A 72,089-nucleotide genomic window follows, 5' to 3' on the forward strand; every position below is an offset into this window, starting at 1 on the left:
CAAGAGGAAGTATAGCATTATTAAAGTACTGTAACACCTACACTATAAGAGGAAGACAGAACCCGAATTTTTCTTTCATAGGAACAAGGTATGCTTACCATGGGACATAATTAGTTAATTATGTCACAATTAACTATTTCTGTAACATAAAAAATATCTACCCCAGAAGAAGTTTTCTTGCCTCGTGAGTCAAATTAACCACAGTAATTAACCATGTTAATAAACTGTTACAGTAATAATTAAAATTTAAACAGTAACACTAACCGTTTGGCACTGCTACCATGATATACTGTGAAACCGGTAACCATTTCATCATAGGCCTTTGTACTATAATGTTGTAATGTTGCATACAAAATGGCATTACAAAGAAAAGGCTAAGACTGCAAAAACATATTCTTCTCTGGGAACCAAAATGATTGTGGATATTCATTAGTCATTCAAGAACTGCTCCCGCAGCAAAGTCCGACAATGTCCGGGGATTCCTTTCACAGGGAAACGGACCATTACAGAGAAAGCCAAAAAGTCTTCTCACACTACTGTAATTCATATTGACAGGAAAACAATAACAGTGTGGTTGCTTCACAAACAAGTGGAAAACACGAATGTGGGCTTTCCCCATATTTTTGTTTGTGGAAAAGCTTGTTTGTCCTCAATATGTCACATTCTTCACCATCAGTGGCACAACACAGCACATGGCCTTGACCTAATGTTGTGGGTTTCCTCATAGGACTAGCCAAAAAATTTTTTCGCAAACAGACATTTGCAGCGTTTCACACAAACTGAAAAGTTTCTGTGAGCAGTTTACATGGAATATTAACACTGTTGTTAGAAACGGTATTTACTGAGTATTAGGATTAATTCCGAAGGATGATTTTTTTGAAGCAAGCACACACGCTCACACACATGCACACAGAAATGCATCCAAAGATACTACTGCCCACCCACAAGGACGTAAGTACCACATAAGAAAATAATACGGTAAACAGGAAACATGGGCGTAAGAATGCCAAATGCATTCTGCAGCTTCAGCTCAGCCTGTCCTCAGCACAGCAGTGTCTATTTCTGGGAAAGACTGTGAAAACAGCCAGCAGGCTATCGCTGCTGAAAAGAAACAAATGTACTCCTGGTTTTGGTTTTTAAAATAAAACTGTATTATATAGTCAAATAAATGACAAGTCTAATGAGTGACAGTAGGTACGTAAATGTGATGTTTGTGAGCTCCGTAAAGACCATAAAGGAGCCCAGTTTTCAACTTTATTGTCTACAGCTGTCTGGTTGAGTCACTGGCACTGTAGATTGGCGAGTGGGCAGCGTTTTTTTGCAGACCTGGCGCTCCGCCAGCTTTTGGTTCCTGTCATTATCTGTGCTTTGTGTCTCAGTGATGGCCACATGCACATAATGAATAGGCAACTCTTTTCCATTAAAATAATACCCTCATCAAGTGGGCTCCTGTCAGCAAAGTTGCATCTGTGCCCGACCAAGCTCCGAGCTTCAAGACAGCTCACAGAGTGCGGGCCAAAGGCTGGAATTTTAATTGTTTCACAGGAATCAACTAGTTAGTCATTCAAACAGGCTGGCGCAGGACAGCTTTCCATGAAAGATGATGAGCAGATAGAAAGACGGATTCAGGAAATGTTGCCGTAAATTAATCCCGGACAAACCACAGCTTTGAAAAGTTTTGCCTTGTTGAGATGAACTACAAAGGGTGGACTATAAAGAGGAGTGGACTTGAAAGAAGAGGTTAGAAGGAGAATAACGAGGGGGGGTTGGTGGCTACTTGTGAAGTTTGCCGAAGGAAAGATGCACCCTTTTGAGTCTCAGGGAGATTAGACATTTCTTCAAGTGACAAAACACCTTATTAACCTCCGCCTGACCTCTGAGGATTGACCTTTGACTTGTGACCCTGTCACCACTGCGCTTTACTGCTGTTGGAAGTCATCAGCCTTTTCATGAGCCTTTTCATTAAAACTAACGGTTGTGCCGAAATGCCAAAAGAAAGAGAGAATGTGAGGATTGTCTGGGTGTATATGCGACAGAAGACGGAGGGATAGGAGTAAGGGGGAATGCAACAGAGTGAAGATTTTAATTAGAGACACAGCACCTCTGGTAATCCACTCTCACCCTATTCATAAAAAGAACAAGGGTGGGAGGGATGGGCAGGGAGAGGATGAGACGTTTTTAACAAGAGGTCAGAGAAACTTTGGCTTAGAACATAGGCCTTTATCAAATCCACTGGCAAATCCGCAGATTAGTCCATTCCATTGTTTTCAGGAAGTCCGCTCCCACCGACCCAGAATGCAGGAGGCGGATTTAGGAACTTTGCAAGAGCTCCAAGCCACTGAGCTGGATGGCAGAGTGTGCGCGTGTGTGCTTGTGTGTTCACGTGTAATTGTGTGTGCAAGTGTGCACACATGTGTGCATGTGTCTGTGTCACTGTGTGTGCATGGGGGGATGACACAGTGAGGAAGGGGTTGTCAGGAAGGCTTGGGCTCAAAAACGAAGCTCTGACCAAAAAATTCCAACGATCGCTCATGACTTTCTGGCCACCAAAAGCAATGCAGAGGGATGGCGGGCCGCTTTCCCACTGTGACCTCTCCATAGATAATATGTACTTTGGAAACTGTCATCCCTCATGGTTTCATTAAACCTTTTTTGATATTTACATGGCCTGCTGGGCTTTTCTCTATACAGTCATTTGGGCAAAATGTGAAATTCTCCTCCTTGAATAAACACTATGCTTTCTCCTCTGCAGAGTCACTTTACCACAGTCAAAGTCACTGGCATTTGATATGGAGCTATGGTCAAAACACTTGTGGACAGCAATAAAAGTCAGGAGAGGATTATGAATCAAAATATTCAATTACTACATTAAAGCCTATTCTTCTTCCCTCCTTCTCCTCTCCTTTACCTGTTACTTGTCACAGAATGTCTCCAGCACTATGCTTCCTGTGCTATTCAGCCTGGGGAAATGGGGCATTGGAGTGATGACAAGGACCAGGAATCACTGAATCTGTCTTAGCACACTCCTGCACCTATTTAAAGTAGGCGTCTTTCAACTCTGAAACCAGGATGGAAGAGAGAAAACACATTAGCAAAATAGGCAGAAAGCCGAGACACAAAAGGCAAATGATTTATTACAGCTTTCAGCAGAAATACCTGTGCAGGAGTGCAGGCCCTCAGGTGCTTTTCTGGCAGAGTATAGAGGAGGATAAGAGAGTCAGTGCTGAGAGATGTGCTGGAATGAGTAGCCTGGGAGTCTTTGGCAGCAGGTAGGCAGGGAAGATGTTGGTAGTGTACCTCACAGGTGGGGACTTTGGGGAGAGCTGAGGAACGGGTGCTTCAGCCACAGCCATTTTTGCCAAGGGGATCTAACTTGTTTTCTTAAACATCAGGTATTTATGACCCACAGGCTGGTGGCTTTTGCTCATGTCTATTTTCACTGATTACTATCTTGAAAATACAAGACAACCTTGACACCTCTGGTGAATTGCATGTTAAAAATGATAGGGCATAATTTCCCTTGTGGAAAACTGATCATGTAAATGAAATAAAACTAATGTCTTAATTTACTCACACCACATATCGCATTAAATAACTATAACAAACACAGTCCTGAGTTGGCAAGGAATGAGTAAAGAACAAATCTGAAACTAACTGCTAGTGAATTAATATCTGATTTGTCAATTTCCAGAAAAAACTCTGAAGTAATTGTAATATAGGAAGAAGAGGAGATTGCTAGATACTACAGTATGTTGCCGAACCAGTACCCGATGATTATGCTGATTAATGTATTAGATACCTATGATATTTGTGAATCTGTTTATGACCCAGTTTATTAATGAATGTTTGCTCTTAAGTGAGTTGAGGCTGGTCAAGGTAAGGCGGGTACTTAATGGGACATAAATGATAATTATACTCCATGTAATGATGCATGAGGTATATGAAAACATGATGAGCCGATAGAAAGACAAGGTATAATGAAATAATTGTTGTGGGCATGAGCTGTGTACTGAGATTATTACTATTTGCGACATTTTTACCCCCTTGAATATTGATGATGCACTTGATTGATTTAGAAAGTAATCCGTATTCAGATTTACATATATCCCGGAATAATTACATAGATTCATTAATATAGATGCAATCTGATCACAATCAACTTCACTTAAAAATGCAACCAGCCAATGAGGAGTAGGTTTTGATAAAACATGTAAACCCACTGCCTTTAACAGTACAGTACCTGCTGAGGAAATTCCTTCACAATGTGATAGCAGCATCGTTTTAAGACAGAAACAACGGTTAATGTCTTATTGTCATAAGTATTTAAGTGTGTCAACTTCTGACAATGTGTAAGATTTAGCTGAAGACAATATGGGGATCTCTGTACTGGTAGCTGTCTTAGTCTAAATCAACTTGACGAAAGCAGCAAAGTACACTCATCTAGCACTTCATTAGCAACATCATACTAATACTGGGTGGGGCATCAGTTATTCATGACATGGCGTCCACAAGATGTTGGAAACATTCCTTTGAGATTTTGGTTCATGTTTACATGATTGCACCACATAATTTCTGCAGATTTGTCAGCAACACATTCATGCTGCCAATCTCCTGCTCTACCACATCCCAAAGATGTTCTGTTGGATTCAGATCAGGTGACTGGGGAGGCAACTCAAGTACACTGAACTTATTGCCATGTTCATGAAACCAGTTGGAGACGAGTTTTGCTTTGTGCATACCGTGCTGAAATACTGATTGATTGGTAAGGGGGTCCAAATTGTGCCAGGATGGCTTCAAGATGGCAGCGCGTGAAGACACAGCAGCCCAGCACTCTTTAGGAGGTAGTAGCTATACAACCAATATTAAGACCTACACCCAAACTAAGATTCGGAGTCTAAGAGACTGTTGTACTGGACGTGCCCCCAGAGAGTTTAACACTATTCCGAAAATGATTACTCGCTCAGCATGGTGCACAAAGACCAACAGCCCGACAGAGTGGAGACACAGGCAGAGATGTGAGAAGAAGCAAAAACAAGGCAAGCAAGCAGGGATCCAGGCCAGGCTGAGAGCAACACCACATAAGCCTGGAGTACACTACCCAACATATTTCTCACCACCGCCCGCTCTCTCGTCAACTAGCTGGACGACTTGAGACTGCGGATTACCACCCGCTGCATGGATAACTGCATTGTGGTGATAACAGAGACCTAGCTGCATGAAAAAATCCCCAACTTAGCTGTGGAGCTAGCAGGCCGAAACCTCTACCATGCAAACCGCACATCTGACTCTGGTAAGACAAGAGGAGGAGGAGCGTGTGTATACAAACAACAGTTGGTGCACAGACACCACTGTTATTGAGAGACACTGCTGCCTGGACATGGAGTTTTTAATGCTAAAATGCAGACCCTTTTACTTAACAAGGGAATTCTGAGCAGTTTTTATCACAGCTGTCTATGTCCACCCCTGAGCTAATGCTAAGCTAGCAATGAGCAAACTACACGATGCAATCAGCAGACATAAAAAAAAAAAAAAAAACAACCAGAGAGTATTTTTATCATGGCAGGAGACTTAATCCACTGCAATCTTAAGACTTGAGACACAAGGCAGGTTGGGTCAATGGATTCATGCTGCTGATGTAAAATTCTGACGCTACTATCTTTGTGCCTCAGTAAAAATCCAGATTCATCAGACCAGGCTACGTTTTTCCAGTCTTCAGCTGTCCAGTTTTGGTGAGCCTGTGCCCACTGCAGCCTCAGATTTCTGTTCTTGGCTGACATGAGTGGAACCCAATGTGGTCTACTGCTGTTGTAGCCTATCCACCTCGAGGTTCAACATGTTGTGCACTCTGAGATGCTTTTCTGCTCATTGCGGTAGTAAAGAGTGGTTATCTGAGTTACTGTAGACTGTTGTGCGTGAAAATCTCAAGAGAGCAACAGTTTCAGAAATACCCAAACCAGTCTGTCTGGCACCGACAATAATGCCACGGTCAAATTCACTGAGATCACATGTTTCCCCATTCTAATGTTTGATTTAAATGAAATAAAACATTGTATAGATACAGATAGCGAGGACTACATTTCAGGTTCAGAAGAGCAGGTTATAACTATAAGTAGGGATGACAGACCACAGACCGAGGTACTAAGTTTTAAATGTCGGCTTATTTATGTTGAAAATTAGTTGTAGTATGCACTGGTACCAAATCACACATTCACAAACAAAGGAATTGTGCATTAAATCCCTTGAAACTGTTTTTAAAAAAAGTTTTTTTTGTTTTTTTTGTTTTTTTTTTTAAAAAAGGAGAGAAAATTAAGTATTTCTACCTATTTTATTTCACTTTGGTTTGACTTAAACCTATTTGAGTTCAAGAGTTAATTTCAACCGAGGTTCCCTCAAATTGTTCCTAGGTTCATTCTGTGTTATCTATCGATTAGGCAAATTTAAGAGTTTAGTTCTACCATCTGGTTAATTAACTTAACCAGCAAGTTTATAATTTACAGTACAACAACACATTGCATTTCTCAGTCAGCACAAGTGAGTTGCGTTCCACAGTGTGTTGCAGAAAAATACTGATAGTTTAGTCCTACCATGATTCAGGCGAATCACTGTCCTTATCTAGGGAGTGTAGGTCAGTCTTGTAGAAGCCATTCCAACGTAATGTTTCCAATGGGTGGCTTGCCATCTTCATTCACCAGCTCTGGGTGTGCAAACACCAAGTCATTCTCCCAACTGAAACCTGGCCTGTTGTTCAACAGTGTAAAATATGTATAAATATCTTAGTCATACATATTTCATAATATAACTAAGCATTTGAGGAGGTCTAGCACCTCACCCTGCATTCTTGTGGTGTCAAAATAATCGGAATATTGGACTAATGTGTACACCCCCACCTCTTTAAGTATAAACAACAATTTGGAAAGTAAACCAAACTTTTGGTGCATGTCTTGCCAGTTGTTGACATCATATATGCAAAAACATAGCGAACTCTTTTTGCTTGATGAAAACATTTTTGATAAATAGTGCAACTTCACGAATTGCACATCAATTTTTGCCAATATTTAATTTGTATTATGGTATTAGGTTGTAAACATTAGTTATTGTCCATGTACAGTAACCTAGATTAGTTATAAAAGTTATTTATTAGCAGCAACTCTGATAATAAGTAACACACAAATACTGGAAACAGCTATTAATGTGTTGTGATAACGCCGAGTGATAAAATACAGCATATCTTCTGTGTAGAGTCCATGTTACCACATTCCAACTTAACAACACATGGACACGCCTAAATTGGAAGAAAGACCTTCCAACTACGGAAATGGGACAATCCGAGTAGCACGTGAATGCACCATAAATACTGGTTAAGTGTTTGATTTACACTGAACCACACCCTAAAATGGCGGCGCCCTTACTTTACTCTACTTACGAGGCTAAACTTGACCATGCCGATTGTAAGTGGCTTCTCAGTTCACTTTACACAAAATATAACATAAAACGTATTCACACTGTCTTAGCTTAGCTAGCGGCAAGTCGGGCTACACACCTGGCTTGAACAACAAGGAAATAGCTTGCTAACTGATAAGTTAAAATATAGATTAAACTCACCAAATCGTGGTTCAAAACGTGAACAAAGCAGTTTCCAGCATTGCAGACAGCAGGTAAACCCAACATCCTCCGAAAAAATTGAAAAATAAAGTTTCCCCAAAACATACTTGTTTCCTCTTGTTTTCCTTCTGGCCTCACTGGTTAGTGTTTACAACTTCTCCCAACGCTCCTCTCTTGCGCAACGCTCTCTTTCTCTCTCTCTCTTTCCAGCAGGTGGCGCTGCAGTTAGACTGCTTGGCTGCACTTGTTAAAGCAACATTACACAGAGTAAAATAGCAAAATCATCAGTGTAGACTACCATTATAACTGTCAAACTTAATAACTGATGTTATTTAAGTTGCTTACATTGTATTTCTTATTTGTTTAACCTTCTATTTGTTTAAGTTAATATAAACCTAGGTTACATGAACATTAACTGAAGCTCCTGGCCTGTATTTACATAATTTGCAAGGCATCTACTGCTAGCACATGATTGGCTGATTGGATAATTTGACGAATTGCAGGTGTACAGGTGTTCCTAATGAAGAGCTCAGTGACTGTAGATTCAGGAGCTGTTAACATGCTAAAGATAAGTTTAATATTGGCTAGCTGATTAGCAATAGCTAACATTAGCTCGCTAATATGCGTACCTCTGGACGAGCTGTGGTTTCAAAACAGCAGTCTTGGCAGCCATCTCTTTTAGTGCACAGCTGTCAGATGTTTGGGTTTACATGCGCGCTGTTCTGTGGAACAGATCAGGGGATTTTTGAGCAAACTGGATTACATCAAACAGTTTTTATGAGCCCCTGCAATACAAACATGTGTCACATCTGTAAACCAACTAGCTCTCCACCAGGCAGTCCAGTGACAGCTGTGAAGACAGTTTTATTTTTTGGGGGACTGGCCGAAATATAGAGGAAACTTTTTTAACTGGTGGACAGTATTACACATTGTTCAGTGTAGCCTATAAATCAACCCACTGGTGAGAATGATATACCCAGTTCCTTAGCACTACATAGCTCCATTTTCACAGTGGCCCTCTAACAAAGGTTCAGATTAGACATAGTGGGTGTATACTAACTTTACTCTGATCAAAATCCTTTCATATTTCATGTGTAATTAAATCTTTGAATATTTTTGACCCAACTTCAAAGTAGAAAGGCAGAAAAGCTACTTATAGGGCCAGAAAAAGAGGTCCTAGCATTTTTCTGAGCTCCCAACATCATCTCAGGCTTCCTCAGCAGATGGAGCTTGTTCGGTCGTCAGTGAGATATCTCTTTTATGTAACACTCTGTCACACAACACAGCAAGTCAGAGGACATACAAGATCAAGAGCTTTCACATTCAACTATTAGAGCTGTGTAGACAAGCTGTTATAGAGAGCTAATGTCCAGACATTATGTCCAGGGAGGCCTTTGTACCACTAGTTTCTTTAATTCAATGCAATCTCTCATTACACATTTCATCTTTCTCAAAAAACAAAAAAACAGAAAATAACTAAAGCCTGTTCCTGTGGCTTCCTATCCATATTATGTGTTCAGTCCTTTCCCCCCTTGTCTTGACCACTGTCTACCTGTTTCCGTACCCAAATTTGGCCTTTTCCCTCCATTTCCTCACCTTTGTACAAACTGCTGCATAGATGAGCAATGCTAATTTTATTGGTGATTCTCTTTTGGTTCAGTCGGAAATTACGTGTGGCTTGTTGAGTATTTGTAGGTTTCATTAGTCTTCAAAACTATTTCCAGCTTTTAGAACTAATGGCTTGTGATTATAGGCCGGTGACTGTAGATAAACAAAATCACCACAAGTGACTTCCTACAAGACCTCCTTCTTTACAAGACTGGCAGACTATGTCAGCCTTTGTTTTGCAGTTAAACCCAGCCAAACAGAGATGCCCACAATACAAAGTATTGGTCAGGGTGACTAAACAAACCAGGGATGTTGTTTGGGTTTTGCCATATCGTCACGGATGCCAAGTTACTCATTTGTGATGTCTGCAGCTGTGTCTATGTCTTGTCTTAATGTAAATTAATGTAAAATGTTCAAGCACGACAATAAACATGACATTTATTGTTTCTTGTTGTCCTCTCGTGTACTAAATGAGTCTCATGAGCTACCGTCCTTTTGTGCGATGCTTTTTACCCATTCATAGAATCACACGTTAACATCCACTCTCAGTATTCAGTTTCACACGCATCTCACCAGTGTCAAGTCCTGCTCTAGTTCTGAAAACGTCATTGGCAAATTGAAGGAAAAGTAAATATTTAACTAAAACTTAAAAATAATTTTCCACCTCACTAAAAGGACCACACACACATACACACTCACACCAACACATATGCATGCATGCGTGCTGAGTGCAAAACTCTCCTCCTTCCCTCACACTCTCTCGCTCTCACGCTCTCTCTCACACACACACACACACACACACACACACACACACACACACACACATTCTTACCTTACCAACAGTCCCTATTTCTAGTCATTTTGAAAAAGAAAAAAGCCCAAGATTTTTATTGAAGGTCTTTTATCATAAAATAACTGCAAAACTGCTTTTGTAATTTTCTTTTAAAGAATGTCAAGAGAGGACTGCAACCCTGGTCAATGTCTGCCTGTCAAACAGGGGACCTCCGTAGTCTGCAGTAACACTGTCTGTGGTGAGCACAGACTTTCATAAATGGATCATGTTGCTGTATTGTTTTTGACTTCTTGCTTTAACAAATATTCTGAAAGTAATAATGTAGTGTTGCATTCTGTTAGCACTAAAATGGTCAAAAGGCATGAATATCTATTAAAAGCATTAAAATATGTCATCCATAATGTATGCAGTGTGTATTGATTCTTATTAATGTAGAAGGCAAATAAAGTAGTGGCTACTTCAGTACTAGTGTTTTGTGATAGTTGCAAAAATCTTCAAATGTTTTTAAATACTTTGCAACTGCTGCTTGTGGTTTTCTGTCCCACAACCCACTGATTTCTGTATCTGCTGAGGGTGGGTGGCTGGATGGCACCCAGCACAACATTGGTTGTGATGCTCCAGGTACCAAAAACAGGAAGGCTTTGAACCAAGCGCTGCACCACCACTGGCGTCTAACCCACCACGCTATCAATTGTATTGGGAGCTTCTCACTGAATGCTTTTCTTCACTTTGGGTGTTGGACTTCAGAATTCACTGATAAGTATTCTACGAATGTTGAAGCAGTCGTCTAACATCCTGACCTATCATTATTTGGTCAAAGACAGTTGAGGTCCATTTGTTAGAGTCCTTAAATCTGCTCTGTACTTTTGATATCTTGGGATTGATTCTCAGGCTCTGCAGTGAATTTTGAAGTCCATCACCCAAAGTAAATATTCAAAGGCTCGAGGAAATATGGGTCACTTGTCTGACCATAGCTTCTCGTGTAAGAGAACTGCTTTTGAGATTTGAGTTCAACCCTTGTGAGGCTCAGTGAATTTTCAAGTCCAAAACCCAAAGTGAAGACTGCCAGTGAGAGAAGCTGCCAGTGTGAAGGTGGAGTGGTGGGTTTGCTGGTGATCATATCTGGAGCTTCAAAACCAATCCCAGTGAGTGGGAAGGTCCAGAGAAATACAGGCAGGAGGTTATGTCATGGAAAGCTAGAGTGGCTAATATTTTGCTACAACATGAAAATGAAAAAGTTCTGCATGTACAGTATATATAAATACAAAGTGATGTGTAATTTTACTATATATAGCATGGGCCTGCACTGGCCCTGCACTACACCTCCAAAATGGTTTTGGCTCACCGGTCCACTGTTGGTGAATGTGTAACAACGGAGAGGTTCACTCTGTATAAGCACACAGCCACACAACACACGTGCATGCATGCATGCACGCACACACACACACACACACGAACACACACACACACACACACACACACACACAGCACAGTTCTGCTTTCCTTCAAAGCCACATCCTGAATCTCCTCCCTCAGGGGAGACGATTTACACTGTGGTTGTCCTTCAGGTACACCATAAGAGCTCTGCGCTGAAGCTCTACTCTTACCCCTGATTTCTGACTTGGCTTACAGTAAAATGGATACAGTGGAAAGAATAGAAAAGTGGAAAATCTGCATTTATGTATGAAATCATATTAGTAGCTTTGCAGAAATTTCAAACTTGCTACAGTTCAGTCAGTCATTCCTTTCAGACACAAAAACCATACTGTGATAAACACATGGGAAAATAAAAGCAAAGGGAATTACTCAGCAGGGCAGCCTATATAGTGTTCTTATATACTTTATATTCTTTGGCTGGGCTCCACCAGGGTCTTAGGTGGAGGTTAATGGGGGCTTAAAGAGGGCAGTCAAGGCTAGGCCACTGGAGGAAGCAGTGGAGGGGGGTTAATCAGAGCACCACACATGATCCAGGTTAACTATACTCACTTGGCCTTTATTGTGGCTGTTTAAGCGAAACACATGAAGTGAAAAGCTACGGTCCACAGCGTTGGTTGGTAGCAATGTTTAAACAATTCCTGGACATGTGAACAGTTTACTGACAATGTCAAAACCCTATCAACCCCCTGCAATACGCAGTTTTATAGTGGCTGTATTTAACTTGACATTTGCAAAAATGTGGGCAGTAATTTTACCTAATTTCAGAGACAACCAGAAGACACATGTGGCAAACTGCAGCGTGGAGCATTCAGCTGTCACTGAATTTTCCCTGAATTTCAGAAACAGAACACGGTGTTGTTTCAATATAAACTATGATTTCCTGGCCACATTGTTGCAATGCAGAAAATAAGAAAAAAATGTTGCAAGCTTCAACTTAAGTCAAAGCAGCTGAACTTCACAAGGCATAGCAAAGGAGAGTAAATTACTGTTAACGCATTTTGCGGTACATCCACAAATGTCTGCATGTAGGGTCAAGCTTTAGGTTGCACAGAAAAGAATATTGCCAAAGATTCATATTTGGAAACTTTGCAATTTGAGAGCAGATAATGTGTGAAATTTCAAATGTTCCCGTGGTATGTCTCAAGACCCAGAATCAATTTAAAATCTTCTTAGTCTTTTAATGTGAACCTGGCCCGTCTCTTTAACATGGCTGTTATCACACAATATTAAGTTGGTAGAATTGTTCTTCTCAAATAAGAGGTGCACGTTACATTACTTAACAAATGAAAAATGAAATGAAAAAATGATGAGAGAATGCCTAAATGACATTAAAAAATATACATGTATATATACTCAATTAAGAGGGCAGCTATCTGAGTGAGGTACAGCACATTTTTGCAATTCCAAACTGGTCATTATATTCAATTCATGCTGACACCGAAACCGTTTTACCAATCATTCTGTGACAGCCTATGCAGACTATTGGCTGGCAATAAACACCACCCACCTATCACAGGGGCCACCAATCTACAATAAATGATGCTTTAGCTTTCTGCGGCCGGCATAGTGTCAGCTTACACATCATCAGCATTCCTGAAGTCTTGCCCAGTGCAAAGGTCTATTTACACTGCCATAATAACACAATTGTTCAAATGGGCTGTATGAAATATGAAATGAAATGGGAGAGGAATGGAATCCAGTCTGATATGCTTGGTTTCAGAGAGGAAGGAATCGCCTGTCTCGCCTTGTTTACCATACGCCGGCAAAATAAATCATAATGCTGACAAATGTACATTTCTTTCCAATCTATGAGCATATAATGCCTTTGTGTGGTTTCTTGTCACAGGACACTCTGTCAGATTCAATTATGCACGTGAAAACTTTCCTCTCAGAAATAAACAATTCACAATAGAGGTAGCAATGCACTCAGAGTTAAATTGTTGCCCGTTGGGCTGCATTTAATGTTGTTTACTTTGAAATGTAGTGAATGTGTGTACATTATAGTACAATAATATGTCTAAGATTTGGCAGTTTCACTGACCTTGGACATAACACAAGGGCTGACCAGCCAGATGCCAGCGTGTCTGTGCTTCAATCTCAATATCAGAAGCCGTGAGTGGATTGCATACAACAAGAGCACAGTAAATTCCTCTGCAGTGCATTTCAGTCTTGATTACACAACTTCCCATGGTGGTAACTTGCAGGTTTGTCATGGACTCTTCGCTGTAGATTCTTTAATACAGGTCTTAATAAAACATGACAAGATTAGACTCGCCTGTGGTTTCAAAACATAAACAATCACCATGAAAGCAGTAGACACCAAGGCCTCCAGATGTCCTCTCTCCACAAAGCAGGTTTCCAAGGGAGTCGATCCAGCAGCACAAGGCTGGACAAGGCAGAGTTAAAAAAAAAAAGTGTTTTAGTCTGTGGCATTTCTGTCAAGCAGGAGATAAAATCAGGACATTGTCTAATGGAGAGGTATGCATGGCTTTCTTGGAACAGAATAATGGATAGCCAAAACAGTTGCAAAAATAAAAACCTGATGCTTTGATTATTGGTAACCATGAGAACCAGTACTCGGAAGAATTGCTTAACGTTACATGGCGTTCTCTTTGCATTGACTGATGGCAGATGGATGCCTTAAAACATGCTGGGTTTTGAGGTTTGATTCCTGCCATGGCATACTAAAGATGTTACTATCACCTTAATATCAAATGTTTCACTTAAACCCGTTCTGTCACTGGCAGGTGATGGCAGTATTACAGTGTTGCTACTATGTTATGTGGTACACTGTGGGACATTCGGAACTAGCTGTGGTTTACATTTAAGCTCCATGTGTTTTCTTGCAATATTCTCCCATTGTATTGTCCTGAAAAACTTGTATAAATGTCATTCTAATCCTGCCTGCCATTACTCAACATCTCCCCATGAGGTTGAATGATTATGGATAGTTTTACAATAGGTAATGCTAAGCCAAGCAATATGTCACGTAATATACAAAACACCAATGTGCGCCAAGCAAAAACCATATTATTGTCCATCTGTGGTCAGAGCGTCGGCTTCCCATGAAACAAGGCTCCAGGGGCCAAATGTTGTTGGATTTGTGGCCAGGGCCACACTGCATTTTGGCCATCGCATGTGTCATAGATCCGCCTGGTCCCCTGATGGTGGAACAGTGTGTCCAGAGCTGGACTGAAAGGGAACGCTTCCTGAGGTCAGGGAAGTATAATACACTAGCTGGCTCTCAAATAAAACTGGTTTGTTTTTCTTAAAAGGAGGTTGAGGTTTCTGGGTTTCAGTCCATCACCCCCACAGCACACCACACCACCTCCATTCCTCTCCATTTGTTACAATGGAGGCCTTATGGTGTGTGCATTTTGACCTTTCTTGATTTTAACACAAGGTGGTGATTGGCAGAAAGTGTGTTTCATTGTGACTGGAGCACTGGTTTGGCACACCTAAATGTCAGCTGTGTATAGATTTGGTGAAGAGGGACTGTGAACATAGCGCCATTGTTGAAAATGCTTTTGACTCTGAGAAAATTACACAGAATAAACAACATGTAAAACATTCGACTTAAAAATAGCAATGTCAAGGACAGCCAATTTATGAACAGCTATTGCAGAAGTGTCTATCCCTCCGTCTTTTTTTCTATACCATATAGAAAGGGTCATGGGGGGCATTTCATACTTTTATTTAAAAAATTACAATTTCACAAAAATGGGCATTTAACTTCAAACATACACTGAGACAGAAAGAGACACAAAAGTCATTTTCAATCTTCATAAATAGTACACTCAAAAAACAGAAAACTGAGTCATCTCATTTTATAAGGTCATACATGAGAAGATGGTTTGTTTGGTTTTTTTTTCTAAGCTATATTAAAGTTAGTGGCTGGAAAAGGAAGAAGTTATGGAGAAGAAGTTGTGAGTTGTTCTCTTATCCCATCGAGAGATTACGCTCAAGTGTGAATGTACTCTGTTAACTTGGAGAAAGCACAGATCCAAAATAGTTAAAGCTCACTGGGTGTAATGGTCAGCAATGGTCAGTAATGGCCAGTGGTTTGGCGAGAACTGCTCCTCGTTACACAGCTCTTCCTGTCCACACACATACTGTATAATAAAGACTTCCTCAATAGATTGGAAACCACTCCGCTCTCACCAGGACTCTTGAGTTCTCCTTTCTCACTCTACCCCCTCTCTCATTCTTACTTTCTTTCACTCTTTCTCATTCTCTTTGTCTATCTCACTCTTTCCTTCTACATACTGACCTTCCCAGGCTGGCCTGGGTCTTTATATTTCAGGCTTTGAGGCTACATCTGAAACAAAAGCAAAATTATGGGTCTGGTTTGGCTTGAGGAGAGCGCAGTGACCCCGGCATGTGGTTTTCTTAGGCCAGACCAGAGAGAGGTGAGGTGGGGAGAAGAATTTGTGTGAATCTAGCTGTGTATTTGAAGAAAACCCTAACCGCACCAAATTTGAATGTGTCATTAGCAGGAGGGGGTGATCTAAACTTGGGCTGGCCAGTGATGGAGTCAAATCCACATACTACCGGAGACACCACGTGCTATTCCTTTTTTGTTGAGCGATTTTGGGGGGAACATAGGGGCCATAGCCTCGAGAGTAACACACTACTTATCACCTCATAAATCGTCTCACCTCCTCATCACTTGTCCAAGTCATGAAGCTATTGTTGTTTGAAACTTCTATGACTTGTGTCACTTGTTGCTCTGGTTCTTCACCATGAAGTGGACTGGTATTATCCAACTCACTATCCATCACATTTACGATATTATGTTCTTATTCAGTGAAATAATAAATGGATTATTGCAGGTGTTGCAAAAAGAGGCATTGCTTAATGGGTGCAGCATTTTTTCAGACACCTTGGTCACCTGGATCCATACTCCTAAGTGCGTGGGATGCCCTCCCATTGTTAGTATATTTAAAAAAAAAAAAAAAGGCGTACCAGTGACAGATAAAAAGAGAATGATGTATTTTGAGACCTTACGCAGATGGGTCACCCTACAGTAAAACAATCAGCAAATAAAGCTCACAGTTTCTTCCTGTGTCTCCTGTGAGAGTTTCCTACAGTGGGCCTGCATCGTACTGTGTGGTCTTGAACCCTATTTAGACCTAGTGGGTGACCACTGTACAATTAGGTATGCCATGTTTCACAGCAGCAGCAGAAAGTGGAATTCCTGTCAATGGAGCAGACCTTCTCATGTTTACTGCTCACATATTCTTCCCTCCATTCATGGCAGTGCACCCGGCTGGGCTTATGGTTGATTGTATCATGCAATATGAATAACACAATTATAAAACCCCACAAGACACTCCATGTTTATGTAACTGCAGATCCTCCAAGGGGAAGGACTTACTACATTGCAAGAATGAAAGTTGATGCCCCAGATGGCAATTTCAGAGCAAACATAAATATATGTTTCTTGGCTTGAATGTGTTTGACACAGCTAATTTTATGATGACACAGTTTGATGTCAGAGGAAGAAATGGGTCATCATTTTGTAGATTCTCCTGATAAAATAATAAATCTTGTATTGTAAATTTTATACAGATAATGCACAGAAAAAAACAAATTTTTTAGCACATTATTTACATTGAAATCAATGGCAACCTTCAGTATTACCATCCTTCCTTATCTGTCTAGATGTCAAAAAACAACTGCATTCAAATTTTGTTGAAATGTTCATGAATTAACTTTAAAAGTATTAATTCTATATTTTACCAAAAGGCAAAACTGTGTTGAACTGGACCATCCAGTGAGGATTTCATCGGGCCTTTAAGAAGACAGTGTCAGTGCCATAACTGAAAATATTCTGGTTTGCACTTTTGTGGAGAAGTGAATTGCCAAGTATTCGGCGTGTTTATAGATTTCAGTCAGTGGCTGCTGATAGATGACAGCTGAGGAGTCGGACATCCCTAAAGACAGACCAGACAATCTTGTTTTCAAGGGTTGGGCATGTGATTTGGGGGAAAAAAGGACAACAATGGAGAGAAATCACATTATGGTTTTAACCCCTTGAGCCAAATGGTACCATGCTTCATTCATAATGGTGGAAAGTAGACTTGAAGCATCAAAGTGTAGGGGGAGGTTTTACACCCATGACTGTCTTGAGAAAAACCAGCAAAAAGCCACAGCTCTGGAATCATATGTTAAAATCATTACAGGGTAAGACCCCTTACCACTGCAACCATGCCCTAACGAGAAATCTATCCATGCTGCTGCTCGTTGAGTGGTGTTTTTGGGCGGTTCGGTGACAGACCCTCGTGTGAACTACCATTGCTTCATCACTCTGTAGCCCAATTGCACATCCTTGAGATTAGGCTGTAGAAGCCGCCATGGCCACTTAGCAAAGGCCAACCAAATGCAACGGCTTCTAAGAATCCACAATGCTTTCAAATTGGGCCTTCACAATCTCTTCTACAATTACCATATACCACACACACAGTCCATTTCAAAACACAGCCGGCATCCATATATTACTCTAACCATTGACTGATTGGCAATGAGCTCCTTTTCAAATAAAGAGCTCTCTTAAATCTACCTACTTTTGCGCAAGTGGTCAATCAGAAGTGGGAACCTTGACAGACTGATGAGCTCACAATATGATATATTATAGCTTACTCCTCTCTTGAAACATGCACTCTATGTTCCTTAACCAAATATCAGCAAGGCATCTCAGAGTCAGATTTGTTCTCATGAGGTTAAAACGTATTCTCAGCCTTTGCTCTCAACAAGTGGATGACTTCCTGGCAGGTCCATCTGTTGGACAGTACTGATCCAAAGGATGACTGGTGGTCAATGTCGGTACCACCCTCTTCCCACACTTGGTGGCTCGGCGAGTGGGCACAGGCCAGAACGTGCTCTGGGCAAAGGGCTGTGTGTGGTCCCTGGAGCTCCCACGATAGTCCAGTCCTGTCCAAAAGAAAGCCAATGCCAAATCCACAATGTACGTAAAAACGTAATAACATTTCCTTGAATTCTGGAAATCTTATTTTGAAGAATATACAAAAGGACATCTACCCTCGGAGAATTTACTATAAATATTTTCGTTGGTTTGTACATGTGTCAGTGTCCCTGTCAAAGTATTGTTGCTCTAGCTCTATAAAGGACACTTTTTGTGCCACCCAATTGTAAAAATTTGGAACACATTTGGTAATGTTTAGTCCTAATACTAACGTAACAGAAAAAAATGCATACATATTTATGATTGCTAATCAGTAACTGGGATGATAATATAGAACAATAGAGCAGACTATTATGATGACATATTCTGGGATGAAATGCTTTGTCCCTATAGTCATGTCTCAGAGGAGATGGCAAAGGCTGCCTCTTCATCTTGTGCGTTCCCCAGCACACAGCGGGTCTGCTCTTAATTGTGGCAGGGAGAACATCGGCAAGAGTCATTCTATTCTTCATTTTATCCCACAGACACACCAGAAAACAGCTACAGTAGTCTCTGCAAGCTACATTTTCCACGGGAAACAGCCGCAAGCTCAAAAGAGCAAAGCGCAATGTCATCACCCAGGAATCCAAGAAATACCAGAAAGTCTGAGTTTTATTACAAAAAAATCATCTGTGAGCACAAACAAATGTGGAGCACAAACATGCCTTTTAATTGAGAAGGCAGATGGTCCCATGGCGGGCGGGACAACGGCAAGCAGGGACTGTGGAAAACAGAGCATCCGCGGTGACCACGACCCTCCATTTCTGTCGCTCCAATTGGGAGACGGGGTCTGGGGTTGGAACCCACAAGACTCAAACAGAAATCACCATTGTTGCCTCAGTGAGACACACAGACAGACCATTTCACAGGAGCAAGTTGTATTGGGTTTCCGGGGGGGGAATGTTGTTTATCCAGTTCATCATCATTGTTGTGTTTGTCTTCTGCTGTTTCTGTGATAGCTTTGGGAATGAAGCCACTTCCACCCCAACCTGAAATCCCGAATGCAAAGCGATATCGGCAGAGCAGTCGAACATTTACAGTGAAAGAGTCTGGAAGCGATCTTTGGCGTAATCATCGTGTAAAAGCTAATTTCTCGGTAGTCACCGTAATTTGAGGAATTCCACTGGGTGAAATGTTGTAAGCAATTCGAGCGACATGTATGAAAATGTTTTATGTTGGCTGGGATTATACTGAAGCGCTCTGAGGAACTGAATCTCCCCTAAAGATGCCTTCCCTCCCTGACTGGTCATAGTAACTGGATCCTCTGTTTAATAGTTTGCTGTAGCAGGGGACTGACTGAGTGGTTTCCATTCCGTTGGGCTGTAACCGATTGTCCCAGTGACCACAACAAAGGATGAAAAAGGAAGGAGGGTGAGGGGATAGAGAATAACCCCCGGCTCAGTATGGACTGGAGAACTCTGAGATCAATGACTCAATGGCTTCCAGAATCTCCCCCTGCTTAACTACATTTTAACCCTAACCTTATCTGTAGCATCTGCTTTATCCTTACCACACAACAAGTCAAGGCTGTGTGATACATAGTTTGTATAACATCATCATACACACAGGATATGGTGTCTAACAACCGGTCTGGCTTCTCTGAACTTTAAAAAGTCGGAATCAAGAAGGCTTGATCTATTTAATTCATCCAGACATGAGAGGAAACGGAGAAAGGCATCATCACAGCGGTCTACCAACAATGTAGGCCATATGTCCATTAAGTATGCATTTTGTTCAGTTTTGTGAAGGAGATGTGTGTGCGTGTGTGCGTGCATGCGTGCTGCGTGCGTGTGTGTGTTCTGCTTTGTGAAGGGTGACTGCTAAGTCAACAGACGTATGGTGTACAGAGCCAGTGTTGTTGATGAAGTGGCATTACCTTCACAGGCCTGCACTTCAGGTGTCCATACTGTAGCAGGTAACCATTAACCAAACCTACTTTGTGTGTATGACCTAGAACCAATACAAGGAACATTTTGATGGATTTCCCCAACGCTCTGAAGTTACAAAGGCAGAAAACACCCTGTTGAAAAACAAAATGTGACATATTAATTATCATTGGCAATGGTACGCTACATTTAGTCACACAGAAAAGCTTCTCAAGAGTTTGCCAGATTCAAAGGCCTTCCACTCATTAATATCACAGATGACCTTTGTCTCATTGCGGTTCCTGGAAACCTAATTCACTACATAGTTATGCATGGAGTAAAATAGAGGCAATGAACAGGCAGAGATACAATGATGTTAATGGGAAAGCAGGCAAACGCATTGAGACTGTCACTAAATTAAAAATGTGTCTTTTGACGCCTTAAGTCCTTTTCCCCATGATGATGCCTCTGAACAATTGGATAATTAATTCTCTGAATCTCTGTTCTCAAAATTTTAGTGTATGCAGAGACAGCGGTTTAGGAACAATGACATACAGATGTGCTCTGGAAGATCGAGCTTTGCCGTTACCAACCCATAAAAAGTATTTCTATCAAATAGACTTTTTTTTTCTCATTGTGCTCAGGCTAAAACTATTACAGATTTTACTTTGCCTCAGCGGCTAATTTATACTTCACCTCCCTTGTCAGAACAGGATCGTTTCAGACTGAGAACACCAGCAGGCTCTTTTTTTTTCATATTTAAATCTATTTTACATGTTTGTGATATGATTGTGGCACTTTCAAGGCCAAAAGCTTTCTTATATTTCGTACCTGAGGTGTTAGACAGTGTATCTCTGCTAACATGAACTCAGCAGCTAAAGCTTACACACTCTGCTGAGTGATTTAGTGATGAATTACTGGGTGTGATTTCGACCACTGTAAGTGATGATTACAAATGTCAAACTGAAAAGGCGAGTGCAAAGTAAGTTCCTGATGATTACATACTTGACACCGCATATCAAAACAGAAAGTGAGTAATGGTTCCACTGACAACTCCCCGTGTTTGCAGAGTAAATCTCCTTTCTCCTGGTCTGGTCACTGTCTGGTCACCGCTCCGAGACCCGGGGACATCCGAGATGGTGTGAGGTGTCCACTGAGGGGCGACAGTTGGGTGTGTGTACTCAGTCACAGACAAAACAACACTTTGGCAGACACAGCAAACTCCCAGCTCATTTTCATGTGCAATGAAAGTTCACACATTCGAGCTCTGAAGGCCTCTTATGTCAGTGAAGCCCTCTGCAGACAAGGTATGAGATCATGGTCATCATCAGAGTGTATATCTACAATCCTCAAGGGCTGAGCCTCACCACTGGACACGGTTTTTAAAAGTGCAGACAGATACTTTATGACGTAACCTTGATATGTGACCAAAATCCCCTTTATCTTTGTACTATATTTGATGGGGCAGACTGAAAAATAACATACAAGACTATCATGGAAGTAAATAGACTTTCTGAAAATGTTAAGAAAACCATTTAAGAAAAGCAGTGGGATTTCCTTTTTCAACAAAAGTTTTAAAAGTGTTATTTCCTATTATTGGATGTTTAAATCTCGCTGGTAGTGTGTCATGGAGAAGGGACAGTTTCCTCAATAAACAATGTGCTTTCTATGCTCATAAAGAACACATTTGTTTTAAATGTCACAACAGGCAATAAAAGTTGACTAAATATATAACAAATAAATGCCATGTTAAAATCACCCATTTGATCCCGTAAGAAAAGATGACTTTACAGTCTAAGGTCAGCGACCATTTTAGATGGCCATCACACCACAGTTATATGTGGTTGGATTTGTTTCCCTTCCCTCCCTATGATATGCATCCACTTAAGCTCTGTGGACGTCACAGTGTGTTCTGAGCTGCTTGTAACAACAGAGAGGCTGCACACTGAATTTTCATGAGTACACCCTCGGTCTATATTCCCAAATGTGATTGATCCACTGTGTACTCTGGCAACAGGTTGAGTTCAGTAGTGGTTGTAAATGGTTATGTTTAAAATCTGTAAGTTATGGAGGGGCACACTTGTGTGCTTTGTGATTTTCTTTGGGTCAAGGTGGAGCCCCTGTATAATTGGTGGACTGTCTATCACCCTCAACCTCAAAAGATTTAATTGATTTAAGGGGGCGCAATAATAGAAGTCCCATATCACAAAGACTGTATAGAGCTTGTCATGAGCTATAGTGTTGTGGAGCCAATCATTTATGATCCTATTTTGGGTCCCAGTAGACTTTTCCATAAAATATACATCAGACTCCCACATTGTTTTTTGTGCAATCCAACACGTTGTTAGGCTTATGTCAAAATCTTATAGGAGTTTAATGTTGTACTATTTAGGTCCCAGTGGAATGTATTTAAAAATGATCGGCATAAATTTCAGTAAGTCCAGATTTTATTGCAAAGTCTTTCCTACTGGATACAAAGCTAAGATTCATGAGGGGTTTCTTACTGAAAAGTAAAAAAACACTGGTCTTAGGTTGGCTGTTTCTCCCATTGTAATGTAAGGTGGTGACAGTTATTCAGGGGAATACAATGTTAAAACTCTCTGCCTGTGCAGCATTGTGTTGTATGTGTCTGCCATCTATTGGACTTATAAGAAACACCACTTTGCAGATTCCCTTAAACGCAGAGTAAGAGAACACTTTCTGACACAGGTGAAATATTTCTAACAAAGTGCTTATCAGTGGAGGCAGTTCATGGTAATTTGTTTGCTGTTTATTCAGATTTACAGTATCACAGATAACACATGAGCCAAGTTTGCAAATAATGGGCATCTAGACAGGACTTATCACATTCTCACATTTACAAGATATAAATTAATCCCATTATCTTGGTGAACATGAAATGCACTGCAAAGATGAGGATCTCAGTGAGACGGGAGCAAAACCACAGCAAGTTGGTAGTGCCCATTCAAAAAGAAACATTTTTGTGTTTATGGTAATGAGGACCAGTGGTTTGTAAAATAGAGGAAAAAAATAAATACCCCCAAATTTATTAAAAGAACTCACTTATATCCTATAACATGTGTTGCGGTAGGAGCTGGGGTAGGACGCCAGGAAAAAGAGGGAGTGGGTGAGTGCAGGAGTCGGCCGAGCACGTGCCTCCTGAGGTCCTCTGGTCTCTGTCTGGGATCAGCCCGCCTTCACCAACCCCTGGGCTAGACTCCCATCAGCCCCATACCCTGTCTACTCCGGGCCAGACACCACCATGACCACTTGTACTGAGAGGCCTGACCACCATTGTGCCACAGCAGAGTACACAAACAAACAGTGCAGACACACACAGGTCTGCTCCCCTGCCATTACGTCGACTCATCAAGCCCACTCGGCTTAGTCATACCAGAGGCTTCCAGTGCAAGCAGCTCCCTCTTGGCTTTGGATGGAGAATCTGGCAGAAGATATTTGCTCATTTGTCCCCACACATGTATGTGGTTTGGTAACACTGCTAGGGACTGCTGCCCCAGCCTTTCTTACAGTCCAGATTCAGAGCCAGCCAGGCCGTTCCTGGGTAATGTCCTCCCACACAGTCTGACTATATGGCTTTTTGTTGCTCATATTCAGCTGTTTACGTCCTTACAATGTGTTTTCTGTGGATTTTGGTATGCAGTATGAACCAGCCAAATATGTGGGCATTGTTTCATCTTGCAAAACTAATCAGAGCCAATTTTAAGTGTTTCTCCGAGTGTGTCTCTGTACTGACTCACTCCTGAAATAGACTAGATATGAGTTAAGAGAATAGATGATATACTGATTTTTTTTCCTCTTAACTTGTACAAAGAGAACTGGCCTACTACATGTGTACAGCACCTCCTTGAAGTGTACACTTATTTTTCCTCCTTCAAAACTGATCACAAATGGACACTTCTGCTTAGCATAGCAATTGACAGATATAAGGGGAAATTGTGCTTATTTCCTGGATTACTTTATTTCCTTCTGGATTAGCAAAAAGATGATTCACCTCTTTCTACAAACTCTCCAAACCAGGCCATTTGGAATTATTTTCATTATTACATAAGTTAGGTTACTCACTCTTAATATGCTGTATACTGTATAAGTAAATATGTACAATGGACATTGGATTTTAAGTGTGGTTTTAGGGCTCTGTAGTTAATATATGCACACAAACACAGACACACAGACACACACACACACACACACACATAAACACACAGACACACACACATAAACACACACACACACACACAAACACACACACACACACACACACACACACACACACACACACACATACTGCATTTCTTCTCTCTTTTCATGTCGACCACAAGGCTGACCTGCTGGCCTCTATTTCCTCTGAAGAGGATATCCCCCTTCAGTAGAGCCTTAAAATCCATCACGGCAGACGACTTGAGAACCTGATGTATGCTTCTCCTCCTCTATTGTCTTTGAAGCGTTGGGAGGCTTTGGCTGGGCCCGGCCACAGTGATGATTACGGTCTCATAGTTAGGCCGTTACTGACATGTGTTCAGCTCACTCTCTGTCTGATGTCTCCCAGTGTTTGATGGAGAGAGGAGTTCTGGTTCACTGATAAACGTAATTAGGAATGCGGTTGTTGGTACCCATGCTCATGGTCTTTAACTACTGCTGCCTGCACCTTGTACTGTAAGAGATTTCCTGAAAATCCTACCTCCCCCATCTTCCAAACTGACATAAAGGCCATGTACAAAACCCACAGTCAATGTGTTTATATGCATGCTAGAGTATCTTGAGTAGCTTATATACATCCCTAGTGAGGGCATGTGGAGGACAAGCTGTTAACATGCATCTTAACTGCTCCTCGGCAGATATGATTGAGTGCAAAAATAAACAGAATGGTCCAAATGTTGCTATGGAAACGGACGTTCCTGCGACCACCATGAACAAAAGTAAACTAGCTAAGATAGCTCTGTTTGCACATCTCTGTTTGCTAGCTAATATTGACATGTCCGAATGATCATAATCAAGTTTCCTGTCATGGGCATGGGTATTGCACATGATGTTTTCATAACCAAGGTAACATCAAGTAAAATTATATTGAATTACTAATTTGATGAAAACACATCTCACCTTTATAGATAGATAGATAGATAGATAGATACTTTATTTATCTCATAGGGAAAATTCATGTGTCCAGTAGCTCATTGGTAATAATAATAATTAACAGTTAATAATAAATAAACAATAATTATCAATACTTTGGCTAAGTTGTTGTATAACCCGATGGCAGTTGGAACAAAGGATCTCCTGACCTTCTCTGTCCTGCAGCACAGTGAGATGAGATGTTTGTTTTGTTGTCCAAGATGGCCTCCATCATACTCTCCACAACAGTCCTGAGTGAGTCCAGACCCCTGCCAAGCACAGTCCCAGCTTTTTTGACGAGCTTGTCCAGTCCTCTTGTGTTCATGTTTGATGTGACATGACCATATATTTTTAAACGGCAATTTTTAGGTAAGCCAAAAAGGTTCACTCCTTCACTTTTTCTTCTACAACAGACACTCAGCCACACTACTGTACTTTTTTAGTATCTGTCATGAGAGGCACTGCATGATTATTTGCAAAAAAGTAGTTTACATGCCATGGACACTACATTTTTTATTCTACTGTGGAAAATTTTGTGGGCACTAGGAACACACAATTACCCTTTTCTCTATTGTAGTGTACCAAATAGAAAACAGGGAGTGATTTCAGAACCTTAAAGAACCTGCCCAGTGTGGTTTCTTGCTGGGAGCAGGTGGGCGAGATTGTCACATAGCTTCAGCCATCATGGCTTAATAATAAAAGAGGTTATCATACGCCCTCTGAGCAGTACTACTTCATCAGGACAGATTGGAGGCTACAATGAGTCGCTATCAGAAAGTGACAAGACGGCCTGGACTGGGCTGGGGCTAGCTAGTTAGCATGCTAACTTAACTAGAAGAAAAGGTAAGACAGAAACAAAAGTTAATATTGGTGTTGCTTTCCACAGCTGGGGACAGTGTTTGGTGAGTAAAAGAAATTTGATGTTGAACACACAATGTTTTTTCTAGACTGGTTGAAGTAAACAGCTGTGAATGCTAACACTGGCTATGTAGCAATAGAAAAACTTACAAAAAGCTCCTTTAACTGCGTATTTATTATTGTAATCATGACAACAAATGTCCTCTAACCTTAACAAAGTACTTGTTTGAAGCTAAATCATGATCTTTCTTTTCCTAAACGTATTGTTAAATTGTATTATTACCATGATGTTGAAGATCTGGTACAACTGCTCAAATGCTCTATAGTTCATATTATTGTTATTGTGATATTATTAATGACAACAATGCCGACAAAGGTCTGGTTCTATTTGACATGATGTACCAAAATGTACTGAATATCCCCGAACCCAGAAGTGTCAATTCAGTGAGGAGGTCAAACATTGGTCTTTAAATAATACTGTGAAGAAATACAAAACACAAATACTGTAACTAAAATAGTGTTTATTCCATAGAAAAAATACCTCATCCAACGCACACAGTAAGAAAGGAAAAGTGAATGTTACAAAAACAAAGGCTTATACTGTTATGTCATGAAAAGAATATTGTTGAATGTCATCATCATATATTTAACAACCACTCTAAATGCATGCACTTTCAATTTAAAACAGTTCTGATTGTCTCATTTCATACAAGGTTTTTTTTTTCTCCATATTTAGCTCCATTTAGCCAAATGCGACACAAGAGTTCACTTCAGGCTGAGCTTGTCAACAAAACAAAGTGTGGTGCTCTAACCAGAAGCAGCTAGTAGCCTTTCATCTCAGAAACTGTCACAAGTAATCAAACATAACATTAAAACCCCGACACTGATCTTTGTGTTGATATAACAAAACCAATGTGTACAGTGTTGACAATGGATGTCCTAGTACATGTGGTAAAATCTGGCAGCCACGTTCTCAGAACCAGAACTCGGAGACGAAGACGTGAACGTTGATGATGTTCTGGCCGGAGTCACCCTGAGTTGTCAGGTTGCGCATGGACAGTTTCAGTACTGTAGTCAACGGACCAATCAGAGGCTTCACTTGGCGAACAACACCTGAAGGAGACAAAGAAGAACAACAGTGTCCTTAACAGTAGACAACAGTATGATAGATCATCTATAGTACAGTACCTATGCTGCTAATTGTACATTCAGACTGAAAACGTCAAAGTGACCAGACGTCATTCATTTCCTATTTGAGCCAGCATCTCTTGACTGTTGGCTGAGTGTCTTGGGTCTTGTGGGCATCAGAAAAAGTTCAAATCCAGGCAACTTTATGGTAATAAGCTATAATGTGGTTCACTGGCAACCAATCGAAATATAGAAGTGCTCCGTTCTAGAGAACAGGAGGGAGGGAGTTGCATGCTGACTAGCACCATAGCATGTAAAACAGTGTTGCTTGACAACTGGGTGCGAATCAGTCGGTAACATTAACGTCACTTATTTAAAAGGTTTCATGTGGTTAACTTACACCCTACTTGGGGTCAGTTGGTACAAAGATACCGGTTGAAATCTCTGTTTCCTTTGTGGGCCTTTTCAATGCAATTTGCAAGACCAAGTATTCTTAACAAACTTGCTAGCTTTTTCATTTACGTCATCTGCGTCCACGAATTCTGAGGGTCTGAATGTACAGCAAGAAAAACAATTGTCTGTGCTACATGTTAAGCATGTTAAACTAATCTGAGATGATACATTGCAGGTAAGGACCATTGGTCTGTTATATTTCAGCTATTTAGTCATTTAGTTGTTTGGTTATTAGATGTTATAAGATGCTGCCAGAACCAGTGAATGAAGCAAAAAGCAGCAACAGCAACAAGACTACAACACCAGCGAAATGTTGGGATGTAAATCTTTGCTAGCTTAACTAAAAGAACTGCGATTAACTAGTATTAACGATGATGAACAAGATAGGGCTTGAATTTCAATGTTTTGATTTCTGTGTTGCTATTGGGTTTAAAGGATCATCCACATGTTTTTTTCCCTTACCCCCTAGTGGTATCTAGCCATGCAGATAGTTTTGGTTTTAAATGCTGAGGTTTTGAGTTAGAAATGCTTCCACCCCAATACAATTGAGGCCAGTGGAATTTTGTTTGTGGTGCTCAGCTCATTTAAAAGATCACATTTGTCATTCAACACATGATTCAAAAACAATGTCCTGATCACAGGCTGCCTAAACCAGTCTTCTTCTTCTTCAGTCGTCCATCTCAAGTCTGACAGTTCTGTCAATTTTATACTGTACATACTTCAGTTTTATTCATGTTTCTTCAGTAGAAAGTAGTTCCAATGAATACTAAGGCTAACACAATCATCTCTTATGGCAAAAGAAAGCTCAATTTCCTAAGGGCATAAAAGCTGGTATAAAACAAGGCCGTCTCTTTAACTTGGCAACATCACTTACTGCAAATGTTTCTGTCATCAGGTGAGCCATGGAATCAACTGGTACATTTGGATGAGTATTTAAATGAAGTGTCATGTTGACGGGCTAAACAAAGGTGATGTCAAGACTATCTGTGACAATCCGAATTTTATTTCTCCCTCCCACCATCCACCCTCTCTGTGGACAAAAGACACCCTCTATCAGGGTAAAACAGATGGGAGAATAAACATACTGAAACAGAGCATTACTGAATGCCCGTGGAATTCACTGGGTGCTCTTTTTAAGTGAACATGCGATTACAGGGGGAAAAATGCCAGTGTTTATACAGGCTGTCAGCGGGCCTTTTCTCTGCACAGGGCTGGTGACATTTCAGCTCTGGCCTGTTTGAACAGTCATCGCCAGAGTGCAGTCAGGCAGCACAATCACCACACTGTCCTCCGATCACACCTTCAACCATCCTTTTTTCTTTTTCTTATTGGCTCCTCTTGTGTTTCTCTTATTCATTACTGAGTCAGTAAAGTGTTCAAGTGTTTAGTAGGATGACTCAAGTTTTAAATTCACCATGGATCACAATAAAGACATATCACTGCCTTGATCGGTCTGAATTATGAGACTCCTTGCTGTGGTACTTGTGATATAGTAGTAAAACCCATTTGATCGTTGTTCATCAAAGAGCAAATTATTCATTATTCGACCTTTGGGACACTGGCATTGTGTGATGGCAGATTCTCCCACTCCCTCATTCTCCTCCTTCTCTTCCTCCCCTTCTCTTCCCTTCCTGAGGGGGCCTGGTGTTTGTGGCACCATCACTGTGGCCCACAAGGGTAAATGAGTCCCATGTGTTTGATGGAGGGGAGCAGTCACAGTCACGCGATACAGCCATGGAGGCATTCCTCCAGGAATCCATCTTTAACTCTGGGAGGGGCAAGCTATAGGAGCTTGAACTGCTGTCTCTCCCTCTGTGTGTGTGTGTGTGTGTGTGTGTGTGTGTGTGTGTGTGTGTGTGTGTGTGTGTGTGTGTGTGTGTGTGTGTGTGTGTGTGTGTCACTTTCTTTTGCTCTCTCGTCCCTCTCTGAGTCGGATCTGTGGGTACACAACAGATTCCAGAAGATTCCGGGCGATAAGCACTTGGAGGAGTGTGGAATGGGGCCCACTTCTACCAGGGTTGCCCCCTTGTTTTGGTGTTTTGGGACTCTGTTGCATAGTGACACCAGACGGAGGGGAGCGGGACTGAGATTTTATTGTTTCCAAAGCGTCAGCGGCATCAGAGAGAGCTAACCTTTGCTTAAACCTAACAACAGCCGCAACATTAAGAAAATAACTGACATGGAAAAAGAGATTGAATTTTGAGTCTGAAAATTATTTTCAGACATAAGCCAGCTGAGATGGCACGCAACTCTGAGTTGACCAATGCACTCAAATTGAGTTCAGAAGGTTCATGATTTGTGCATGTGCTTAAATCGAATAAAAATCGGTTCAAAAGCTTCTGTGCTGGGTTGAGCAAGCACACAATGAAGATGAGTAAGATATCATTATGAGCACAATATGGACCACCGCAAAGACAGATGGGTTCTAGTCCACATTAAGGTTTTTTTTTTTAATTACAGTGTACAGTAAGTGTGGCCTAAATCTAATGAGGGCTAAACACTCTATAATCAGGGTCAACTGAGGGTAAGTTTTCCACTGAAAATCCTAAAGATTTTTTCTATGAAAGAAAGCTAAACAATCTCACCACATAAAAAAATAACTAGCAAAAACACAGACACACATTGTATCTAAACTGAAAATTTATTAAGGACATCTAAATAGTGCAATATGTGGAATGTGTCTGAGGCTCGTTAGTGTTTTGTAAATTTGTTTGTGGTCTAATTAGCACATATGGACGGCACAACTGTGTTCTTAAAAATTCTGTTATGGTGTCCTCCTCCAAATCCCCAAATTCCCCTGAGCTCACTGCTGATGATTTGAAACTTAACTCAAAACACAGTTCAGTTTTCCTCAACTCAGATTTTTAAATTTTGTTATTGGGCGTGATAACCAGACAGTAAGTCAGTAAGATGTAACCTGTAAGATGTATCATGGTTTCTGTAGTGATTTGTGGCTTGGTCAGAAACACCTAATTTGTCAAAACATGTTTTACTCAGCTTCTAGTCTTTGTTTAACTTATCTTTTTCCACAGCCGTGAGGGCAAGAAAGGAGTCATTATGTTATTACAATGTGGGCTCGTGTGCCCAATTCTGCACAAAGCAGCCTGATACTAAAGTCAGTGTATGTGACCTCTTGGAAGCCTCTGTGAAATCCTAACATGATGACTCTGTGTTTCCGTAAGCTTCCCATCAAAAGCACAGTGGTATCCTCAATGAGGGGAAAGCATCAGCTAACAGCTGGGCCTCAACATACTCACAGTGAACCTGAGGTGAAACCGCAACCGCATACTCATCTTTAACATTTCATCCGGGCTGTAAGGCAAAAAGCCAGCAGCCACATAACAGGTTGACTTTGATTGGCTCCCATACCACCTGAGATCCATATAAATAAACACGGGGAGGTTTTCACAACCCTGCAGCTGACAATTTACCCTGTGACTGAGTTGCAAGGTCATGTCATCTGAGGCCTGAGGTACCCGAGCGGGAGATCCAGTTGTAGTGCTGGAAAGGTTTGTGGCGTCTTTCCATCTCGCTGAGGTATCTGCCACAGGGTGCAAAGGTGACCCCGCTGACTTAAACAGCCACCATCAAACAAACAGCTGTACAATCTGTCCCTTCTCCAAAACATTCCGCCACACCATAAAGTAGCCCCTTAAGTAGAAAATAGCCTTAAATAAATGCACACTAGTAGCAGGGACACTGCCACAAAACAAAGTGAAGCAAATGCCAGGAGGCATTTGTCATCCTTCATGGCCACGAGGGCTGCAATATTGAAGGGTTACATGTAAACAGTGCAATTTCTGGGTTTTCTGGTTTCTACAACTCAGCGAGGAAGTGTATGACAAAATCCAAAATGAACGGTTTTAACACCAGAGACAAATGAAAAGTATGCATTGGCCTCACCACAGTATTGTATAATGACACGCTGGTTGTGGCGCTATGCATGCTCACTGCAGTGAAACCACTGGAGAGTATCCAGGTGGTGTACGAAGTTCTAGTATGCAAAGAGGGTACTGGAGGGCATACTTCAGCATCATTATGGCTGTAACTGTACCATGTTTTGTATCTAACCATACAGCCGATGTTCAGCTGAGCACTGCCGGTGTAAACATGAACACAGCAAAGAGTGGTTTCTTGTTCAATGATTCTTTTTTTACAGCCTAAAACTTGTACTCCAAAAAAATCCATAAAAGCCAGGAGACACGCCAAAGAAATTGCTAACTAGCTCCCTTGTTACCCCATTAGCACAGCAACCAATTTCAGTTTTGATAACCCGTCAACATGACTGAAATATAATCCTTTCAAACTGCCAACATAACCCACTGTAGGAAGAGTGTACAGGACCTTCAGGGAACAGATCTCGTGTTTACAGCCATTGTCACTTGCCACTGGTGCACAGACGGCCAGTCGGGTCAGACTGTCCAAACACAACTCTGACCACTCCAAAGAGGGGGTGGGATCCATGCGCACCCCTGCTCTTGAAAGGCCAGCATATGTGGCTTGATCTTTTAAGGTCAATTAACAGTGAGTCATAGTTACAGATTGCTCAAATGGCCCATGGGTCATTGTTGGAAAGCGTCACTGACTGGGTACTGACATCACTGAAAAGTAGCCGTGGGGAATTGGTTGGTTCTTTTCTTGGACTTCTTGGTTTTAGCAGTCGTGGGCCAGAGCAGCTGACATTACATAACATGCGCCATTATCTTTACCGCAACATTTGCACTATATTAAAAGTGACATTTCAAAGCTAAGAACCATAACTAAGGGAAAGTAAAATAGACTTTAAAAAGTACTTTTTTATCTATTTTGGCATGTCACGAGGTAAAAAAACAGCATTGATTTTGTGAATTGAGTGATTAACTAAACAAAGTTACATTTTTATTAAAATCACAGTGCCAGAAAGCAGAGAGTAATGATGAGCATGATACAGTATGATGGATCAGCAAAAATCTGGTGAATTATTACGACAGTTTTATTGCATGTGTAAATACCAATGTCTTTTTGACTGTGCACACAGTACATGGTCTGCATCACCATCTCGCCATCAGTACGTGTTCGCCTGTGGCGTTGTTGGGTGGGGAAGACCCTGTTTTGATCAACTGTACTAATCTCCACTGGGACAGACAAGGATTCCTTGTGGGCTTGGCACACTCTGGTGGGCCTGCTGTTGCCATGTCATGATTCATCCAAATGACAACCATTCAAAAACTTGAGGAGCTCGATGTCTGCTTATCTGGCTGTCCTCATCTCCTCACCAGCACAGCCACAAGCCAGAGCCACAAGCTCCGCTGGCTCTGAAGTAAGTCATGTCTCACACAGAAGGCTCACATTCCACCAGCCACTGTGGACGGCAGCACTGACGACCACGGCTACCTGCATAGAGACAAACTGTTCACTTCCTCCTCTATTCATCCTGCTGTCCGCCTCGCTGGCTGCCAGGCCTGTGCCAATGGCAGCACAAAAGATATTTATTCTCTGCACAGTATATAAACCACGAAGGTATATTTTCACCTGCATTAAAAAAATGAATGGAATTTAGCTGAGGCGTCTGAGTCTTACAGTGTCTCCAGGATGGCTATGATTTATGAACAGACGAGTCTGTATTATCTGTAGCTGCCCAGTTAGATAAACATAAACACTGCAAAAAAAAAAAAAACTGTTTTTCAGCTAAAAAAAATTAGACAGCAGTGATTAATTGTACAGACAAATCCCTCCAGATGACAAATAATTAGTCATGAAGAGGAGTCATTTGGACAGATTCATGGGTGGATGACTAAACATGTCCTGACTGTTTGATTCCACAGCTGGCTACTCGCTATATCGTACATTCCACTTATGCACATTCATGTTGGTCAGCCAGCTGGCGGAGTTAAGTGAAAACATAACTCACATAAACGTGCGATCTAGATAACTTTTGTTAACTTTGTATTTTTCATGGTGAGAACAGGAAGAAATGGGGTTGGTGGGTTGTCACGTCTTTTACCCTCAAAAATGTCTCTGAGCAACAACTAAGTAACGGTTAAAGCAAAAAGAATGGAAGAATGGATGAGCTCAGCAAACTGACCTGAATACTTGAAGGTAATAAAAATGGTAGCCTATGATACTGTCACTGGGAGCGGTTAAAGACAATATTGATCCTCTCCAATGGACATTCACTCAGCACTTAATTAGGAACACCTGTACACCTGCTTATTCATGCAGTTATCCAATCAGATTGCCTCTGAGACTGCTGATCCTCCTGAACTTAGAACGGAGCCAAAAACAAAAACCATCCAGTGAGCAGCAGTTCTGTGGATGGAAACACCTTGCTGAGAGGTCAGAGGAGGGTGGGCAGACTGGTTGGAGCTGACAGGAAGGCTCAAGTAACTCAGATATCCACTCTTTACTACTGTGATGAGCAGCTTCTGATGAAAGCTTCTCAGAATGCACACCACGTTTAACCCTGAGGCTGATGGGCTACAACAGCAGTAGACCACATTGGGTTCCACTCATGTCAGCCAAGAACAGAAGTCTGAGGCTGCAGTGGGCACAGGCTCACCAAAACCGGACAGCTGAAGACTGGAAAAACGTAGCCTGGTCTGATGAATCTGGATTTTTGCTGAGGCAGCAGATGGTAGGGTCAGAATCCATTGACCCAACCTGCCTTGTGTCAACAGTCCAGGATGGTGTTGGTGGAATATAAAGGTGTGGGAAATGTTTTTCTTGGCACAGTTTGGGCCCATTAATAGCAATCAATCACTATTTCAAAGCCTCAGCCTATCTGAGTATTGTTGCTGACCATGTGCTCCCCTCCATAGCCACAATCTATCTTCTAATGGCTGCTTCCAGCTTGATAAAGCACCATGTACCAAAGCAAAAGTAGTCTCAAACTGGTTTCATGAACATGACAATAAGTTCAGTGAACTTCAGTGGCCTCCCCAGTCTCCAGATCCCAAATCCGTTTTTGGGATGTGGTAGAACACGAGATTGGCAGCATGAATGTGCAGCTGACAAATCTGCAGAAATGATGTGATGCAATCATGTCAACATGGAGCAGAATCTCAAAGGAATGTTTCCAGCATCTTGTGGACGCCATGCCACGAAGAACTGAGACCCCACCCAGTATTAGTATGATGTTCCTAATAAAGTGCTCAATGAGTGTATGTCATCTGTGTTGCAGGAAGTCCCCCAGGCTCTGCCCATGCTTCCAGCAGAGACAGCGGAGTCAGTGTTTTCAAAGGGAGGACTCATCTATCCACCTGCTGACGGCCAAAATCAATCATCCCATTATCAACCCTATTCAAACAACCTGTCCCGAATCAAAAGTGGATGACAGCATTAGCATGAGTAATGCATTCCTGCATTTTCTGTGTTTTCCAAATATGCGTATATGTCATAAATGTTGTCTTTGCTTTGAGGATGATATATATATATATATCACTGGTGGATCCGCTGTCTGTCTACATACCTGAAGGGATTTTGTGTGGTCGCCGCTGTGCTACTGTGGTCGTCATGGGAATTTGTAAGTGTTTGATTGGTTCTGATCATTTTTTTCCAAGTGCTGAGGGTTGGTTGTGTTTGCACAGATGCATAAGGCTGTCAGGGTTGTCATCCAGATGTGACAGTGCTGGGAAAGCCAGTGATGGATGACCAGGAACTAGGAAAGAGTGGTGCGGCCCCGATTTGGTGTGCCGTCAGCCAATATATGCGTGTGCATGTGCGTGTGTGTATGTGTGCATATGTCTATGCATACGCCGCATGCCTGTGTGTGCAGCCGACTGGTTTTCAAATAGTGAGTTAAGTGAGCAGAACGGAAAAGAGCATCAGCCAATCAAACCTTTAAAGAATCACTTTTTCAAGTTAGCAACGGATTCTGAGGATTCCTAATTGCCTCTTTTGTCCCTTTCAAAAACACAAAAAGTGGCCAAAAATAATGGCCAAAGTTAGTTTGAGTTCACGCACTTGTTCATTAGTGGAGCCTCAATGTCTGCTACTTTTCACATCCCACCAAGCTGTAATACCACTGTTGGAGACCCTGGAGATACTGGAAACTAAGCTTCCTTAAGTGACACGTCAGCGAGCCTCATACAATGGTTACGCAACAGCAGCATCTGCGGGCCAAAGCACCAGCAGCACAACCCACTAAATAAAACCAAGAGGGCCTTCATAGCACCGTGGACGCCACACTTCACAGCGAGCAGTCAGTGACCAAAGGCTCCAGTGCACAGGGCCTCAATTTGGATATGTGATGGGCAACTGGTGCTAACATGCAAGAGCTGCATCCAATAAGCATCCAATGGGTTTGGGAGAGAAGTGGCTCCTCACAAACAGACCTTTCATGTGGTCGTCAGTTTAAGTGCTCTAATGCTCGGCGAGACACTGAGGCCTAGCGTGGGGAAATGGAACAATACATTTAACCACATGAAGCAAAGCACCCAGGATTACTTCTGCACATATTTTCTCTCTCTCTCTCTCTCTCTCTCTTTCCTTTTTCATTGAATCACAGTCTCTCACTTTGTGTTTCTCTCTCTGCAATTTTATCCTCTCTCCCTTCCTTGCACACACACATACATACTTGCCCCTGCAAACGTACACCGCTATAAACAGGGAATTTCTCCTAAATCCTCACAGACACACACACACAGTAGACAATATATAACAAAATAAGGCTTATCACTTGTGCAAAATTACACCATTGCACATTCCAACGAAAACATACCATTATGAAAGGGTACAATATAATTATAACTGCTTTTACTGTGAATTATGTGAATTATTGCTGGTAATAAACATTTCTCTCCCATGTCTTTGTGTGAATTTGTGTGCGTTTGATGAGCACACATCTGTTTCTGCACAAGTGTATAAAAGAGGAACACTTGCGTGCGCCCACAATCCAGTCTGAACCAGTGACAGTCACACACTCTCCTCCTCCTCCTCCCTCTTTCATTCTGTAAAGACAGATGTGCACACTGACAGGCCATCCCTTCATCCATCAGCAAGAAGAAGGAGAAGAAGAAGGAGACGCTGTCCTTCCACTACCACCCTGCCTGCATCTCAGCACACAACCAAAACAAAAACACCTAGACGGGCCCAACAATGTGTCATCCTCAGGCTCACAACACCCTCATTCTCCCAGGAGCCAAGGCTCAGTTCATCTCTCCCACAGGCGCGCAGGAGCCTTGGGTCACCACCAGACTAAAGGATGGGAATGGCTTCTACCCAAACATGTGCTGTTGTTACACACCACTGGAGATGGTATCTGCTGCTCCTACTTGAACTAGCGCAGGGCTCTTCTTGCATGCTGGCGGTCGCTGAACAGGTAGTTATGATGAACTGCTTGTCAGCTGCAATCACTCATGCACATGTGCATGTAAGTACACAAGTATAGATTTATACACGCTATTCCTGTGCATTCAGACCGCCATAACTCATTGTGGAAAGTAATGATCTGCTTGGGATAAGCCTAGCCGTGGATAAGTGAATTAAATGGTACTTTGTTTAACCACAAGACTGTGAAAATTGATGCCAAATATTTGGTGAGACAGAAACAGGCCTTCGTCTGTCTCAGAGAGCCACTCAGAGGACAACGCTCCCAAGACACAGACACCAAGAGCCCCCGTGAAGATGATGACAGCTACATGATGCCACCACACTGCCGAAGACCAGAATGGGCAGTGTCACATGTACTTATGTCAGGGGGTCCAGACAATCCCTATGGAAAACTTCTCTGCCTTTTTGTCCCTTCTCAGTGTCCACATGTGAGTTTGATTTGTAAAAAAAAAAAAAAAAAATACACGTATATATTTCAGAATGAGAAATGAGGTCAGAAAAACCACCAACTTTGTCAAAAAGAAATGCAATTTCCAGTCACAGAGGCTGTCGGGTGGCGCTGGCTGCATGTCGAAGCTTCTGTTGTCAAACGTTTGCACCAGGTTGGTCAAAGTAAAATCTCTGTACTCACCCACATACAAGCCATTCTCTACCCGCTTGACGATGTCGAAGGCGTTCTCCACGTTGCCTTCCAGGATGTCAAACTTGACGTCGTATCTGCCTAAGTGATAGGCTCCGAAAGCCGGCACCGTGGTTCTCAGGAAAACAATCTCTGTTGGAAGATAACAATTAGACATAAAAAGCTTTTGGAGCCTAAACCCTCATAATCACACTGGGATTGCGCCGCCAAACTTGTGCCAACTCTTGCATTCCTTTTTTTTTTTTCTTTCCAAGAGAAAGACAATAAAATGGGAGACGGAAAAGGTCTGTGTTTATTGTATACTGAGAGGGTCACAGGAAGGTTGAGGCTTTTCAATACTATTGTTCGGCTGAAGGGCCTTGAGTCCTTTACACCCCGACTCGGCGCTTATGAGAAATGACAAGAGCTTAACTCCCCGTGACGTTGAGCATGAGTGTGTCTGAAACATGCTCTGCATGCCGGCCAATAGATGCTTGTCAGCTGTCAGTGTCTGCGAGTGATTACCGTGGTTACTCATATCCAACCAGCATGGCACTTAGTCTCTGGTGTGGGCCAGCCAAGCCCAGACTGCACGGAGAACATCATGGAATTGCTAATTTAGGGGGTCAGAGGTGGTCATATGGATTCTGACAACTGCAGGAAAATGCATTTGATGGGAGCTCAGAGATTAAAGGAGATAAAGTAGAGCCAAAAAAAAAAAAAAAAAAAGGGGGAGGACCACAGTGACACTAAAAAAACCCACAAGTTATCATACTGTCTTCAAATTCATTGTTTCCAAAGATTTTAACAGAGTGTTCTGTCACAAAATGAAGCCACAAATATGGGCTTTTGTGGGTTAGTGAAAATGTAGAGTAGAGGGATATGCAGAGGAGATTTTGGAGGAGGTTAAATGATCAGTCATTTTTGAAACATTGTCATACAGCAACGGTTCAACATTGTGGGAAGTTCACATTTACGCTTTTTTTAGCCAGTAGTTAGATGAGAAGATTGATAGCGCTCTCGTATCCGTACAGTAGATATTAAACCAGAACGAGCAGCTGCTTACCTTTAACTTAGCATAAGAAGTGGAAGCAGGTGGAAACAAGCAGCCCGGCTCTGTCCAAAAGCAACTAAATCTGCTGCATCACCTCTGCAGCTCACTAATCCTCACGAGTGAATTGTGCTTACACTTTGGTTTTTGCACAGATTAGCATGCTTAGTAGTTGTTTAGCTTTAGAGGTGCTGGTGGGTGGGTTTGGCTTTCGTTGTACAGGGCCTGGCTAACTGTTTCCCCCTGGTTCTAGTGTTTATGCGAAGCTGAGCTAACTGGTTTCTGGCTCAAGCTTCATAATTACCCTACATTAATGAGACTGGTAACAATCTTCTCATCCAGCTCTTGGCAAAAAAGGGAGTAAGAGTATTTTCCTGTTAACTGGACTTTGTTTTGAGGAAACAAGAGTGTATATTTGTGACTTTTTTACTCTTCTGCTTCATGCCTGCCCATCTGGATCGTTCCAAAATGTTCATTCCTATTTAAAGAAAATGGACCTGTACCTACCTTCTGGCTTTGTGAACTCTCTGAAGGTGGGTAAGGAGAAGAAGGTGTGGGACACTGAGTGTGTTGGGTCCAGAACACAGGCGACGTCACTGGGCTGACAGGACTTCATACAGCGAATGGTGTCAGAGGGCTCAAGCCTCGCCGCCCTAAAGGAGAGAGGAAACATACACACCCAAAACAAAAAGAAAACACAAATACGCACATGGCCTCTGACCTTTAGGTAATGTCTATATGAAGACTTCAGAGTCAACCGCATTTGGTTTCTAAAGCTCACAATAACAGGGCATCCTTGGGAGCAGCCCACTGCGTAATCAAGAACTCAGTGGGACAACTCCAATGGCCGCTACACAAACAATATCCGAACAAGACAGAATGGATACTGGATATAGCAGTCAACATCAAAAACAATCAAACTGTGTGGTTTGGAAGAATAATAAACCAACAATGGCCAAAAGCTCATGCAGAAGCCAAACTTTGTAGCTTGTGGAGACTCGCGCTGCCATTGATGCTTTTCTGATGCACTATTTCAAGCTGTGTGGGAAATGAATTACTGCACTCACAGAGAATGATCCACAACCTGCTCAGGAAAATATTTGGATTTGCTGAGCATCCCCGGCTTCACATCAGATAATCTCTCGAGGAGGATTTATGGGGCAAGGGAGTGTTCTAAAAGACTCCTAAATTGTGAGCAACATGACTAGACAACTCCCCAGCCTCTCCCCAGGGCAGCTCTCATCCTATTATTTAGGGCTTTGTTTATTCCACAGACTAATCAGTGACAGGTTGGCGGGAATGGAGGGCCTCTGCTGGCTCCTAAAGCTAACGCCACCTGAAGTATCACTATTCACTACCTGTCTGCTACATAAGACTTTGAGAGAGGCTTGTAAGGCATTAACAACCTCGTAAATCACGAGTTTGTCTTCGTAATGATGAGGAACTTGTGCACCATGAGGGAACTTTTGAAACAAAATAAAAGACTTGACTTTGACATCCAAGATGTTAAATTCAAACTTGGTCTTTACAAAGGAGACAAGTCAGAGCATGGTTATATTGGGTTATGAAAACAGCCAGGTCGCCATGTATAAGTCCAGTTAATGTGCATGGCAGCCATATAGCCACATTGTGAGTCATGGGCCGTGGATCTCTGGCGCTCCTCAGGGGACCTATAGGCTGCAGCTCAAAGCCCAGGCCCGGCTAGGGTTGCAGGGCTCCTTTCATGGAGAGCGAGGAGAGAAGCCCCTGACAAAAAGTCAAGCCACCACTGGGTAGGGGCTTGTAATTAGCAATTAGCGGGTGGGTCCAAGTTTTGCTTTGGCCCAGGCCAAACCCACAAAATGTTCTCCTAGTTTATAATACCACGGCCTGAGCTGCAGAGAGACCCGAGCGGGGCTCTGGAGGACGAGGTGAAAGCTCTGTTGGGGTAGAGAGTTAATTTACGAGAAGATAATGACCAACGATGAACTGCCCCCTTAAACACAGATGGGCACTTCAAAGCAGGGGCAGCAAGTGGAGATAATTACACCTCCATGTGTGTATTAATGCACGTATATATCGACATCAAAACTTCATTCATGTGTTGTTTATGTTCATTTGTGCATGTGTGCCTTTGTGCATTCGAAAAGCATGCTTGTGAACGCGTGTGTGTGTGTGTGTGTGTGTGTGTGTCTGTATGTGTGCGCGCGTGTGCAAGCACATATGCACGTCTTCTTCATCTCTCCATGCCTCACGTGGCCCAGCCCAGGAGAAAAACCCCAATACTTTCAGACCAGAAAGAAAAACAGACTTTTTGGATGAAAGTCCTCTGGTCAAGCGTAGGGCCTTTTATTTTTTTGGTAATTATTATTTATAGTCAGCACATTGATAACGCCCCAACACAAACACTGCAGGGCATCATTCATTCTGTGCGCGGTGATGTTGCTGTACCACAAATTGTTCAGACCACCGGCCAGAGCCCAGAGCCCCATAACTCAATGTCAAAGGGGAGGAAAAAACCTCCTGCGCGCCACTATGTTCTTATTTTAAGGATATCCCCACTAGGGACCAAGTGCATCCTTACTGGCCTGACAGCTCAGGACAGGAGGAACCTAGGACATCTGAATTTACAGTTATTATAAGCCACAGCCCTCGGGCAGCAGCCTCACAGCATGTCAGACTATTTATACTCTCTCCTGCTGGTGCACATTTCCCTCTCCTTTGCCACTGCATCCCATCGCATGTCACTTACTCAGCTTTGATTTGGATTATCTGTCTGCTTTGGGGTTTACACCCGCAATATGCAGTGGAAATCTGTGCATTTCACATTAAGTCCAAAATGAACTAAAAACGTGTATAAAAAAAGATGAAGACAGATGTATTTGCGGTGCAAGGTAACTGATGTTTGGGAAGTGGCATCAGTGCATTAAAGGGTTCAATCTGGCTTTTGACAGGAATTTGGAGGCATGGAATTACTTTAAGGACTTTTAAATGGTGAAATTTGAAGTATATGCACATATAGTACATAAATGAAGAGTTTGACTCATAGATGGGAAATTTGACTTTTGTGTTTCTGAGCCAATTTAAAATACGTTACTTGTTTACTTCTGTGTTTACAAACAAAAATCATCAGGAAACATAATAATGCTAATAAACTAATAATAATAACTAAGAACATTATTAATACATTCAGTTGTTGTCTAGCATTAGTATATGCATTTAAAAAAACCTTGCGTATAGATTTTTTGTTGTCAGATGACCCTTTTTCAATCAGATCACAGACTGTACCTTTAACTTTACAGATATGTATTACTAGATATTTGCATGTATCATTGGATTTCCTCTTCACTAAAGCTACTGGAATAATAGTAATATGAAACTATGTGAGGAAGTCTTCATGCCTCCATCTGTGATGTGGCCTCACATTCCAGCTGCTCTCTTTGCTGTATGTGATTAAACCCCACAATGTACCATTATCAAGAACTGGATTTGACTTGAACATGTGTTATTTCTATTTCAATTTTAATAGAAAACGGTTCATCCAACACATAAACCATAAAATACTGCAAAACGTCAGACTTTATCATGCAACCATCATCGAATTACACTTAGTTGTAGGCAGACTTGGGTCATTACCATTTATAAAAGTTACTCTGACCTAGAACGCCACCTAGCGGCTTTTGCAATGCCTTACCTCCTACAAGATACATTCACTTGGGCTTAATTTATACTGCTGAATAATGATTCTTAACTGTTGTGTTAAAAAGTTGATTACGTAAAATGCTACAGTGCTAAAGACTGCTTTTTTTTCATATCCACTCTTAAAATTTATGTGTCATCTTTAACATATGTTTGATGTGGGACAGAGTCATATTTGGTTTAGGTCATATTTTTTTTAAAGTGATGTCTACAGACCAGGCTGGATAACTGATCAGAAAACAGTGGGCAGCCACAGACTCCCTCTGTTAGTTGGTTTGTAGTAATTTGAAGAATTGAAAATTTGTTTTAAGGACCACAGGAAGTCGTTGTGCGCAGCCAAGAAATCGTCCCACCTACAGTATATCCCGCCAGAAAAAAAACCAGACCTTGTTGTTTTTATACTTTGGTTTTTGAAAGATTAAACAAACGAGATACAACATGTTCATCAGTGAGCTTTGGAGGAGTTGCCAGGCAGATTTTGTTAACTTTGGACAGAGCCATGATAACTGTTTCCAGTCTTTATGCTAAGCTAAGTTTGGCAGATGCTGGTGGTAGCTTCTTTCTTGACATTAGAGCGGCATCATATCTTTTCATCTGACTCTCAGTGAATAACTGTATTTTACAAAATATTAATAAAACTATTCTTTTAAGAACATGCAGCTCTCAGTTATAATTTTAACTGAAATTGGCTTTTTTGGTATCAAAACCCAGTTTAACAAATTCTTGAATACATTTTTATATTTAAAGATAACAAGATAATGTGCAGATAGTAAGGACTCCAAGGGCTATTAGATGCCCACAGCTATTTCTTGCACCAGCATCCTGGAGCAGATTAACACTTACTGTATCTACAAACAGTCTACCCACATTTTTAGGTAGGACTAGACTTACTGACATAAATCCATGAATGAAAGCAACATAAATGATGTTTGGTTGTGAAGGTGAATACTGATCACTGACTGAAAATCATAATCTATATTTATATTTGACTGCATATGTTTCTATGCAGTATGTTCTGCTACGTTTTATATGTCACAACATAGCATACACTGCACCATTGTGCTACACTATCACTATACTGTGTGTTCATGTTGCCACAAGACAATTAATTTAAAATGAAACATCCTTTTTTAAGAGTGAAGTAACTTATGTAATCCTACTTAACACTTGTGTTTATTCTAGTAGGGGATTGTAAGGTACTCTGGGCTCATCCTGGGTAACAAACACCAGCACTTTAGCTAGGTATGTGCTGATCGTGCCATAGCGACGTATTCTTAGCTCCACAGACAGATCAAAGTCCTGCGCCTTGTTGATGAGTTTTGCCACCGACATCACGCCACCGGTGGGCATCTGATCCGTCTTGAAGAAACCGTCGTCGTTGCCAGCAGTGATAGCAATCTGGATGTCGTCACCAGGCACGGTGTGGGAGGGGCCCATGCGGAAGATGTTGGTGAAGACGGGAATGTTGGTGGGGAAGGTGAGGTGGTAGTAGGTTATTCTCAGGGGCATGGCCAGGCACTCGACAGACTCATTGCAAAGCAAGCGTTCACATCGACTGCAAAAAGAGAAGGGTGGGGTGGGGTGGGGTGTGGGGGTTTGGGGGGGTGGAGGGGCAGGGGCAGGGCAGGACAGGACAAGACAGAACAAAACAGGCACAGAGAGAAAGAGAAAGAGAGACCAGGTGTAAATTTCATTTGCCGTGCATGGCATGCAGAGGAGGGAACATCAGTCCCAGCAGCCTAATGCTTCACAGGCCAGTCATGGTGCCCTCTGTGGGATCATGCAAGAGGTTCTGTCACAGGTGCCTCCAAACAAGAGAGGCCATACGCAGCCTGTACTGAATCTCAGCCAAAATTGCGGCTGAAAAAAAAAATATCCATATGCATCATTTTAATACAACACAACATGCTACAGCCAAATCTTCTCTAAAGTCATTCCAGCATTGAGCATACTGGACATGCAGAGCCTTGATCTATACATACGAATAAGGGTCAGCTTAAGGGTTGATATTGTTTCATTGTTGTACTTTTACTCAGAGTCATCACTATAATGACCATTCAGACTTGACTGTGAGGAACATAGACCATTGTGAGTGTTTATGTGTGTGAGGTTTGCCGTTGGTGTTTGGCGATGCGCATGGACGCAGCGGCTCCTCGCTGCATATTGCTTGTGTTAACGTTGAGACTAAAGGACAGTTTCTTCCCCTGGGCCATCAGAACTCTGAACTTCACAAATGTGCACTCACAACCATCATCTGCTAATCTATTTTAATCATCACTGTATTTTTAATATTCACTGTTAATAATAGCTACTCAGCAAAGCCCTTTTTTTCTTTTAAGTATTCATTATATTTTTAAGTGCAGTACTCTTTTTCATGCGATACTCTTTTATTCGCAATATTATTTTGTGTCCTTTTGTGTATTGTTGTCCACTGCTTGCAGTGACCAGGAGTCGCTCTATGAATTTTGTTGTATTTTTTTTTTTTTTTTTTTTTTTTAAAAAAAAAAAAAAGGCTTTTTTTTTTTTTTTTTTTTTTTTTTTGTACAATGACAATAAAGGCTTTCTATTCTATTTTATTGTATCATTTTGCCTGTCTACTAATTCTCACCCTCATTCATTATACATATTAATTCTCAGACGATGTGTAGTGTGTGCACCAGAGGCACAATCCAGGTACTCACGTTTCTCCTACACGCCGGTAGTTGTTTGGACACTCGAAGGACAAGCATCTGAATCCTCCCTGAACATTAAAGCAGCTCTGATTCTCTGTGCACGTGTGTGTTCCCGTCACGCACTCATCAACATCTGAAAGGACAAAAAAAAATAGAAAAAAAGAAAAACGTGCTTTTGAAACATTCACAAAAATAACTGCAACCATCATGTCTGGCATTACAGTAAGGACATCTTACCCTGGCAGCTGCGCCCATTGTGTGCAATGGTATAGCCAGTGACAGGACAGGAACAGTGGAAGCTGCCAGGCGTGTTGTGACAGCGATAGGAGCAAATATGACCTCCGGTTGGCAGGGCACACTCATCTATATCTAAAAAGGTCACAGAGGCAAATGAGAACAAGTCAAACTGGAGTAAAAATGTGGAAATACACCGAACAAAATTATAAATGCAACACTTTAGTTTTTGCTCCCATTTTTCATGAATTGAAATGAATGATCAAAGCAAACAAAAGAATTCTTTCTTTCAAGTTTTCTTCACAAATGTGTGTAAATCTGTGTTAGTGAGCATTTCTTCATTGCCAATATAATCCAGCCACCTGACAGGTGTGGCATATCAAGCTACTGATATCGCAGTATGATTACTGCACAGGTGTGCCATGGGCTATACACAATAAAAGGTCACTTTAAAATGTGTAGTTTTATTTTGAAAAAAAATAATTTATTAGGCACTGAATCACTGAATTGTGTGACTCAGGCTACAGATGTGCATTTCTTTTTTTTTGGGGGGGGGGGGGCTCCTCTTCAGTGGCTGTGCAAAGTTGCTGATGATGGCAGATGAATGGCACGACAATGGGCCTCAGGATCTTGTCATGGAACGTTTGTTTGTGTGTGTGTGTGTGTGTGGGTGTGTGTGTGTGTGTGTGTGTGTATCTTTTGTGTTTATAGAAAAAGTCTTAGGTCTTTTATTTCAACTCACAAAAATGGGAGTAGAGACAAAAGTGTTGCATTTATATTTTTGTTCTGCAGGCTCATTCATCCTTTAACAAGTTATCATCATAGGATGATAAATCCCACGCTTTCATGTTATTACAGTGTACATATCAACACTAGCTCAAAACCTCGTACTAATCAAATGGGAATCTGCTGGATTTCCAAGATATTATTTATCTAAGCACATGTTAATGGTTCCATTTTTACCTTCACAAGTCATGCCATCGATGTCACTGAGCTGGTATCCGCGGCGACAGTAACACTGGTAGGAGCCATACACATTGGCGCACTCTTGACTGCATGGGTTACTCTCACATTCATTCAGGTCTACAGAGAAAAGATAATTACACAACATTAGGAACTCTATCCTACAAACAAGAGAAGAATAAAAACTCTACCCTTGCAGAGAGGTGGGTTCTCCCCTGTCCTGATGAATATGTAAGGAAACAGTTACATGCACAGTTATACACTTAGTTTACTGGTTACTGAGATTCAGCATAAACTGATCAGACTAAGAGACATGATTGGGGATACAAGTGGGTGGGTTTCTCAAGGGTGACAGTCTCGAAGCGGTTCAGCGTCTCAGTGCCTCAGTGCCATAAAAAGTAAAGCCCAGGCAGAAGTAGAATGAGTAACATCACAACACAATTGCGGGATATAATTTTCAGCACATATGTTCCTCTGACAGGTAAAAGGTAACCACACAGGTAATCTCTCCTGTCCATGGTTAACTGGCTAAGAAACATCATCACTGAACCATACAAACCATTATAGTAGACTCCTTCTTAAAACTGAAAGAATAATCATACAACTTGATATCATGCATAATTAGAATATTACAGGCAGGTGAAGGAGATGTAATGTATTGGAAGCTGTTACGACTCCTTTTGTGGCAAGGTGAAAAAGGAGACGAAACAACAACCAAAACTGAATCAAGGAGCGATGTGTCAAGTAAAGAAAAATGGTTTTATCAACAGAAATCTATTAACAAAAATGCAATGGTGGAGGAGGATGGGACCAGGGGGTTGTACCAAACAAACTGAAAAAGGACAACAAAACTGGGCCTATCTAGACTCAAAATAAAACTTAAACCAAAATCCTGAGTCTTATCTAACAAAGGTTAACCAAAAGTAAATACAAAGGTGGCACCAACCCTAAAACCTAGTGTGTATATACAGAGAATTCCTACGTGAGTGAAATGTAAAGGGTACCCCGACTTACCTATGTCCACCACCTCTCTCCACAAACCTTGTTTAAAAAAAAAGGTACTAAATCAGCTCAAATTCACAAACCGAAAACACAACAACCAGCAGCTCCAGCAAGCAGAGGGACAAGAGAGAAGTGCCACAGCACTGCACACACGGTCCTTTTGTATGGGAGGTGATTAGCTGGTCCAGGTGCACCCACACTCCACAAGCAGGCCAATCAGGCTGTGATTTCACCTGAGGACAGAGAGAGAGAGAGAGAGAGACAGAGAGAGAGAGAGAGAGAGAGAGAGAGAGAGAGAGAGAGAAGAGGGGGGAAACACCCACAAACACAAATGCCCTTCTCTCAGCCAGGCATGTAACAGAAGCAAATTACATTTTATTCCCCCACACACTCACACAAATCAGGAGCAATTTGGGGCTAGGTGTCTTACTAAAAGGCACTATTTGTAAATTTTTCTCTGCCGCCGAACTTCGGTTCTTGCCAGGAGCAGGTGGTGGTGACATGCTAACTTCAGTAGAAGAAAGGAAGTGATAGAAATAGAAGCAAAACAAGAGTGAACATTGGCGATGATCTCCGCAGCTGGAGACAGCTCTTGGCGAGTAAAGGACTGAAGTTTGATGCTGAACGTTTCTTCTAGACAGGTAAGTAAAAAGCTGTTAATGCTATTCTTCCGATGTTGGCTATGTAGCAATAGCAAAAACTTGCATATAGCTCCTTTAAGCACACTTCAAGTCAAGATCACGATGAAAATAATTCCAGGCCTATATTATTTTGTTACTGAAAAAGACTTTGTCACAAAGTGATAAAAAGAGGTGTCAACTCTTTTTGCAGCCTAAATGTCTATTGTAGGATTGAATAGGGCTTTCTATTATCCAATGTGAGTATATGTAAGATATAGCCTACAATAGACACACATATATGATATGTCCAAAGTTGCAATCTTCCCAGTTTGGATATGACTTACCATCACAATTCCTGCCATCAGCAGCGAGCCTGAACCCTGTGGTGCAGCTACACTTGTAGGATCCCAGACTGTTCTCACACTTATGAGCACACAGGCGGCCAGGGTAGTGCCTACATTCATTAATATCTAAAACCCAGTGAAAACATGCCACAGTAAGATGATGACATTATGACAATATTCTCTTGTACACATTTTTGACCAGTAGCACATTATAAGTAGACAGTGTTTTATGTGTGCAGACAACGTACTTGGATTTAGCTACTTACACTATGTAAGAACATCAGGAAAGATCTACTTATTTCTTACCCTCACAGGTCCGAGTGATGCTGTTGAAGATGTAGCCACTCTCACACTCACAGCGGTAGGAGCCCACCAGGTTGATACAACCATGACCTGCACAGACCTTCTCCGTGCCCTTACACTCATCAATATCTGTGGACAGGAATGAACAGTAAGCAACAGAGAACACCATGATGTGCACCTCAGGCAGGACAGTATGATGCTTTGTATCAAGGAAAGGTGAGATGTTCAGCCGCACCAACACAGCGTGTGCCCTCTTCGTTAAGGTGGTATCCTCGGCCACAGTTAACAGAGTTCCTCTGGCAGACGTAGGAGCCGACTGTGTTGATACAGACCTGCCCTCTGTTGCATGGACCCGTCTGGCTTAGACATTCATTGATATCTGAAAACACAGTCACAGATGGCACCATTAAATTATGAAAAGATTGCTCCAATTTATCTTACTATTTCAAGTATGATGAGCTGGACTCCACAAATAATTATCATGAGAATTATTCATAATTTAAATGTAGCCATCTCTCCCTAAATTTTCTCCCAACATGCAGCAACATTGGATGTACTGTTAGTGAACGTGCAAAACCAATCATGCATCAAGGACTGTAGGAGTAACTAGAAGAGTATGTACTCGTCACCTGGATTTGCTTAGAGTTGATGACAGTGATGATAGTGCACAAAAAGGTCAGTATTGATGTATGGCCAGTAGCTGTCTAGATATGTTGGTCTGAACAAAAATAACAGGTGTACCAACAGGTAAAAGAACCAGTTATGGTGCAGATGTTTACCGATGCAGTTGCCCAGGGCATCCTGGATAAAGCCATTCCCACACTTGACCTTGGGAAGACAACGGAATGACCCCTGGGTGTTTAGGCACTCAAATTCTGGGCCACAGTTATGAATACCAGTCTCACATTCATCAATATCTGGATGAAGAAAGCACAGCAGCCATTGAACACAGTGAAAACATCACTCAGCCGTACATTATCTACGTTCATAATGTCTCTCCACAAGACCGGTTTAACTATTTAACTGACCCTTGCAATTGTTGTTGTCAGTGAGTTCATAGCCAGTCCCACAGCTGACCTCTCTCTGGCAACGAAATGAGCCCTCTGTGTTGATACAACGCTCTCCTCCCCGACAGTTGTTGGCTCCCAGCAAGCATTCGTTGATATCTGGGAGAGGAGAGAAGTAATGTATATTCCAAAAACATTACTTTTATCTGTGCTATACCTTATTTCTTTATCACACAAATGTATCTGTGCAGGGTCTTGATTACTGAAACATTAACCTTCAAATTGAAAGATGGAGAAGCATCAGAAGGCCACTTACCCTCACAGCTCTTTCCATCTGGTTTGAGTTTGTAGCCTTTGAAGCAGGCACAAGTGTCATTGCCGACACAGGTATGAACACATTTCCCTGAAAAAGCAACACAAACATGCTAATAACTGATCACTGCTTCTTCAAAGTTAAATAAAGGTTAAATGTAAAAGCGGATTTACTGGCTTGTTATACTTTACCTTTGCACTGGTCACTTAATACTGAATTATCTCCATTTTCATTGGTTTCATCCTTGTTTGGTTCTGTGTGAGAGAGAAATAAAACGTGCTTAATCATATGCTCACATTGAAACACCTTATGCATCAAGTCTCAAAGAGCAGCTTCATGCCATCCAAAAATAAAATTCAGTGGCAAATAATAAAAATCAATAATCTGTTGACTTATTTTTCAACAGTCAATAAATTGCGTACACTATAATGTCAACCACAGTCACAGAACCAAAATTTGTACGTCAAAATGCTAATTAACTAATTAGACCACACCAACAGAAATCCTGTGTAAAATCTTAAACTAGTTTAAATAAAATTAAATATTTCCTCTTAAAATAGCAATTAATTTGTTTGTTTGTCAAGTGAACTGGTAATTTCAGCAGCACTTGTTTCTAAAACAACTGGAACATTTTTTGGGAGCAGTTGGTGAGTAAGGTCACAGAAAGCTCCTGCAGTGCTGATGCCCTCATGAGCAACACACTGAAGATTTCTTTGTTCCACAGTTACTGTTGTTCTGCTGAACCTGAGCTGCTTTTATTTAGGTGTGAGGAAAAAGATGAACTGTAACCACTCTTGAACTCCACTGAAAGCTAAAGGCAAGACCACACGTATCCACCAGGGGGCAGCATGGGCTTATGTTTGACAACACCAGTGGTGTTATGATTTCTCCACCTAATTTTTCTTCTCTCTTAGGTTCATCCTCCAATATTTTGAGAAGTTGTATGTGGTTTGCTCAGGTTTTCTATCACTATATTCTCTTTTTCTACCCTTTTTTCTTTTAATTTAAATTTTTAATTTCCTGTATTATGCTGCTTATGACTGTGCTACTCTACGTGCCTCTGCAAATTGCCCCTCAGGGACCAATAAAGTGTTTTGAATTGAATTGAATTGAACAAGATTATTGTTAAGTTAACTACCTGCTTTGCTATAAAACAAACGTAAGAAAAAACAAACTGCCTACTACATGATTTCTTATTTTTTTACACGCACGATCAGTTTGTCCTGCGGCTGTTGTCTGGTTATCTGGGGCTCCATCCACGCAGCAGGCCCGGGACACCAGGGTGCACTGGTAGCCCACAGAGAGGTTGTGATCACAGGGTAGGCCCTGCTCCTGGGCCGCCTTCCCCAGAAGACAACAGTCACAGCACATCTACAGAAAACAGAATACAGTACAATACAACACTTTAGATAGCATAAGAGCATTGACAAGTAAATCTTAAAAATGTGCAAAGAATGGAGGAGAAAAACTCAATGTCAGGAATTCATATACCAGGAGAAGTGAAACTAAAAATCTAGACAAGGAAAAGAAGATTGTGGGATGGCATGGTCATCAAAAAACTGTAGGAAGATGAGACAGGCTTTTAGACTGACAAATGGGGATGAGGTAACTCAGACAGACAGACAGACAGACACCCAAGCTCTTAGTTTAAACCAGACGGACAGAAACGGAGGCCCACTGATAAGACAGGCCAACTGATAGGTTTCAGACAGACAGACAGGACTAGAGAGGCAGTAAGTCAGTAAGAAAGACAGACAGGCAGACAGTAATGAGATGATCATCGTCCCCTCTAGCTGAAGCATGCTCAATCAATCATTACAGCAGCCTGGTAATGCCAGGGGGGAGATGAGAGGTGCAGAGTGTGGGGGATGGGTGTCTTTGTGTCTCAGTCTGGGCAATGATGCTATAATACCTGAAATTTGACAGTCTGTGGTGTAATGATTGCAAGACTGAACACATGCCATAAGTCTTGCAAAGATTGCAGCTCTTACCAGGAGTCATTAACTGCTTCTGTGTGTGGGTGTGTGGGTGTGTGTGTGTGTGTGTGGGTGTGTGTGTGTGTGTGTGGGCACACACATATAGGGCCTTGACATTATATCTAGAAACCTTTTAGGTTTTTAATTTAAAATGGGGAGAAACTATGATCTAAAGTCTATAATTATATTTTCATAATACAAATCAAATGAGTAGGTTATGTGTAATTTGACAGGTTTTGCTTTTAGTGACAAACCAACAGAGAATTAGCTCTGACTCTGTAGTTCCCCTCAACTCTACAGAGATTTCTAGCATCTTTCAGGTCATTTTTTGGTTACAGCCCACAACTTTATTGCTTTGGTTTATTCTCACCATTCTCTTCTGCTGCAACAGGCAACAGGAAGCTGTTTTCAGTGCAAAAGCTCCAAATCTACTGCCTGTTCAGCACCAAACTGCAAACAGGCAAAGTTAGCAACTAGCTTGTAAACTCTTTAGCCAAACATTTCCCACAGGATTAAGAGGAAACAACGAAAAGGAGAGTAAATATTGGACTTACACTCTTACATTTGACCATGTGACCCCATTAAATGCTAATACTGCTCTGTATCAGCAGCACATGTAAATGGGGAAATGTTTGCTAACAAGTTAGCCATATGTGTGCTGTGTTTACAGCTTGTTTTTACTGCCCCCAAATGGCCAAAAAATGTAGGTAATAAAATTTGCATTTTAACACACATTGACCCAACTTCATTGTAAAGGAAATGGTTCGACGCTTTGGGAAATTATCCTTATTCAAGTTCTTGATGAGAGTTTGATTAGCATATTGACCACACTTAAACCTGTGCTTAACATATCAAGCTGGAGCTAGGAGACATTTAACTTACCTTAGGACTAGAAATAGTAGGAAACAGCCAAACTGGCTCTCTCCACAGGTAACAAAATCTGCATACTAGCATCTCTAAAGCTCAGTAATTAGCATGCTGTTTCCTGTTTGTTTACAGGTAGTTGTTTTAAAGGAGGTTAGATGCACGACTATTTCTTGGCCTGGCGCAGTAACTTTCTGTCTCTTTAATCTGGCAAACAGCAGAGACATCCCCAGTAAAACCACAAAGTGTAGTTTTTACTTAGTCTTGGTAAACAAACTTTAGAGGTGCTGGTAGGAAGATTTTTTCAAGCTAGCTGTTTCCCTTTGCTTCAAGTCTTAATGCTAAGCTACGCTAACCATCTCCTGGTTGTAGCTTGTATTGCACAGACATGAGAGTGGTATCAATCTTCTTATCTAACTGTCAGCAAGAAAGCAAATAAGCATATTTCCCTAAAATGCTGTATATTTCTTTAACGGTTAGGAATATTCTCTCTCATTTTTGTCCTAACGTTTAAGATAAACAACGCTTACAGTTTGGTGTGAATTTCTCCTGGCTATCTTTCAGGGTTACAGGTGGAGACAGATTTCCTGAAGTCCTTTGATATTGTAAATGTAATGACGCAATGGACAAAGTGTGTCAAACAGCCTCCTTCTCAAAGATATAAATCTCTTGTATTATTCACCATACCTGGGCCATTAAGTATGAGCCACTACCTGCAGTTTACAGATGATCAAGTAAAGACAAGCTGTCCCACTGAGATCTCATCATGTTGAGAAAATGCACCAACTCGCATCCCCTCCTTTCCACATATTGCCAAGCATTCATCTTGGAGATGTGTTGACGTGCAGTATGTTGTGAAAATAAAGGGGCACACAGGTTGAGAGGGAGTAAAAGCATAGAGAGGCTCAAATGTGCTTGGACGTGAGCCTGAGGAAGATTCGAGAGTCAGAATTTATAATCTATCTGACAGCAACAAGCTCCATTCATCCCTGGAGTGACATGCCTCATCTTGCTCGCGGCGCAGACACACACACACACACACACACACACACACACATATAGACACACATCATCACTCTCACCAATCATTTGCCTCCAATCTGGCTGTCCAGCAGAGTGATATACTGTACAATGATTGAGCTGAGGGAGATTTTTTCGTGCACACAAGTCATTATATTCTTACTCTTTTTCCCTGTTTACAGTATTTTCAGTTAGTAAGGCAGACATACACAAAGATTTGCATATGCATGTGCAAATCCAGATACAAACAGACCTTTGTAGTCTTGGTCTCGCAGGTGTTGGTGAATAAAGAATCACAGGCTCCTTGGTCTTTGGCCAAGTTGATACCAGTGTTGCACATGTTATCCTCAAGCACTGTTACACAGCACTGCTCCTGCACTACCCTGTCAGCAAGAAGAAAAAAAAATGCAAAACACAGGTGGTGCATTTATTCTCAGCTCTATCAATATCCCCCTCCACTCCACACACAATGCAAAAACAACCTTGCCTTAAAGTGCAGCCCATTAAAATCAGCCTGAGGCAAGCCTGATGGGGATCTCAGAGTTGTCACACTAAAAATGCATGGATGAGTGGGATGAGTAAAACCCTGTGTGGATTCAATGGAAGTTTATTGTGTTTTGCAACGCTGACATCACTGGGTTTAAACTAGGTTGAGCAGCGCTCCCTGAGGTCTTTCTGCTATTGTTTTAGACCTGAGTTAAACCAACATTTGACTCCCAAGATTAACATTTGCCCACCTCCACATGTCCTTACTCATGGTGGGATTGCAGCTTTTTTGAAGGCATTACTCCATAATGATATGACTAATACTAACCACTCCCTAAGGACAAGCCTGCTATGTCCTGTAAGAACAGAGATTACTACCACTAATTGTTTGACTCTACAGTTGCAAATATGTATATGTTTGCTTGGGCTCAGTGACATCACCATGGCAGAATCAGTGATAACGTGTAATAGATGGGATTCAAAACATTTCTATTAGTATAAAGTGAGTAGCAGAAAGTATTTCAACTGACCTTGACCATGACCTCATTGATAGGAATCAATAAAACACTGCATGCTTTAATGTCAAAACCATTATCCGGTAGACGCACAGTCCTTTACACAAGACCATTATTATGAAAATATCAGTTACTCAATATTTCGGTTAGATCAGATTTCACTGTATTGTCTAGCGTTTCGCTGGCTGTTTGTGCAGTCCAATCAGTTAAGAGTGGGTGACTGTTTCTGTCTGGCTTGGATCTCTGCCTCTCTCGCTGCAATTTTACAAGACAGAGAGCATAAAACGCCACCCCCTCACGTCTCCTCTCTCATTTCCAACAAGCCTCTTTATCAACTCTTACCAGAAATCTCTTTCCACATAAACCACTGTGGATCTCAAATTCACGTCAAGGCGCACACCTCCTCTGCAGAACCTTTTAAGGGCACAGTCGCACTCCTGTTTTTCTTTTCTCTTCTCTTCTCCTCTCTCCTCTCTTTTCTTCTGTACTTTTTTTTTTCCCTTTGGTGTCTGAAGTAATCGTTCAGATTTCCTGTTATTGCCTCTCTCCATCCTCCCTCTATGTCGCATTTCACCTCTAAGGTATTTCCTGGGTTTTGAAACAGCCCCTCTTCTGACCCCCCCTCATCCTTTTCCACCCCCAAATACACCCTGCTCCCCCACAAACCTCTGCCCTTTTCCTCTCTTCCCCTCGCACTATAATTTAGACAAATTTGGGATCACTTAGGGTGGCTATGGTAAATGTGTTTGCCATCAGTGTTCACAGCAGCAGATCTCCCTGGCTTATGGGCCCTGAACCTGTGGCAGCACACCTTCTAGGGTTACCAGCAGACCTGTTATTATCCCATCACTATTAGTGTTTCCCGCTCTCACGTGAAGTGAATAATGTGCCTGGAGATTTATGGGAGTCAGGTAAAGCAATCTCATATTAAGGGCCCACAGACATTTCCCCCTCATACATGGTACAGGCCAAATCCCTCAGGGCCAATACTGCAGGAGCTTCTGTGGTGCAGATAGAAAATGTACGATTGTGACAAAGGGTGCAGCACTTAATGACTTGTAAATCTGAATAAGCCCCAGGCAAGTCTTCTACCAGAGCCCTCTCACCCTTGTGGCACACAGATTAATGAGAGCAAAGCAGCACATATAGTGCTACCTGCTTACCTGCACGTGGTTGACTCGGATATGAGAGGGAGGGACGCGCAGTCTTCGTTATCACTGCCACGCTTCTGTCCATCCTTACAGCAGTCCTCTATCGAGATCTGCTCTGCTCCTACAGACATTAAAAGCGACACGAGGTAAGTTTTTGCATGTGTGGGCAGGTAAAACAAAAAAAAGAAGGTGGTGAATTTGTACACGTCCTGTTCACTGTCAGGACATTTTCTAGCACCATTAGTAAGGAGACCCCCATGTAGGTAATGACTGCTGGAGACATGTAGACCGCAGGCAACACATCTGGCTGCATACACGTAAGGTGGATTACACACTCACCTTGAGACTATGGTGTTGCTTTTACATGACTACCAAATGGCATGGTCATAAGCATTGTCTTATGATATTAAGCATTAGTGATTGACACACTGTTTTGCTAATTAAGTGAATTAGAATGATCAAATCTGGATATCTAACCCAAACAAAAGTCTTGCCAGTGTCCTCGAAGGCAAGTTGCCTTTCCTTCTCTGAAAAAAACAAAATTCTAAATGTGTTTGGCAATTTAAACTGGCTGCAGGATCTTTTTTTTGCCAAAGACAATGAATGATGAATATGTTGTTGCAGACACAAGAGGGGCTTTTTTTTTTTTCTTTAACTGGAGGACAACCAACTCTGTGGCAATCTGGCTGTTTATTCATGTGTATTAGAGAGCATGGAATGCTGAATCCACTGTAATAGAAGAGGAGTTGTTGCTGGTTAGTGACTGAGTGTTTTGAATTATTGGGAATAGTGATTGTGAAATGCACTGAAGAAATCCATCTGTTTGAGACACAGCACGTCTGGCAGCAGTGAGCAGCTTCAGATAGTGAGTTAGATTAGGTAGGGAGGACAAGTGTCTGGAATAGCAGTCCACAGACTCGCTGCTTTCTCCCAGAGGGCCGAGAGGAATTTTATTGTAACCATTAAATCAAAGATGAGGAACAAGCAGGAATAGTCATCATCACAACATTTTCTGCATTGATAAACTTCATAACATCTCAATGAGCACTGTAATGAAACCTCTCCGAATAGTTTGCAGGTTTCTATAAACCCAGCTCTGCAGCCCAGACTAAAATACCAGCAGGGTGACTGGAGAAAGGCTGCAGGAAATCAAAGCACAGAATTAAAACATTGTGACTATTGCTACTACACGAGGGATGATTAACCTGGCAGCACGGCGGGAATATGGACAGAGGATTTATTACTCGGCAGCCACATTAGCTGACTCACTACTGACTTCTGGAAGTCTGGCACATCCCAGAATCCTCTGGCCAATAAACCTTGTAGCAGCTGGATGAAATGAGATGGCATTTTAAAAGCTTTTCACATGCGCCTACCAAGTAGGTCCTCTCGGAGTCTCTCTCTCTGTGTGTCTGTGAATGTTAAAGACCTCTATCAACACAGCTACACCATGATGTTCCAATGAGACAGGAGCAAAAATATTTTGCTTGCAAAAAGCTGATAATGTGAATTTGCACTGCGTGCCATTAATGCCTCATATAAAGGTGTTAATAACCAAGTGTCAAATACCCTTCTCCCAACTCTGCAGAAGTTGTGCACGTTTTTTTTCTCTCTCTTTTTTGTTTATGACCATTACCAGTAATTGACATCCTTGTGCCAAAACACCCGGTTTGTATTGAAAGTGGAAAGGCATCCAAGGAGCACCTTTCCAGATTCCACAAAATAGCTAATCCCCTAATCTTTCCCTCCAGGGGCATGGTAAGTATATTTTAAATGACAGGAATAGTTGGTCACATACTCTGGAGATTTCTCCCCACAGTAGTTCTCAGCTGATAACTAACTCAGACCCACTAAGCATCACAGAGTCATACCAACGCCACCGCTGTCTGCTGCTTTGCAAACCTAAATTGAAAGACCAGAAGTGCCTTAAAAATTGTGTGCTGCTGTTTTATCAAAAGAAGCAAGCCAGGCCCAGCCGTTCCTCCAGTCTAGATGCAGCTCGCCACAGTTCTGTGTCTCTGTGATGCATTGTCTGTCTGGAGAGGGCTGATTTCCATCTTGGATAGCGGTGCTGGTTGTGAGGGCCATTCTGTCTTGGCAGAGCAGCACATGGCTTGCCTGCGTCTAGACGCCTCATGTAAACAAGGCTTAATGAGCCCAGTGGTGGAGCTCCGCCCAAACAGAGTAGTTGGCCAGGCGTCACAACAGAAGTGTGCATCTCTCTCATGGGCTGCACTCAGGGCTTTTATTTGGAGGTTTCTGTCAGTTTTAAGGCTGTTACACAAGAGGTAGATCTATCTATCTATCTATCATCTATCTATCTATCTATCTATCTATCATCTATCTATCTATCTATCTATCATCTATCTATCTGTCTATCTATCTATCATACTCTTTCTTTGATGAGGTCTTTAGGTGACACACATAGCTACATCTGGGAGCTTTGCTCATGTAACTGGTTGAGCTGATAGTTCAAACTGACCTGTGACACCACCCCCTACAATGAAGGCAGCTTTAGAAAAAAGTGGCCCCTGCTGACTGTGAAAATTGCCCCATGTGTGACCAGGGGACCGTGAGCATTTGGATATGCCTCATCCTACGCCTTGATGACCCTGCTGTGGGCGCTCAAGTATAAATCACACCCGTCTGTCTAGACCATCACGCCCTGGTGGGACACTGGTCATTCTGAGCATCTCAGCATACCAAGGTACTTGGCCTTTGGCCTGCAGGGCAGGAAGTACAGAAACCAGGGCATTGAGAGCTCCTACTTACAACTATTGTGAAACTGCATTGTAACACTCCTCAGTTAATGTGACGTCTTTTGTTTGTAAACCAAGTTGAGTCTAGGCTATTGCATAAACACAATGAAATGAATAAAAAAGAGAGTTAAAGATGGTTTACGTTTTGATATGACATTTTCATGTTACATAAAAGTGTATTGTGTGGAAGTTGTCAAGCACAATGCAGTGTGCACAGAGTTACACTCTCTATCTCACTGCCTGCATTGTAAGTTGTAAGGGAAAACAATGGAAACAGAAAATAAATAAATAAATAAAACTGACTTCCTTCTAAATCACTAACCGGGTATTTGAATATATAATGACATCATTCAACCCTGCTTCATTTCAGTGCAGCCCTGCAACACTTTGAAGCACCCAACTTTGTAAATTGAGCTTTATCACATGTCCCAACTAGTCCTATGACAAATCCATCCCCTCTCCGAGTCTCACGCTTTGTCTGCAATCAGTTTGATCCTTACTGTAAAATAAATGCTTGAAAAAAAAAAATCTCCCAAAGATCATTCACCCCACATCAACATCATGTACCGGCGCCATTGTTCGCCTTGCTTTGGCCTGTCTTCATTAAAAGTCGTCACGCAGCAGTTTGTCAGAGAGAGAGAGGTAACTTACCTTGGCCAAGGAGAACTCCGAACAGAGAGCAGAGCAGCAGTACACGCGGACCCATTGAATGAAGAGAGCTTCAACTAAATGCTGATTTAAAAAGTAGGTGATCCGAGCGCTTTCAGCTTCCCGATGCCTGTTTTCTTTTTCCCCCTGCAAGCTGTGTGAATAAACAGCAGAGCTCCTTTAGAAAAGAAAAGACTGAGTCCGAGAAGTGGATGTGATGGAGCTGTGAGTCGCAGTTGCAGCGTGACTGGAGGAATGAGCGTCTAATTATGGCACTGTGAGGGGCGGGCTGGGGCCACAGACACCGACTCATTACTAATCAAACCGGGCTTTTTTTTCTGTAGTAACTCCAAATTAAAGCCATTAATCGTTAGCTCATTTACAATATATTACAATTAAAATATATTTTGGTTAAAACATCATCTGGGGTTGGTTTATGTTGTAATTTATTACTATATTCTGACAGGAATGATTCTACCAAATTCTCCTTCTAAAATGTTCTATATGATTGCTATTGATGATAAAGTATAAAACCTGAAGTACTCCAGAGGGAGCTGCCATCACTGTTATTGTACAGCCTACTACTGTAAATGTCTTCGGGCTACTGTGCTGCAGAGTATGCATGCATACTTGGAAATTGTCTTCCCATCAATAGCAAAGTAGACTTTTCGGTCTGTGACTAATGATTGTACTGATTACTCAACATCTGGAGCTGGTTTGGAGGTATTTTAAAAATCTGTTGTGGCTATGTCCAGGCTGTAAGCTTCGAAACCTTTTGGATATCAACCCTGTCTGCAAATAAATGCACTTATTCACTGCTACAGTTGGGTTTGTTGCACCTTAAGAGAGATGATAGATGAAATTGGAAGCTGGCTCTGTGCTGTTGCATTCACCCCTTATATTTGAGCCCTCACTGATATCTGCTCAGTGGTATTACTGCTCCCTGTAGGCCCCCTACTGAGCTTATTTTCCTCTTTAGCTACTAAACTTTACAGCTGTAGCAAAGAAAATGAGGCATTTACCCTTAAAGTTAATAAATTAAAGCTTTTGTAACACTACCACAGATGTGGGCTCACTGTCAGCCAAAGTGATCATGAACATGCCACACACACACACACACACACACACACACACACACACACACACACACACGTCTACCAGAATTGGCAAGAAGTGGAGAAATAATTGCTAGACTGCATTATAAACATTTTGTACCAACTAAGGCTCTCTGTAAATTCAATCAGTCTACTGACTCTGGGCATGGTGACAGGGAGAGGTTAAATGATCTTCTAATCAGAGCCATATGTCTCCACCACCAGTCTAGCCAGTCTAGAAACATCACGGAGGACTTGATATTGGGACACCACAGGCATACAGGGAAGCCCGCAAAGTCTATGGCAGTTATAAATGGGTAACTGCACAGTAAAAGTGTAGTGTGTGACGAGTTGTGTCTCAATCTCTGTGCTCCTCAGCGCACTGCAGCCTTCTTATAAGAGAAGCCTGGCAAGAAGACGAAGAATATTTTAAAGCGACGACACTAGTGTTTTGAATGTTTTGCCAAAAAATCACATTTGCCACAAAAAGTAAATTATAAATTTAAGAATGGTGTTTGTATGACTTCCAGGCAGCCACTTGTCTCATTATTTCTCAATATGATGTAGTATCACTATTGCAGAACTGCTCAAGTGTAAATGGGGGTGGGGGAGTTAGAATTCTGTGTTATTTATCTTCCTCATTTAGAAACAAATGCCCTTTTCAATGCTGGATTCCATTTCTTCCAATAAATCTACTTGAAAAACATCCCACTATGTGTGTGTGTAAAAATGAGCTTGCAGAGATCTTACTCAGGTAATCCATCACAGTGAACAACATGTCTGCTTTTATTTTTGTCTGTCACTCTTCTGTTGCTTGGTAAAGCAGAACAGAGATCTGCACTTTCATTATCACACTTTAACACCATAACCTTGACAAGAACAGGGGCAGATATGTTGTTTATTGTAATGGATTACATAACTTCAGAATATTTTTCTTGCAAATCAGTGTTAACACCTTTACAAAATGAACAGTTACCACAGCGAGTACCCCCTTTACTGTAGACTAGTCTTTAATCTAATCTTTTCCTAAGTCGTAACACAGAAAAGAGATACAGGCTCCTTAAGGCCATATAAGGGATGAAGAATGCCCCCAAAATGACAGCCAGGCCAGTGCCAGGCTTCAGCCTGGACTGGTTAGAGTACAACTCACCCTGCCTGCTAAACCTTTCACAACCCACCAACCCTCACTCCTCCTCTCCACCTCCAATCTGGGCTTTAACAAGAAACAGCAGCATGAGCTGACCTCACAGCTCATAGGTGGAGGAAATTAGACGAGCCGAGGTCGCATTCAGACAGTGTTAATCTTGTTGTGGGGGGTGTGGTACAGTTCCTTTGAAGCTCAGCAAAGCTTGTCTTGCCACGTCTGTGTCAATCAGCAGAGAGCCACTAACACATCCAGGCAGACTGAGGGGCCCAAAGGCCTTATTCACTGTTTCTCAGCTCAGCTATAGAAACTTGGGGAAAGTAGCCTAACTTAACTGTCAAGTTTAAGTTGTAATGAGGTTAATTAGTGCCACGGGTGCTCAGCTCCGAGGCACTCCTCTACAGCTAGAATAGCTGAGAGGAGTGCCTCGGGGCAGAGCCCCGAGGCACTAATTAATATTCCTCAGACTTATTATTATTCTTCCGCCAAATTTTGGCGGAACAATAATACATCATGTAATATATACATGTAATATATACATCAAAACGTGCGTCTTGATCCCGAAAGAGGTGCTATGACTTTTGGTGTTAAAATTCCAATTTTTACTTTAATTTTTTACTTAATTCCCAAAATACTGGGAATAAATAATGCATTAGGAATGCATTGGAATTTTCTTTAAAAACCCAGAAAATTTCACCTTTTTTCTACAAAATTTCACCTTTTTTCTGAGTCACCTAGCTCTCTCATACCTGCACGTAGAAATGTGATTCAAACTATAAAACGGAGGAAAACTTCTGTTCTCTCCAAAACACAGCAACTGTTTTTACATGACATGTAAACTTTTCAAACTATGAGCACTCAAAGGAGGAGTGGAAATCACTTTTTCTTCAAAGTTAGAGTGACAGCGTCAGTTGGCTAGAGTGCGTGAAGCAGTAAAAAATAACCTTTATTTTTATTTTTAACTCGAGCTCACGGCCAAACCGTAAAAAGGAGACAAATAATTCTTTCTCAAAATGTAGACAGTTGTTGGGATTCATAAAATGTAACTTTGACAGGCAGGGTCTGCACAAAATTTAAACGGGGGTGCCGAGTCCGGCAGCAATACCTGTCTCACTCTCATTGACACCTAATGTAATCGTCTTTTTTTTTCAAAAGAATCTCACTCTGTCTTCGTACTGAGCTTACTCACTCATTTTAAGGAATATCTGAATAAAATAGAGACTGTAAGAAACTTCTGGCTTCAGTGTCTCTCACGGTGTTTTTGGTTTTTGAAAAGAAGTAACGGGTTTCTCATAATTTGCAATTGTTTGAAGCCATGTAGAAGCCAAATTCTGGGCAGATTTTCACATTGCCATGGCAACGGCAGCTCCTGACCTGACCTCTGACAGCCAAGGGCTGCGTGATGTCATCGCTACAGTGACACAGAGAAGATTTTTTACCCTAACCCTATCCCGGCAGTAGCCCCCGTGGCCCTCAAAATTTCCCTGGAATTTTCTAGTGAACAATACTTTCCTTTTTGTGGAACATTAACAGACTCAATTAACATGCTGTTATAAGGTGAAGGATGCGTATAACATTAATCATTACCCAGAGTAAAGTTATCATATTTTATTGTACACTGTAAACACCTGCACACTGACTTGCATGCAGGTATGTTTATGACTAAATGTTCTGGCTATTGGATATTAGAAGAAAGCAGTTCACAATGCTGAGTGTGCAGAAGAGAACAGGTTAACTGAATCAAACTAATCTAAAAAATAATCTAAAAAGTCTCACACAGTGAAACATATGCAACATGTTTAGTCCTTCACAATAAAATCTGATAAGTCAGGTAAATAAACAGATAAAATGAATAAATAAATAAATAAATGATATGTGAAGAAATGTCACATAAAATTTACCTTTACAACATTAAATATGTAGCTCTGCAAGGAAAGATTATATGTGTGACAATAAAAACATCTTTAACTGTCTGTGGTTTTATAACTACTTTGATCCCCTTTACATTTTCACTTTTCTGGCCTTGGGGTGCTTGTAACTCATCTTAATCCACATTAGATAAACCACAAACATCAAAGCTCATGGTTATCGTCTTTCCTCTGATCACTGCTGTATTTACACATGGAGTGCCAAACAGGAAGAACGCAGCAGACCTGGCCACACCATTGGTCAGCTCAGTGTAATAAGACTTATAATAAGAATGAGTAACTTTCATGTAACAAAAACCAGACTGGTGACAATCAGCTGTACCCTGTAAATGTGCTGCATGTATTGTATACATTTCCAGATATGAAATCCCAGTCTGATTAATCAGTGTTGATCCAACAGTGTAACCTTTTTATATACAGTCTATGGCTCTAACACAGTTTAGTCCAGAACATAGAAAATGTGTATCATAGGTCTTTGTTTGCAGTTCAATTCATCATAAAACATATAAAACATCTTAGTGACCTGAATTTGTGTCATAAATGTTTTGTGTAATAAAGTTTTAAACCTCGAATATTAGCTGGTGATGGCAACGTTGTCAAATATCTAAACCATTAAGAAGATTTGTGCTTTCACACTACTGCCTCTTCTCCATTGGGACAGCTTGGTGCATCCTGGGAGTCTGAACATGTGCGCTGGCGCTTTGCTGGCTGGGGGATATTGTCAAGAGACGAGACTTGAGAGTAAGGCGGGGCAGTGGGTATCATCTCCACTTTGATTTCTGGGAAGGTTTGGTCAGAAAAGATGATCCTCAGGTGTTCTTCAAACAGCTCCATGAGCTTCCTGCCTGCCACGGTGACCTCTGTGACAGTCTGAGATGCAAGCAGAAGAAAAGTTTACTGCCAGGTGTCAAGAACTGAATAATACTGGAAAAATGGGGGATTTTTGCAAACACTCTACCTCACTGAGAGCTGCACAGTTCCCGTAGAGGAGCCTGATGTCTGATACAAACTCTGCAGTGCCTTGGTAGCACAGACTCTGCTTAGCCTCCAGTCGTTTTTTCACAGTTGAAAGATTCATCGGCCTCTTTATAGTCGGCCAGTTATTAGCACATACCTACAGTATTTAGAAAGGGAGAGATAATAAAATGATGAAACTTCATGGGCAGATGTTGATCTATTATTTATAATGATTATATTATATGTCAGCATTGTGCACAAGAGGTTATGGATTTGTACCCAATTTCGTTATGTGAAGGTTTATAATGAAAAGCCAAATATGGGCACTGTGGTTACATGCTGCACACAAATGTGGCCTTTTATGTACTGCAATGTACAGTTTTTAGGCTAGAATTTTTCATTTTGATTCACTAGGTGCAAATACTCTATATATTTACAGCACCTGGTTAAAGTTTCTCTGTCTTTACTGACAAATACTGCATATTACACATCATTAAAATTACAGTTACAGTAACTTCATGTGACATTAATCCTGTGAACTTTTCCAAGTCACACATGCTTCCAGACTCACCGCGGGGGATATGGGCTCTTGAAAGTTTGAACTCAGGTCACTGCAAAACAAGTGCAGCAACAGCCTCTCACACTTCTGCAGTGGTAGAAAAAGACATCTGACTTAATGTCAACTGATAACCAAGAAAACCAAACACAGTCCTCCAATCTACAGTCTACCGCATCTTCTCAGCTAGTCACTTGAATGTGAGATGAGTACCATGTTGGTATTTATCTGACAGTGATCCACTTGGTGTCAGGCCTAACACTGATTAACATTAGCTGCTAAATCACTGCAACACAACATCAAGGTACTTATTGCTTGTCAGATACACTGTTTAAAACACCATTGCATTCGAAAAAGAAAACTTGCACAGTTCCAGATGCTATTATCATTACATGTAATTCTTCTACTATACAATATAGTTGCTAGACAACAATAAAATCAATAAGGGTGCAAGTCAAATTATTATTAAGGTTGATTTATAAAAGTGATCCAAAAACTATTCATGAGTATCACACACTCACTCCTTTTAGACACACTTTAAGTTTTGCTCTTATTGGAGCATGCTAGCTGTCATAAGGTTTATTTCAGTTAGTTACAATAGTTTTCTTGTGTTGGGTGTGTTAATGTTCAAATTCAGACTATTAAACAAGGAAGGGGTGAATTTGTCAGGCAGCAAGTGGGTTTGGTTAGACTCTGGGGGAGCAGGAGGAGGGCGTATTGTATGCACCTTATAACAAGCTCCAAATGGTTGTACATAAGGATAGAGACAGAATTTGAGCACTTACCCATATGAAGATATGAGTGTTTTTGTAGCAGATCAAACTACAAACTTACATACCTACAGAGGTGAGGTGTCATACCATAATGATATGTGTTGCTTGGGATAAATAAAGTTACGGAGTTGAACTGAAACTGAACTGAATGGAATGAAACAAAGGCATTGTTGTTTGCTAACTGTAAAACCAGAGCTGAAACAGTCTGACTTACTTGAAGATGCTAAACCTTCATTTTAACTTTCAGGCAATAAAACCATTTCTAATTAGAGGCACTACAGTTCAACAATCAGCATTGTAACAAAAAAAAAAGTACTGACTCGTTTGTCCACAGAGGGAAATCCTCCTTCAGAGTCTGGCTCCTTCTTCACTGTTTTGGCCTCAGGTTTGCTGTCACAGTCATACTCCATCTCAGGCACGAACAGGTCACGGCAGAAAGAGCAAAACCACTCCCGACTGAAAACAGACAGTCCAGAGACTCAATGCAAAAGTCCGTAAAAAAGGAACATACATTAACAAGTGCGTAATGCTGATGTCAGATGAAAACCTCCTGTTGCCAAAATGTGTAAACAACTTGTCAAAAACAGCCTCGTTCATAGAAGCTGAAAGGTCTGTTTTCTTTTCATTCCACTGACAAACACAATTTATTGATTCTAAAATAAACACAAGGATGAAAAAACACCAGTTATGGGGTTTTCATGTGAGACCAGCAACAGATGAGTTTCATGTGGACAAACTTGCCTGGGAGATTTTAGGAGAGATGGAACATGGCACGTAAGGTGAAAAACTTTGGGACACTTATCGCAGCACAGCAGCTCTCCTCCACTCTGACACACAGCACACGAGACCTCATCAGAGTCTCCCAGCCGAGCTTGAGTTTGTTCTACCTGCTCTTCTCCTCCCAGCGATTCGATCTTACTCTGGTCCCATGGCCTGCTCGGAGGCTTGGAAGGGCTGGTGGGTTTGTGGTCTGTGCTTTGAAGAGGAGTCGGGACCTTGTTGCCTTCACCTTGGGCACTGATTTGCGGGTGTTCACCTGTGCTGTCAGGAAGGCTGGCTCTTTGGTTGTTTTGTACCTGAAATCCACAAACAAAGCTCTGAAAATCCTGCAACCAATATGCCATAAATGGGCTAAATTACGTTAAAGTTCACTGAGCTGAATCTTTATTATACACAACGCTCTGATGTGGCTAATTTGCTATAAAGGTCAACAGCACAGTCACACTCAGAAATTTAAAGGGAAATTCTTGGTTTCATACAAACTGGATTTTAGTTTTTGTAGTTTGGACCAGCATTCCTATTGGTAATAATAGTACTGCACCAACCAAGTTGATTGCTGAGATCTGGGGATGTGGTAACATTACTAAAAAGAAAACAGATGGGCCAAGAAACATGAGCAGTCAGAAGACCATACGGGTTTGAAACAATCTTCAACTTATTTGGAAAAGAAAAAAGAAAGCAAAGACTAAAATTATTACCGAAACTGAAAATCTGTTTAAATGACACTGAACTCTCAGTTCAACTTTGCCATACAGTCATTTCCATAATTGTGCCCGCACATAGATTTTCTGTACAGTAATGGATCATTACTGGCATTTCAGGTGCCCTCACTTTTGTTTTTACCTCCAAAGAAAGAGGTTTAGATAATCTGGCGAAACTGCAGGCTTGTTTACAGCCCGTCTAACCGCTTAGGTTTCTTGCCTCGTCTAACTTCACTGTAGCAATAATCTGTTTCCAAATCTCCCCAATTACTCTGGTGTGTACACTGTGATAACCGACCATCTAATAGCCAAAAATACTACCCAAGCTGCAATACACTACAATTCATACTGTGTGTTTTGCAAAAAATGTACTCTTACTACAGTAACAAGCTTTGGATAAATGTATCTACCAAATCTATATATGGAATACTCTAATAACTTATAGTAATTTATTGTCTCCTTACATAGCTGCTGTCATCTTCTGGCTCATCTTTGATGACAATGATGGGCCCTGGTGACGACCTTCGTCTTCTCTTCACAGCTGAGCCCACTGCTCCACTGGTCTGTTGTGTTTCTGGGGGTTTCCAGGAAACCGTCCTTGGGAACAAAGTGAGAGCCAATTACAACAAAGTGAAATTCACTGGAGACACCAATGGCACAAAGGGACTAAGGTCATAACAAGGTAGCAGTCTACTTTTCAGATAATCTGTGCTTTTGTATGTGTATGTGTGTGTGTGTGCGTGCGTGCGTGAGAGTGTGTGTGTGTGTGTGAGTGTGTGTGTGTGTGTGTGTGTGTGTGTGTGTGTGTGCGTGCGTGCGTGCGTTCGTGCGTTCGTGCAGCTGTCTTCTCACCCTGGTTTCTCCACTTGGGATACAGCAGCGTACCCTGGTGAAATCTCCTGTCCTTGCTCTAGAGAGGAATGAAAATCTGCTTGTGTATTAATTTCTTAACACAACAACACACACAGTCTCAACGCCACTAAAATATACAAAAGTAGAAATGGTACAGACATACCATTTCTGTGTGGCAAAGAAGGTGGCAGACTCTGGGGATAGTTTGGTTTCAGCATATATATCGGACCGGCTGAATCGTTCCTCCTGTTCAGATACGTGTGCTCAATCTAAACACAGCAGTGCATGTCATTTACGCCACAGCAGGAATAATGCAATAATAATCTTCAGGTACATCAATAGAGGGAGTCACTTACTGTCTGTCGTGACTGGGATGAACTCACGCCACCATTTATGGACAGTGGCGTAATATTAGTGTACAGAGGTGAAGAGGAAAATATGTCCATAGGCTTGGCTTGGTAGTTGGAGCTGCTTTCCATCCCCCTCAGAGACTACAGATGAATGAGTGAGACACAGAGAGATAGAGAAAAAAGCTTCAATCATTGTCAGGTTACATTCCTGTCAGCATCTACAAGCATGTGCTGCTAGAAGTGGAGATGAAAAGGTGCATTTTCAGTACTTTGGTACTGGCTGTGTGGGTTGATTGTGGGACTAAACCATAAACAAAAACTTCAGGCAAATCTGAGGTTTTTTATCCACTTAGCTTTAACCTTTTCTTCCGATAAAATGAATGAAACCAAATAGTATAAGGACAATACCAACATTTTCCCTGTTTTTGGCTATAGCACAATTTCATTTTAAATCACACTTTAAAAGTCCTGGAAAGCTATTTTCTCAATCAGCCTGTTACAATGAGCAATTACGACCTACATACTTACTTACTACATATAACAAACATTCAAAAGTTATTATTTATTTTTCTTATTTTACACGACATTACTCAATTAAATCTGATCAACCCACACTAACACATTGAGTGTTTGATTGAGTTTTATTTTCTAACTCTAACTTTGGGTGTTGCTTATTGACTCATGGATATTTAATTTGAAACCAGGAGTGTCATGCGACATCCTTTTTTTTTTTACAGAATGCAGTTGACAGTCTTTGCAAACTTTCCAGGAAACCATTAGTTTTAATTTATTTCACAACAGTGTGAAAATCAATTTGCAGACATTTGAAACTTGCATCATGTCAGCTTTTCTATTCATTAAAATTACACAAACACTATGAGGTCATTTTTCAAATTAATCTGTGCTTACAGCTGCACTATGACATAATAAAATGACAAAAATAAAAGCAGACACGTTCTTCATTTAAAATCACAGACTTGTCAGTTCTTCTTAAATTTCTTTAAGCTGACAGTACCATAGTGAAGTATAAAGAAAAACAAATGGCCACCCACAACGCTACACAACCTTAAAACCTACAGCAGCATGACTACAAAAATACACTAGTTTTAAGTGTACATGATTTGCAGTAAAATGCTGGTATATTTCTTTACCACAGGGAACATTATAGAGTTCATTATACAGCTGTAACAGCTTGTTCACATCAGAGCGACGCGACTTATGTGTGCACCTCACACGCCAGTATTGTCCTGTGAGTGAGCCTATACTTCGGTGCTGGAACCAAAACACCCTGTGAACTAGACTAAACAACTTGGATGACGAGATATTATCAACCCCTTCTTGTGGAAACTTGGGTTTGTCCTCTGTCACATGTTGGCTGCTGTTTTCCTGCAGATTTAGCTGTTATATTTTATGATTTTGAGTCATAAGCTCATCCAAGGCTAAAATCCGTCTTGACAAGGAAAGACATAAATTGCCCAGGATGTGAAGGCTGTCAGCTCTATTTAGGACAATGCCATCCGCTGTCGTTGCTTGTTAAGAGAGCTTGTCAGTCAAACAGACACACACACACACACACACACACACATTCATACACACACACGCAGAAAGACACACTAACCTGGGGCGTAAACCCAGGGCTGGGTAAGGTGCTAGTTGGGCTGATGTGGTTGGGAGGAGGCACAATGAATCTACGGCCTGGTTGTGGGGGCATACTGTGGGAGGGAGAGCCTCCCTGCAGGGGCCCTGGGACAGTTCGCTGTAGTCGGACACTCTGGTACCATGTCCACGGTGGAGGAGGTGGCTGCGGCTGCCAGTGGGCCTGCGGGTTTAGCTTGTCCACCTGCATCTGGAGCTGAGCCAGAGTATTATGGGAAGCTCCCATGGCAAAGCTGTTGGGTGAGCCTGAGGGTCCTTGCCCAGGGTGGGGCAGCTGATGAGGGATACCCTGAAAACCAACCAGCTGGTGGCCTGGTACACTCTCCACCACTAAAGAGCCTGGGGACAGACACACACAGACACACAGACACACACACACAGAGACACACACACACACACACACACACACACACACACACACACACACACACACACACACACACACACACACACACACAGACAGACAGACAGACAGACAGACAAACACACACACACACACACACAGACTGGATGAGCATAACAAGTACAGATGAAAAATACAACCAACACAGACAAAACTCCTCCAGAAAACTCTGGGGAAGAGAAGGTTTGGGCAATAATAGGGAAAAAGTTTTGGAAAGTTTTGGTCAGTATTAAGGGAGTAATAACATGTCAAGTGGGGCTGCAACTAATCATGTTTTTATCTATTTAGTTATCAATTATTAATCTGTTGAAAATGTTTTATATTGTGCTTGTGCTCAGCCAAGTTCACATGGCTTGTTTTGACAAAACCCAAAGATATTTAACTTACAATGATATATAACCAATATAAAAAGCTACTTTTCACAATGAATTAGCTAACAGAATATTTGCTTAAGCTCAGATTTTAAACACAATTGTCAGGCTTAAATGAGTTGCTTTAACTGCCTGGCATTTTGGGCCACTATTAAGCCCTCTGAACCTCTGAGTCCTTCTGAGCTTTCTTCCCAATTCAGCATCCTTCACCCACATGACAAGGGAGAACCATGTGATTTGCATAAAGACAGTGGCAGTGATGGAAAAATTTCAAATTTATTCCATTTCAGAATCAAGCATCCACTGCCCACATCCTCTTGATGAGATGACAAGTCCCAAATTGCTGTATGCCAACAACAATAAAAAGCGATTTTGGGAAAACAGTGGAATGAAAAAGGGACTGGTTTCTGATGGAAAACCTCTGCCGATGCAGTTTCCAGATACATAGAGTATAGCATGTTCACTAGTCCATTTTGATGTTGTTTAGAGACTATAACTGTTGAATCAGTTGGTATTTAAAGTCAAATAGGAGATATAATACACTATAGTCACATTTCCGTGAGGTTTAAAGGTATCAAAAACTACGAAAAAAGAAAAAGTGACAAATAAAAAAAGGAATCAATTCTCTAAGTTTCTAAATTAGCTTCTATAACAGAGTCATTTATGTCTAATATCATCTTTATGTCTTATATATTTATGTCTTACCCAGATCAATATTCGTGGCCCAATAAGAGGATCGACATTGGAAGCGTACACTGCTCTGTGGTATAAACGAGGTACTGCATTTTGCCCGCAGGAGGTTTCCAATCTGAAACAGAATCTGAAACAGAAGGGATGTTATTAATAATTTTTAGAGGAGCACACTTGTGTGTTACAAAAGGCATATGTTCCCACTTCATCACGTGCAAGACAGGCCAGGCTCTTAACAGGCTCTCAGAGCTGAGCTGAGCTTCACGTTGGGAAAACAAAGAGCCGTGATGAGATACTGTTGAGTGGATAAATGATGAGGCCTCACCAGACGTTTACAGTACAAGAGGGCCGTGCCCCCGTTCTTGGCTGTGGCCCATTTGGTGAAGTTGATGACATGATCCAGGTGTCTGGATAGATAGCCGATGTCCTCCTGTTGCTTTCGCAAGACGGTCTCATGATCCT

General features: G+C 41.5%; 2 protein-coding genes across 3 annotated transcripts in view; both read right to left on the reverse strand.

Moving 5' to 3' along the window:
- Positions 1 to 26,761: 26,761 nt before the first annotated feature.
- On the reverse strand, positions 26,762 to 59,627 carry LOC111229618 (fibulin-1-like). 2 transcript variants are annotated; one of them, XM_022756014.1, is made up of 17 exons: positions 59,376 to 59,627; positions 55,978 to 56,086; positions 54,067 to 54,196; positions 51,165 to 51,324; positions 50,145 to 50,207; positions 49,957 to 50,043; positions 49,662 to 49,799; positions 49,413 to 49,550; positions 48,869 to 49,012; positions 48,637 to 48,762; positions 48,331 to 48,456; positions 46,365 to 46,484; positions 45,405 to 45,536; positions 45,177 to 45,300; positions 39,325 to 39,470; positions 37,779 to 37,919; positions 26,762 to 27,370 (listed from the first exon to the last, which is right to left on the reverse strand). In XM_022756014.1, exons 1-17 carry the CDS (start codon positions 59,428 to 59,430, stop codon positions 27,231 to 27,233), a joined length of 2,079 nt encoding a protein of 692 aa, XP_022611735.1. In that variant the 5' UTR covers positions 59,431 to 59,627; the 3' UTR covers positions 26,762 to 27,230. The 2 variants fall into 2 exon arrangements, with proteins under 2 accessions (XP_022611735.1, XP_022611736.1); XM_022756015.1 differs by lacking the exons at positions 26,762 to 27,370; positions 37,779 to 37,919; positions 39,325 to 39,470 and adding an exon at positions 42,084 to 44,050.
- A 4,541-nt stretch (positions 59,628 to 64,168) lies between these two features.
- The window catches only part of LOC111229775 (transcription intermediary factor 1-alpha-like), a 14,334-nt gene continuing 6,413 nt past the window's right edge, over positions 64,169 to 72,089 (reverse strand). Inside the window, exons 7-19 of the mRNA XM_022756246.1 lie at positions 71,953 to 72,089; positions 71,643 to 71,757; positions 70,126 to 70,502; positions 68,514 to 68,648; positions 68,321 to 68,426; positions 68,158 to 68,215; positions 67,770 to 67,902; positions 66,834 to 66,900; positions 66,566 to 66,722; positions 66,145 to 66,280; positions 65,067 to 65,141; positions 64,497 to 64,652; positions 64,169 to 64,408 (exon numbers count right to left, since the gene is read on the reverse strand). The exon at positions 71,953 to 72,089 is cut by the window's right edge and continues 10 nt beyond it. Of these exons, the coding sequence (XP_022611967.1) occupies positions 64,169 to 64,408; positions 64,497 to 64,652; positions 65,067 to 65,141; positions 66,145 to 66,280; positions 66,566 to 66,722; positions 66,834 to 66,900; positions 67,770 to 67,902; positions 68,158 to 68,215; positions 68,321 to 68,426; positions 68,514 to 68,648; positions 70,126 to 70,502; positions 71,643 to 71,757; positions 71,953 to 72,089 (1,892 nt within the window). The remainder of the gene's footprint in view (positions 64,409 to 64,496; positions 64,653 to 65,066; positions 65,142 to 66,144; positions 66,281 to 66,565; positions 66,723 to 66,833; positions 66,901 to 67,769; positions 67,903 to 68,157; positions 68,216 to 68,320; positions 68,427 to 68,513; positions 68,649 to 70,125; positions 70,503 to 71,642; positions 71,758 to 71,952) is intronic.

Source organism: Seriola dumerili, unplaced genomic scaffold, assembly GCF_002260705.1.
Source record: "Seriola dumerili isolate Sdu_G_001 unplaced genomic scaffold, Sdu_1.0 BDQW01000242.1, whole genome shotgun sequence".
Taxonomy (NCBI): Eukaryota; Metazoa; Chordata; class Actinopteri; order Carangiformes; family Carangidae; genus Seriola; species Seriola dumerili.

Coding starts and splice junctions, on each gene's coding strand:
- LOC111229618 (XM_022756014.1), bottom strand. CDS start 59,430: ATGGGTCCGCGTGTACTGCTGCTCTGCTCTCTGTTCGGAGTTCTCCTT. Junction 54,197..55,977: donor TCCGAGTCAACCACGTGCAG/GTAAGCAGGTAG, acceptor TCTTGCTGACAG/GGTAGTGCAGGAGCAGTGCT. Junction 48,457..48,636: donor CATCACTCGGACCTGTGAGG/GTAAGAAATAAG, acceptor ACTGGGTTTTAG/ATATTAATGAATGTAGGCAC.